Source organism: Pelobates fuscus, chromosome 3 (assembly GCF_036172605.1).
Source record: "Pelobates fuscus isolate aPelFus1 chromosome 3, aPelFus1.pri, whole genome shotgun sequence".
In the NCBI taxonomy this organism is placed as follows: domain Eukaryota; kingdom Metazoa; phylum Chordata; class Amphibia; order Anura; family Pelobatidae; genus Pelobates; species Pelobates fuscus.
In genome coordinates this window covers 21,311,701-21,383,789 of record NC_086319.1, presented here as the reverse complement: position 1 = coordinate 21,383,789, position 72,089 = coordinate 21,311,701, and the positions used below count along the sequence as shown (strand labels likewise).

The 72,089-nt window shown below is 42.8% G+C and overlaps 1 protein-coding gene across 1 annotated transcript; it reads right to left on the bottom strand.

Annotated features, from left to right (window-relative positions):
* Positions 1-45,289: 45,289 nt before the first annotated feature.
* On the bottom strand, positions 45,290-70,631 carry CRELD2 (cysteine rich with EGF like domains 2). Its single transcript, XM_063445064.1, has 10 exons — positions 70,363-70,631; positions 68,987-69,069; positions 68,056-68,166; positions 61,313-61,404; positions 59,945-60,121; positions 59,446-59,541; positions 51,304-51,387; positions 49,178-49,273; positions 48,025-48,165; positions 45,290-45,617 (listed from the first exon to the last, which is right to left on the bottom strand). The coding sequence occupies exons 1-10, from the start codon at positions 70,507-70,509 to the stop codon at positions 45,547-45,549; spliced, it is 1,098 nt and encodes a 365-aa protein (XP_063301134.1). The 5' UTR covers positions 70,510-70,631; the 3' UTR covers positions 45,290-45,546.
* Between the last annotated feature and the right edge of the window lie 1,458 nt (positions 70,632-72,089).

Below are 72,089 nucleotides of genomic sequence, written 5' to 3'. Positions count from 1 at the left end.
CGGCTAATACGCCCCTGCTCTCTCTGTCACTGTGTCACCCCATCCCTCTGTCACTAGTCACCCCCTCCATCACTCTGTCACTAGAGTGAGTGGGTGACTAGTGACAGAGTGAGGGGGTGACTAGTGACAGAGTGAGGGAGCGGGTGACTAGTGACAGAGTAAGGGAGGGAAGGGGTGACTAGCGACAGAGTAAGGGAGGGAAGGGGTGACTAGCGACAAAGTGAGGGAGGGAAGGGGTGACTAGTGACAGAGTGAGGGAGGGGATTACTAGTGACAAAGGGGGTGACACAGTGACAGAGTTAGGGAGGGAGTGACTAGTGACAGAGGGAGAGATGGGATGACTAGTGACAGAGGGAGGAAGGGGTGACTAGTGACAGAGGGAGGGAAGGGTGACTAGTGACAGAGGTAGGAAGGGGTGACTAGTGACAGAGGGAGAGTGGGGGTGACATAGTGACAGAGGGAGGGGGTGACCAGTGACAGAGGGAGGGGGTGACCAGTGACAGAGGGAGGGGGTGACTAGTGACAGAGTGAGGGAGGGGGTGACTAGTGACAGAGTAAGGGAGGGAAGGGGTGCCTAGCGACAGAGTAAGGGAGGGAAAGGGGGACAAGCAACAAAGTGAGGGAGGGAAGGGGTGACAGAGTGAGTGAGGGAAGGGGTGACTAGTGACAGAGTGAGGGAGGGGATTACTAGTGACAGAGGGGGTGACACAGTGAAAGAGTTAGGGAGGAAGTCACTAGTGACAGAGGGAGGGATGGGGTGACTAGTGACAGAGTGAGGGAGGGAGGGGGTGACTAGTGACAGAGTGAGGGAAGGGGTGACACAGTGACAGAGGGAGGGAAGGGCGACTAGTGACAGAGGGAAGAAGGGGTGACTAGTGACAGCGGGAGAGTGGGGGTGACATAGTGACAGAGGGAGGATGGGGGTGACATAGTGAGGGAGGGGGTGACAGTGACAGAGTTAGGGAGGGAGTGACTAGTGACAGAGGGAGGGAAGGGTGACTAGTGACAGAGTGAGGGAGGGGGTGACTCGTGACCGAGGGAGGGAGGGTGACTCATGACACAGTGAGGGGGGGGTGACTCCTGACTCAGTGAGGGGGGTTACTAGTGACAGAGGGAGGGGGGTGACTAGTGACACAGTGGGGGAGGGTGGCTAGTGACACAGTGGGTGGGTAACTAGTGACAGTGAGGGGGGGTGACTAGTGACAGTGACGGGGTGACTAGTGACACAGTGGTGGGGGTGACTAGTGACAGTGAGGGGGGTGACTAGTGACAGTGGGGGGGTGACTAGTGACACAGTGAGGGGGTTGACTAGTGACAGTGAGGGGGGATGACTAGTGACACAGTGGGGGGGTGACTAGTGACACGGGAGGAGACTAGTGACAGTGAGGGGGGTGACTAGTGACAGAGGGAGGGGGTGATTAGTGACAGTGGGGGGGTGACTAGTGAGGGAGGGGGGACTAGTGACAGAGGGAGGGAGGGGTGACTAGTGACAGTGAGGGGGTGACTAGTGACAGTGCGGGGGGGTGACTAGTGACAGTGAGGGGGGGTGACTAGTGACAGTGAGGGGGTGACACATTGACAGAGAGAGGGAGGGTGATTAGTGACACATTGGGGGAGGAGGGGGGGAGGAGTGACACAGTGGGGGAGGGGGGATGAGTAGTGCCTACCTGTCTCTCTGCTTCCTCTTCTCTCCCAGGCTGCTGCTCCGGTCCCCTGCTGGCTCTGTGTGAGAGGAGTAAACAGGACACACAGAGCCGGAAGGAGACCTGGCAGAGAGGAGGTGAAGCTGCCAGGTCTCCGGTGAGGGTGAGGGGGGGGAGACTTGCAGAGCGGTAGGTTGTGGGGCCCCGCGCTCCATCAGGGGCCCCACAACCTATTAATGAAATAGTTTTATTTTATTATTTATTTTGCCGTTCCAGTTGATCTCTCCAAGCCGTTCTCGGATCTCTCCAGCTGGAGCATGGCTGTGCGGCCGGGCCCCTGACTGTCTCGGCCCTCGGTCCATGACCTATGTGCCCGAGTGGTCAGTCCGCCCCTGCATTGACATTATACTCATGTCACCAGTTGTAAGATTATGCCACATACATAGGCCTCCATTTAATATTTTTGGGTAAGCTTTTCAAATGATGTGAGGACTGTGGTCCAAGTCGGCCTACTGGCAGGGGTCGTATCACGTCCTTAAAATTACTTATAGGTTCTCTTAATCATCTCCAGCTGTTTTCTAAACTATTAAGCTACTTTGGCTCTGCATCTTTGGCACATCCTGGCAAAGGTGTGCAGTAGGGGTATAACTGTACTATTTTTTTTTTTCAAATTTGTATTTTATTGGTTTTTGTTGGTCAAGGGGATTAGGGATACAGAAAAAAAGGTGGGAAGGTTAATCAAACATAAGAGACATTCAGCTTGACAACAATGGTGATGTAGCAGAATATAACCAATAAAGATACAGACATTTGTGTGGTTTAATTTCTTCCTTGCACATTTGTTATTTTATGATATATTGCTAGTATGCGAGAACCATTTAGAATATCCTTGCTTTTGACCTTGCAATACTAACACTCAGATAAACTTGTAAGTGTCGTCTTGTCTTGCCCGTCTCTTTAGAGGTCTGGATGTCATGAGCCTGTGGTTGAGGTCAAGAATTAAGTAAGGGGGTTATAGTGGGAGAGTAGAAACTGGTGGGCTGGGAAGGCTTCGGAGGGATATGGGGGGGTGTGCGAGTATCACCGTTGGTTGGTATCCGATGACATTTTCTGTGACTAGGGTACTGCGAAAGGGGGGCAGGGGGGGGTCGGGACTAGGTCTCATCGTCCTTTCTGTCTTTTCCTGTCTGCGTCTGCACTCTTTCATTTATACCTCCAAATTTTTCTACCCATTTATCCCAGGATGTCACAAACTGTTGCGTTTTAGTCGGGGATGAAATTGACATCCTCTCGTATAGGTAGAATTGCTGTACTTTGTCTGTCAGCTGTGACAGGAGTGGACATTCGTTTGATTTCCAGTTAAGTGTGATGAGATTTCTTGAAGCTAGTAGCACTAGCGCCACTATTTGTTTTTGACCTGGATTTAGGTCTTTTGGGAGTAGTAGTAATAAGCAGATCGATGCCGTCAGTTCAAATTGTGGGATGTCTAATGCATCCAGGAGTGACCTTGTTGTGGCCCATAGGGGTTGGATATTTTCACAGGACCACCACACATGATGTAATGTGCCTGTAGCTGATTTGCATCTCCAGCACTTCGGGTCCGACTTGGGGTATATCTGGTGGAGTCTGTGTGGTGTCATGTACCACCTGTACAACAGTTTTCTGTGGGCTTCTATGTGTGTGAAGCACTTTGTCCATTTAGACAGCCCGTTTAGTGCGGAGAGCCATTCTTTGTCTGATAAAGTCAAGTTGCAATCCCTTTCCCAGTGTGTTTTATGTGGGTGTGGTTTCGATGTCATAAGTTCTTGCCATGCATTGTAACATAGTGAGAGTGCTTTGGGTTTGGTAGGTGCGGACCAACATCTTTCTATGAGTAAGCAGGGGGTGACTTGTAATGGAGGAGTTGGGCTGTGCGGCATTACAGCATGTGCTTGTAGGACACTTTTCACCTGTAAGTATGAAAAGGTGGCTCGGCTAGGGAGTTGCCACTTTAGTTGCAGGGCCGGGAAGGGTGTTACTTTCTTGTCAGTCATCAGTTGAGATATAGTTTTGATCCCCACTTCTTGCCAGTCTTGTAGTGGTATGTCTGGTACTATTGCCTTGATGGTCGATATGGGTGATTTGGGGTGAAAGGAGGCGCTGTAACCCATAGCTCCCATGAATTTGTCCCATATTGCAACCGTGAATTGGGTGGTAGGGAAGAGATCATTGCGTGGTGTCCTTAACTGTTTGGGTGTCCATAAGTAGTCAGTGAGTGAATAGTTGCCAAATTGTGCCCTCTCCATATCTACCCATTGGATTGTGTCAGGTGGTGTGTGCAGTAGTACGCTGGAGGTCAGGATTGCTGCCCTATAATATTGTCTAATGTTTGGGAGGCCTACACCTCCGGAGCGGGTGGCCGTTTGCAGTAGTGCCATGGACACTCTAGGTTTTTTGCCCCCCCAGATGAATGCGCTGCATAGTTTTTGGAGTGTTTTGCAGTAGTGGTTGGGGATTTTGAGAGGAAGCATCCTGAAGACATAGAGGATGCGGGGCAGAATCATCATCTTGTATGCGTTGATTTTCCCTAACCAGGATATCATGGTGTGTTTCCACTTGTTCATTTCTGTTTTCCAGAGTGTCAACAGTGGTATGTAGTTTAATGTTACTGTGGCTGGGATAGAGGGTGCAATTTTTATCCCTAGATATGTGATGGAGGTAGTTCTCCAGTCAAAGTTGTAGGTGGTGCGGAGGAGGTCTGTTTTTGGGTTTTTGGCAGGTTAACGGGTAGGGCTTGGGTTTTATCTTGATTTAGTTTATAGTAGGATACCTGTCCAAATTGTTGTATGAGAGTTAGCATATGGGGCAATGACTGGGAGGGGTCCGTTAGTGCTACAAAGATGTCGTCTGCGAATAGGGCTAGGGCGTACCGTGTGCTGCGTATAGGAATGCCTTGTATTTCAGGGTGTAATCTAATTTTACATGCCAGTGGTTCGAGGGCCAATATGTACAGCAGGGGGGAGAGGGGGCATCCTTGTCGGGTGCCATTTGTAATGGAGAAGGGGCTAGATAGGAAGCCGCCATGTGAGACCCTGGCCGCTGGATTGTGGTAGAGTGCCATTATACTCTTAATGGTGGGTTCGGGGAAGTTGTACTTGCTGAGGGTTTTTGCCATGTAAGTCCAATTCAAGCGGTCGAAGGCCTTCTCTGCATCTAGTGCAAGAAAGAGGCCCTCCGTACCGCCCGTATCAAGTGTTGCTAACATGTTTAAGATTTTCCTGGTGTTGTCTGATCCTTGCCGACCTTTTATAAACCCTGACTGGTCATTGTGAACAAGTTTGGGGAGGAGAGGGGCTATGCGGTTGCTGATAAGTTTGGCATATATTTTGGCGTCTCCATTAAGTAGGGAGATAGGCCTAAAGTTTTTACATAGGGTAGGAGGTTTGCCAGGTTTGGGGAGAGTGGATATGTGGGCTAGCAGTATCTCATCTGGTAGTGCACCTTTGGTAGCGCAATGGTTCATAAAGTTTAGTAGGTGTGGTGAGAGGATGGTGGAGAATTGTTGGTAGTAGGCATTCGTGAAACCATCAGGGCCTGGGGATTTGTGTGCTGGAAGTTGAGAGATAACTTCCGTGAGCTCACTTGGGGAGAAGGGTCTTTGTAACAGGTCCCAGTCTCCGTTTTGTAGTTTCGGTAGGTCGAGGCCTGTCAGGAATTTGTCAATGTCTTCGTGTGATGGTAGGAACATGTTGGGGTCATTTTTTAAATTGTATAAGTCACCGTAGTATTGTGCGAACAGGTCTACAACATCTTGTGGATTCAAAACCTTCTTTCCTTTATTGTTGATTAGGAAGGCAATCCTGGAGGCGACTTCTCTCCTTTAATTGAGAGGCCAGTTTGGCACCTGCCCTGTTCCCATTGGCAAAGAAGTTGTGATTAGCTTTGCTCAAGAGATAAGTTGTCTTATTTAGTTCTACATTTCTTAATTGGTTTTGGAGAGCCAGTAGGGTTTTTTGGGTGGTCTTGCATGGGTCTCGTTTGTTAGAGTGTGTCAATGTGGCGATCTGCGAAACCAGTGCATTGTATTCTGCTAGTCTTAACTTTTTGGCTCTACTGGCGTGTTTTATGAAACTGCCTCGAATGACTGCTTTGTGTGCTAACCAAAGCTGTTCTACAGAGGAGTCGTGTGTCATGTTTTCCGCAAAATAAGGCTGGAGGTCTGTGGTGATTTGTGTAACTATGGAGGGGTCTGCCAGAAGTGACTAATTTAGTCTCCACGAGCCTTTCCCTTTATTAGGGAATGTTTCATTGATGCTAAGGGTGATAGGCGCGTGATCGGACCATGACATCGTTCCGATAGAAGCCTCTACTACTTTTGGCATTAATGTGGCAGGAATAAGAAAGCGGTCGATGCATGAGTAGCTATTGTGCACTGTAGAATGACATGTATAATCCACTTCTGTGGGGTGGAGAATACGCCAAGGGTCCACTAAGTGGTGGGAGGTTAACGTAGTGCATGCCTTAGTTGCTAGGGCCGTTCTTTGACGTAAAGTGCCTCGTGAAAGACCTATAGCAGTGGATGAATCAGACTTGGCATCCAATAAGAAATTAGTGTCGCCTCCAATGTTTACCTCCCCATATCTATACATATCAATTACTGCCAGGGTTGAAGTTAGAAAGTCATGTTGATTATCATTCGGGCCGTAGATATTAACTAGTGTGTACGGTGTATTATTAAGTAGGCATTGTAGTATTAAGTATCGCCCTTTCTTATCTGTGATCTTGCGGACCAAAGAGAAGATCGCTTCTTTACTTATTAAAATGGAAACACCCCTTTTTTTGGCTGTGTAACATGTATGGAAATCATGGGGGAACCATCTGGATGTAAATTTGGGTCTATCTTTCCACCTGAAGTGTGTCTCCTGGAAAAATGCTACTAGCGCACCACATTTCTTCGCTTCTTGTATGGCCAGTCTACGTTTGTTTGGGGAGTTAAGCCCTTTTGTGTTTAAAGACATAATCTTAATCACCATACTGTATTTGCAGGATGTGCTGTCCCCTTAGGCAGCAGGGTCCCAGGGAGCTCGATGTAGGGTGGGTGTTTTGGGTGTACTCACAAGGAAAAAGGGGGGGGGGTAACGGGGAAAAAAAACTATGTACAATATTCCGTGTGTCACCTCTCGGTGACAAGGGATGCTCTAGGCAACGGAGAAATATGGCTACTGGAGCCTTGGGGGTATATCTCTCGGGGTTAGAGTATCGAGATCCTGATGGGAATGGGATCTGCGATAATCTGAGTCCGAGCACGCAGCGACCGGGGGTGTGATCCACCCGCCGCGGCATACGTTTTCAACCTTCTAGTAATATTGCAATATATATAAAGGCAAACATTAATTATGCATAAAATCAAAACGCCAAATAAGTATAAACCTGTATGATAAGTCCACATGGATTTTGGTGGTGTGGAAACAGTCTATGGACTTTTCAAGTTGGTGAAGACTCCACTTCTGCCGGTATGTGAGAGGATCTGGGCACTCGTGACCATTCCCTGGTAGATATCTTTGAAGCTTGGGCCTTCAGTTGTGTTTTCTGCGGACTTTTGGATGGGATCGGCACTCCCCACTCTTGGAGCAGTCTTTTGCCTTCTTCGGGATGTGTGATGACTTGGATAGTGCCATTCTTTTTGACCAGCAGCTTTGCGGGAAAGCCCCACTTGTAGGGGATGTTCGCGCTTCGTAGCGCCTCCGCCACGGGCGCAAAGGTACGGTGTTTGGTCATGGTAGCCGAGGAGAGGTCTGTGAAGAGCTTGATGTTAGTGTATGGTTCTAGCCATGGGTTGGTGGTTCTGGCTTTTTGCATAATTCTGTCTTTGACCGTAAAGTGGTGAACCCTAGTTATGGTGTCTCTGGCGGTGTCCGGGGGAAGGTGTTTGGGCTTGAGGAGCCGGTGTGTTCTGTCCAGGATGAGGTCAAACTCCGACAGGGAGGGGATTAAGGCCTTGAATAGGTCTTTGACATACCTGGGAAGATCTGGTGGTGTGATATTTTCGGGTATGCCCCTTATTCTGATGTTGTTCCGCCTGCTCCTGTCTTCTTGATCTGCCACTTTTTCTTCTAGTTCTTTGACTTTATTTTTCAGAGAGGAGTATGCATCTGCCATTGAATTGTGCGCCTCTACTAGTTCTTCTGTTCTTTCCTCCAGGCGGGTAGTGCGTTCCCCCATGCTGTGTATATCTGCTTTGATATCAGCAGTCATCTGCAGGAGGTCTGCTTTGAAGGAGGTTTGTAGTTCTTTCATTATTTGCCTGATGGAGGCATCTGTAGCAGGGTTGCTATGTGCTTGCTGGCTGTCTCCTGTATCTGGGCTTGGGCCTGGTGATTGCTGCCCGTCTGCGCCATTTTGTTTTTGCGGCTCCGAGTTTTGCGGCCTCTCTAGGAGGGAATTGAGCATTTTTTGCTTTAGTTTTTTGTTAGCCATGAGGTGCTGGGGTATTTGCCCTGCAGGTTATGGCGTTTTAGGCGGTGTTCGGAAGGTTTGCACGCTGTTTGAAGCCGTTTTCGTGCCGCGGTCCGGGAGAGCTCCGGTAAGCACATCCGATCACATACGCGGCTAGGACACGCCCCCCTATTTTTATTTTTTTATATGTTATTTATATTCAAAGAATATGAAAATAAAGTCTTACTTTTCACTTTTTTTTTTTAAATAAGTAAAAAATGGGAAAATGCTTTAAAATTATCCAGGCTTCCACTGAGTACACGTCAATACTGTCTGGCACTCGAAGGTACAACACAAGGAAAATCTCCTTCACATGGGTCCACGGCAGCTGCCATGGCATAACCCTCTCCTCCCCCCCCCCCCCCCCCCCCCTAGACACAGTGTTTTCTCTTTCATTTTGAATTCTTGCAAATCAAGACTGCTGTATAAAAGATCCTATTGTTCCTGTAAGTTTTTGTAATGTCTCATTTATTGTAAAATTTTCCCCTCTGATAATATTGTAAAGCGCTACGGAATTTGTTGGTGCTATTATAAATACCAATAAATAATAATACAAGGGGCACCTACCCTGACTACAGATATGTACTTTGTTTCCTTTTTTAGATATATAACGATATCACATGATACATGTAAATATAATATATACACATAAACATGTTCATTTTTCTGCATGTTATTTGCAATTTTGTTTTTACGTTCCTGTATGTCTTTGAAATCATGGAGGAATTCACAAAAAAATGAATTTTCGGGAAGCTGTAACAATGTCTGAGAATTCTGCACTGCAGGTAATTAAGGCATAAATTCAGCCCTGCAGTAAACCATTTTTGGTTCTGACTCAAAGTTATCTCCACAATATGACATTGGGATCTTCCTAGCCAACAATACACACACACAGACACACATAAGGTAGTGGATCTTTCAGATGGAAATTGGAAATTGTGTTTCTCACTTGTAAAAAGTAAACAAACATGGGCACATTTAAACATTATATTTCTTTGTAATACACTGAGATGAATTGGTCTGGGTGCATTTAAAGAGACACTGTAGGTATTATGACCATTTTGTCTCATTGAGTTACTTATTACTTGTTAACTCCTTGTACCGTCCCTCCATTCATTGTTAGCAGTTTTACTCTTAATACGGGTCCCTGACTTCCCACAGCACAGCCACACAAAGGCACACTTCCTGTTAGCCTTGCCAATTCATACAAGCTATGGGCGATGTGATAGGCTGAAAGATGACAGCTGACACTCTCAGCCAATCACCGCCACCCATTGCTGTTCAAGCTAATGATTCCTCATTAGCCCAAACAGCACTGAGGGGAGGGGTTATTGAGGACTCTTGTTTCGCATTAAAACATTAAAAACTGTTTAACACTGAATGAAAGGAGGGCACCAGGGGACTCCAGACACTATAGCCACTTCAATGAGATAAAGCAGTTATCGTGCCTACAGACAAAGTTGATTTTAAATGGCTAAATTTCAGGTTATGTAAAAGTGATAACCTAGAAGTTAAGAGCAGAGTAAAAGTTTAAGTAACTAGGTTTACATTGCCCATTCTGAGGAGTTTGCCTCTCGGATTTTAATGCTTATCATAACGATCTGCACCAAGTAAGTAAATGAGAGCTCACATAAATGGTCAGGGTGACAATGACATGGTGCCAGGTCATTCATACTGTATCAGCAGACCGATTTCAGGCTTGATGAAATTCAAACATCTCGAATCTTTCCAGAGAGATAAAACACAGCAAACAAAGAAAGTACTCTGACCCGCTCGACTATTTTTGGCAAGTCACTGAGCTTTTTCCCATAGACTGTAATTAACTGTCTATGGCGCCTAGGACATTTTTATTCAATCCGATGTGTGGAATGACTGACATCTACTGGACAAGATAGATTACTATAGGATTAGTTTGAATGTTGGCAACATTTACAAAATGTGTCTGATAATTCCCTAAAAAAGGCAATCACTGTCTCGTTCTATGTGCCATCAACAATCAAAAAAGGAGAATGTTTGTTTATTTTGCACGCAGATTAATAGGACTATTTATAAATACCTTTTTCTAAAAAGAAATTATTTAATATAGAATGAGGAAAATTAAGTATATACCAGAGTTTATTAAGTTTCTAGTAAAAAAAAAATTGGTTGTATAACAAAAATTCTGTTTACAGGCTGTACTCTGCTTGTCTGGAGAGGACTGCAAATTGTCCCAATGACTTATTAGACAGGAACATATAACATCAATATAAAGAAACAAATGATAGTTGTTAGGAAGGCATTATTCTAAATATCTAACTGTAGCCCGAGCCCTGTCAAACCTTACCCTAATACCACCGAAGAGAGAAAAAGTTAAAAGATTAAAAAAAATTAAAAATCACAGTCGGATTCTAGTCAGATATCTGCTGAATGAAGTAAATGTACCTTGGCAAAAAGGTCTGTATTCCTCCGGCTGTTGTGCAAAAAGGAAAATTGGGGCTGTTTTCCCCAAGCCCGGGAAATAACCAGAGGCGGATGGGCAACTGAGCCAAGGCCACCAGTGACTGTACTCTCTAAAGGTAACAACCATAGATGACTTGCATAGTAGATGTCAAAGGGGTAACCTATAATCACAGCGCATGACTGAAGTACTCAGCCACAATTAAAGTTGGGGTGAACATTCACAGACTACCCACCAACTTGTGGAAAGGTACCAGGGAAATCTATATATAAAGAAAAAGAGGAAGGAAGAAAGGCGTCAAAAAAGGATTAACTCCCCTTCACCAATCAGAGCAAAACTCATGAGAAAAAACTGTAATTCACATACCCACAAATCACAGTAAAGGCAGTTAAACCCCTTAAGCAAATTGTGAAATATTGGACCTAGGCACTCAAAATGTAAGACAGAATAACACAAAAGAAGGGAAGGGCTGCACCACATAAATAGCAAATAACTAATGGTAAATCAGCAATAAATATAGATCAATGTCCAGAATAATGTACAATATATTTATAGTCCCCACATATAAAGTGCTTCTGGGGCATGACTTGGACGTCGAGGAAGATGGCGGGGAATATTTGTGCTCCCAAAGGCTCCACACAAATCCTCACTACAAACACACCTTTGGCACAAAAATGGGTAAAACCAACAGAGCATCGCATACCCCTAAAACCACTGACCCGCTGCGAGGGACCACACACTCATCCCTGAATCCATGGGCTCGGGCGGCCCACTCTCCCCGTGAGGTGAGAGGACCTAAGTGGATTTACTAGCCCCGGCTTCCACTGCGGGACAGCCTGACTGGACCTGCCTACTAAAGCAGACCTGAAAGCGGCAAACTCCGAACTCTGCACCTCCATCACAGCGGAACTGCATGCCTGTAGGGAGGATATCTGTGGCCTACACCAAAGAGTGTCCCAGTTGGAGGCGGACTGCGACCACATGTCAATGGGGCAGACCGCGAACATGGGCGCACAGCGACTTCACACAGCCCAGCTCATACGAAGGAGGGCACGCATGCAGATGACCCGATCATCCAGGACTCCTGCTTAACAGGGACTCTATTGATCATATAAATAGCATGACAGCGCTTAATAGCTTCTGAACTATGGTGCCGCATACCACCAGCACCGATCTAAATGCCCCCTCCTCCCCCCTTGCCTTTTACAACTTCCACGCATAAAACTTAAATGGTTGACAAGTATATGTACTGCCAGGCGGATGGGACACCTTCACCGGGAACAGACACGTCTTTATGCCCTGTATGTTTTTATATGCTTCCAACCAGACACGGGTCAGCTGCAGGATGGGGGGGGGCGGCGCACAGGCATGCCCGGGGGGCTACCCCTTACTCGCTCTCACCCTCCATCACCAGGGCACACTGAGCATGTCTGGGTGCTGACTAGGACCCTCACGTAGTGCTGGGGGGCGGGGGGAATGGGATTTGGGACTGGCCCTCTTTCCTGTGCCCCCGCACCTCTCAGGGCTCTGTGGTGATCTACCTGGGGAGCGAACCAGAGTGCATGGGCTTGGTCCACACGGGGGTCTCGGCATCTGAAGGGATGGATGGAAGGGGAGGCTGCGGGGGGGGACTCAGAATTAGGGGACATACTGGGACGGGTGGCAACCAAGGCAGTGAATGGCTAAGGACCCTTGACTTTATTCTTGCTCCCGGAGCTTGGTTATTGGAGCAAACAAAGTTTTCTTGGTTATAAGTTATTTATAAACTGTTATTACTGTATCTTAAACACGTCATATAAATGTAAACACCAGCCATGAGCAACCCATTGGGTTTCTAGGCGAGATAAGCTACACACTTATAATTATCAGAGCCACTTAGGGGAGACGTAGGGCACTGATTGGATTGAGCTTTGTGAGACGGCCGGTGTTCCTGTGATGACCTGTTTGTGAGCAGTCACTGGTCACCTGACCCAGTCCAGTTGGAGACTCTCGGCCTCCTTCCACTCTCCCAGGGACAGAGCATCCTTGACAGGTGGGCAGGATTCCCCGGCCCACAGGTGGGCTCGGGCTTAGTCGCTCCCCTACTCTCTTTGCCCAGCGTCATCTCGGGCAATGGTTTACACTAAATTTTCTCTCTCTTCCTTTTACTTCCCTTTCCTCCTCCCATCCCCCACTTCCCTTCTCCGTCTCGCACCTGATGTCTGACTGCTAACGACTTTCAGACACAGACCAGCACCTAACATGTCCCTGACGCCAGCCAACCTCACTATAGTTTCCATCAACGCTCGAGAGCTGAACAAGCCAGAGAAAAGGCCAAGCGCCCTACGGGAATTCCATTCCTCCAGGGCCTCCATAGTCTTTATCCAGGAAACTCACTTTAGAGAAGGGATGCGATCCAAGCTCCACAACAATCACTACCCCAGGGGTTACTATAGCATCTTTCAGAGGGGAAAGACTAGAGGCACGGCAATTTTAATAAACAAGAAGGTGCCATTCATAGAGGGGGAGGTCCAAACAGAAAGGGAAGGCAGGTTCCTATTCCTGAAAGGCACAATTGCTGGAAGGAATTACACCTTCGCTAACCTATACGCTCCAAACAAAAGACACTACAGGTTTCCTGTCCGTACGCTCCGCAAACTGCAAAATTGTGCGGAGGGGGTTCAGATTTTGGGTGGGGAATTTAACCTTACACTAGACCCGAAGTGGGATTCTTCCTCAGGCACATCCCATGTCCCGACCCCAGCATATCTCTGTGATCAAATCATTCCTAGCAAAGGCCAGGCTCGTAGACTGTTGGAGAGCACATCACCCTGATGAAAGAAACTACATAATTCTTCTCTCACTCACATAACACATACACACTATAGACTATCTCTTTGTGTCTCACTACTACCTCCCCTTAGTCCTGCAAGCCAAACAGGGCACCGCTACGTGGTGAAATGGTGCAGAGGTTAAGTTGTGAAAAGGGCAGGAAAGAAGAAAAGACATAGAAGAGAAATTGGGAAATTGTGCAAGGAAAGGGTGAGATGGATACTCTCAAATTATCCAAATTGATTAAAGATTTGACTAAGTATGATGAGCAGAGAGGAGCTTTTTACAATATGAGTGTTTTTGAAGGTGAAATGAATGCATAAAAGAGAATTTGATGATGTGGTAGCCAACAGAGGTCTTTTTGATCTGGCTGCCAACCTCATTAAGTGAATGGGTTAAAAATAAACCTACACAGAGTTCTATCAACCTGTTTATATGAGCTGAAAGTAATGCTTGTACTCTGTGTATTTAGCTTCTATTTACCTCATAGTATTCCTATATCCTGTGCTACTCTTAAACCCAGTGGCCTTCAATTTAAAATTATTGTCAGTCAGCACAGTTTTCACTAATCTTACATAAAAAGTGCTGTATTGTTAACATTCATGCATTCCCCTATATTCTCTGGAAAGTGTTTCTAAAACCTTGTTTGCACTACCTAAAATAAAGAATGTAAATCTGAAAAGTGTCAAAAAAAATAAAAAAAATTTAAAAAATAAACCCATTGATATGTTGGAGGATAAGGCCAGTGAAAAGCCCAGAGTAGAATTAGAGGAATTGTTTCCAAACAATACACAAATATTGCTAATGGTTGTACAGTGTGCAACTGGTGTGGATAGGTTTGAATTTTCTACTCTTAATTTAAACTGGAGAAAAATTATTTGATATACGTGTTTGTGCTAATTTAAGGAATAAGGCGTGGAATTTGATTTCAAACACAGAACTATCTGCTATGTCTAAAGAATAACATAGGCAGAGTGTTAGTGAATTGATCTCTAGAATTCCAGGGTTACCAAATGAGATAAAATTAAGAGCTTTTGATGCACCAACAGTAGGTTTTGCTTCTATGGAAATTATGAAATCCTTGCAATTGTTGCAAATAAAAAAAAAAAACACAGAAACAACTAAAATGTTGCACAGACACACTTTTCTCTAGGGATACTTCAGCAGGACTGGCCCCCTATTAAATGTGTCTAGTGAGGAAGGTCGAAGGAGATATAAGGTTATTCATTGAAATGGTGATTCTGCGATACTGGAAGCAGACAGTAATTCCACCACTGACCTCCTGGTTTTCCCAGATGGAGTGAGTGTCCTCAACAATAGAGGTACCAGGAGCTCAGAAAGGAATATAAAATGCATCAAAAAGTGCTCTTAATAAAATATGTAAACAGTAAAAAATGAGTAAAATTGTACTCAGAAAGATAGAGCAGACTCACTGCTCTATGATATCAGTGTTGGTGGTATGATCCCCACCTGGGATTCTTTGGAGTAGTAGGTAGATGATGTATAGATGCCAGGAAGTATGTAACAAAAATAATTATTTAAAATAAAATAAAATAAAAAGACAATTGGCACAGTACACAAGTGTAGTGACCAATAGTCTTTTATTAGTTAAAATACAAAATTATAACATCCATAATGCCTTTCACCAGTATGGCTTTTTGAAATGGAGTAAAAACCCAAGGTGTAAGGTATATCCGGGTGCCGAGGTACTTAGGAACAGCATGCTGATTTGGGGATTTTTCTTCTGCCCCCTTTTTTTCCAATTTGAATTTGTTTCTCCGGTTCTCTGGTGTACTGTGATATACCTTAGTCAAGATCCGTACAATTTAGGTTTTGTTTCCCTCTCTCTTTTGTTTCCTCTCTGTCCTACATGATAGTCCAAATGCAATTTCGAGGTCATCTTTCTGGTACTGATACAACTTCTTCTCAGCCTTCTGTGACATAAATGTAGGATTGGAAAGCCTTTATGGCCTTTACATCCAGCCTTTAGAGATGCAGAAGATGTGTGTGGAAGAGGTAAATACCCTGATATGATAAATGCAGGTTCTTCTCATCCTCCTGTGGCATCTGTGATGCACCATCATGACCAAGAATTCATCCCTCATGGACCCCTCAGGTTTACAGTAGCTAATACAATTTAATAGTTATGAGTTGTACCAGCTTTTCACAATATTTATATGAATTAAGCATGTTCCACAGTCAAAATATATGGAAACAATCCACGTTTCCCAAAAGAATTTGCCGCACTATATAGAGTTCCATGACGCATTACTCACAAATCACACTGAGGGTTATTCTACCCACAACCCACAGTCAACTACATCTTAACCTGAATCACGTAGTTCAAACAAACCAGTGTAAAAAAAAAGATGTTATGGTCTCCCCAGACTTGATTAGGTTCTGCAAGTAATGTGTTTCACCCAGTTCGGTTCCTTCACATTAAGAAAAGAAAAGAAGAAATGTCAAGTTCTGCCAGGGTGATGTCCAGAGGATTCTCAATTTTCAACTAGTTCCCAGAAATATATTGCTTAGAAATTTCAAAAACATGTAAAATATAGGAGTTATTCCTCTGTTTACTGAAATCAAGGGTGAATGTCCATTAATTTATCATGGACATCGAAGAACACATTATTAGACAGAATTTGAGGCCCATCTCGTCAAATACCTATATGGCATGATGAATATAAGATAAACCTAATAAGGAAAACACAAGACAACAATACAGAACGTCTTTAATTCCACTAATGTTCCAAAATATCCTGTGGTAAGGCTTTTTTTTAAAAGAAAAGAAAATGACAGATTTGTTGTACCTTCTAGAGAGGAAAGTGACGGGATAAAATACATGAAGAAAAGTGGAATCATATTGGTTAGCAAACCGGAGTCTATTTTTTTATTCTTTTATAAAAATGTATATATGGGAACGCTTTCTTCTAGAAAGACGGGCGAACGGATATTTATTGTTCTGGGGAACAAGAAGAAAATGTCTTAACATGGTAACTTTTCCCAGACATTTATGCTCCCACCACCACTAACGTTTCAGAGAAGAGACGATAATTCCTCAAAAAGAAAAAAAAGAGCTTACAACTTCAGGATAAAAGCTAAAATATTTGCTCTAAATCATTCCTTTTGTTACCCCTAAGCACTGATTTTGAATGACATACGCCTTGCCCATAGCGCATGCACCATCAAGAAGTTCTGAATGATGGTTACTGTATAAAGATAAAAGATCAAAGATAAATGATAAATAAAGTAGAAAGTTGAGGTTTTTATTTAATTCATGAAAAGTGTCAAAGAGCTAATCTGCTGTATTTTATTAGCCCTGATTGCATTTCAATGTTCCTGCCACCTAATATTTCATATTTATGTATAGTTCACTAGTTGACGTGCTTGTGTGAGTTTGTCATGTCTCTCAGTTCTTATCATGAAAGTTACTATAATTTTTCTTTAATGGCTACTTTATATAAAGAATTAGCACAATAGTGTCCATTTTTAGACAAAGTGCCTGAAGCCAAGTTTATTTATATATTTATGTATGTATTTTTTGTTTTGTTTTGTTATTGTATTTTACTTTTAAACTGGCATGTCTGACTTTGCATTTATTTATTTTTCTCTTTATGCATGTGCATCTCGTTTTTTCTTGTTATTCCGGAGGCGAAGATATTCATTATAATACACATGTTCTACGAATTGTCTCCTGGTCCTTTTCATACTTAGGGGATGGAATGTTTACATATATTAATAGATCTAAAGAGCTTCTCGGACTTATCTTCACAATGTATATCTATGGGATACATAATATTTGCATGCCGCTATGAAATAGACTTATGGTCTGTTGCTTATAATTCATATTTCAAGACAAAATAAAGATAATAAGACTTGATACATTGGGGCTTGCAGGCTATTTATTGATAGGTGTTCTATATATCAAAGGATTACTGTGGGATAAATCTGTCAGCTTTGCTGAAAATAAGACATGGTTTATTTAAGATTAGCACTCTATAGAGAGGTTTGTCTGACCTGAATATAACATTAATTGTAATAAGTTCATAAATCAGACGTTGGCCTTATTTATATACTGTTAGCTTGTAAGACATTCTCCTACCTTGCCCGAATAGATTGTCTAGTCTATACTAGCAGTTAGACAATGATCTGATCAATGTAGCATCTTGACACACTGGAGAGAATAACCATTTTCAAGAAATTATATATTTCCATTATGATTTGAGTATTTCCCTTTTTAGGTTTTTATATGCTCTCACTTGATATACTATAAATAATCTGGTAGTTCGTTCATGAAATTATGCTAACGGAGATTAAGAAACATGTAATGACCAAAGGAAGGATTTATTTAAATAATAATTATTCAAATATTTTACTTTCAGGCACATTGTCAACTTTATCATTAAAACTATGGCAAGAGGATTCATAAATCTACCGAATGATAAAACAAAGCAAATGTAAATTTTTCTAAAATACGTTTTGGTACAGGGGTGCCCAAAAGGCAGATCCCCAGATATTTTAAAGACTACAGCTTCTATGATGCTTTGTCCTTCTAAAGGCATTTTGGCATGCAAAGTATCATGGGAGCTGTAGTTCTACAACATCTGGGGATCTACCTTTTGGGCATCCCTCTTTTAATATGTTTTTTTTTTTTAATTCTTTATTTAAGTGTGCATAGAGAAACATGCAAGAGTATATAGACATCTTAACAAGGGCTCATACAGTATGAAAGCAATATATGTGTAGCTTAAAATGTCACAGGATATAATTGCACTTTTTGTGGTATTAAGTCAAGGTACAACAACATGTTAAATTTACATGTCTGGAAGGGGACGGTCCCTGTATGGCCGGTTTGTCTAGGACTAAAGGCTACGTGGCTGTGTGAACAGGCTCGGCTAATATATCAGGACCATAACAGGAATAAGGCTGGTTAAATTATAAGTAGGTTGCATTTATAGCTATCCAGGGAGGGAGATACTGCTCGTTAACACCTGAGCGCTGGGGGGGGACACGTTTTGTACCTTTGCTTTGCAGAGGTAAGTTGATAAGTGCGTCCATCTTTAGGGACCTGCAGGTTATGGACTCCCGCTAAGCTTAAGGCTGGGTGACCCTTTGAAGGGACTTTCTCCAGGCCAGCGTGGATATGCACAAGTCCTGTAGGAACTGTAGGTGCCTTTTTTCAAACCGGTAGGGCGTTTTATTCCTCACCGTCTCTTGGACCGCCATTCTGTCCCGGTTCATTAAGAAGCAGACGAGCATGTCGCACGTCGCGGAGTCCTGTTGGATTTCTGGAGTCGAAAGCAGCCGTTGAATTGTATGCCAGAGCGTTGAGGTAGCAGGGAAGCCAGGAGGTGACGTAAGAAGTGCAGCAGTTCTTGTTCATCGACTGTTTCAGCAATACCCTTTATTTTCAGGTTATTGCATCTTCATGTGTCTTGCACAGTGTCCAGCTTGATCTGAACTGCTCTGTGGGCCGCCTGCAGTTGTTGTATTTGCTCTTTGCTGCTGTCTTGTTGGAGGACCACAGAAGAGACGTGTTCCTCAGGGGCCTTCACTCGGGCTGAGACCCCCGCGACATGCTCCCTGATAACGTCAAGGTCAGCATTTAAGAAGGCCCTGATATTATTCATGAGGGCCTTTATGCCCGCTTCGTGGCCGGAGCTTGTAAGTCTTCTCCCGGCGGTGTGGCTTTAGGCCCAACTGTGTGAGGGATTTTATCAGGGGCATCCAAGTCCTCTTCCATGGAGGAGGAATAAAGTGAGTCGGGCGGCACCTCCATTTTATATTTAGGCCGCGGTTGCAGGAGTTAGCTGATACTGCAAGAGCCGTCCCCGATCAGAGTTTTTAGCCTTTTGGTCTTCTTCCCCATATCTTGTAGGGGTTATTGGGTACTGTGTCTGCCAATATCGGGTGTCTAACTGTCTTGAAGCTTGTGTCTGCATGATTTTCAGCCGGAGCTCAGCCGCCATGCATCTGCCCTCTTCAGTGTCCAAGCCACGCCCCCGTTTTAATATCTTTCAAAGAGAAACCATAGTATCTCAAATTTTTTATAAGAATATTTATTTATAACCCATGTTCAACAAATATGTGAGATATAAAAGTTAAAAGGGTAAATCAACACCTCTGCATGTACCTGTGTCATGGAACACAGTGCCCCCATCTTAGATCTCTATTGATTACTGTTCTAAGTAAAGCCTTTAACACCTGTCAGTCTGTAAATAAAGAGAACAGACAATGATTCTGGTTTATCTACTTCAATGCAATTAATACACTGACTGTGTCTGGACTGTGATGGCAATTGCTATAATTTTAATATTAAAATATATTAAAGTTACAAACTCTTGACAAAGCTTGTAATTCCCATAGAAGTGGCAATTCCCCTTTAAGAAATATTATACACAAACATTGAACCCCTTACATGTTGTAGTATAGTTTTTTTTTCCTGGAAAAATATCTGCACAATTTTTCTCTTTATTTTATAGATTATGCATCACATTACCTGACAGGACCTTCTCAGGTCTTACATATTGAGCTCATAACATAATTCCAATACTGTCTCAGGTTTATTATTCTTAGTGAACATACCTTACTGCTACGAAGATTCCACGTTGATCCTTCGTGCAATGGGTATAGTTCGGGTGGTGTCATACGTGTGAGTCACATAAACAAGGCTTCTTATTCTCATTTCCCTTTTAAATTATTTGAATCACTATTATTCTTTATAACAGCATAAAAGAAAAGTGAATTGAATTGATTGGCTTCCGAATTATTATTTTTTTATATATCAAACTTGAGACTGATGATTAGTCTGGAAGATGAAACGGGTAGAGAATTACAAGATTGCATTTACAATGGATACTGCATGTTATAAACCAAGTAAAATACTCTCCAAAGAGATCAAAGACCCAACATCAAATACATACACCATGACTCATACAAACATCATGACTCATCGCCGCCGATTGCCTCTTTATAATTATACACTTTGGTTTTTCTAAACTATGTCTCAAAAAAAAAAGCAGCAGCCTTAAAGTGTTTTCCTTCAGCTTTAAATAAAATGAGAATAACGTAAGTTTGACTACGCTGTTTATTATTATTATTTTATTATTTATATAGCGCCAACCCAATTCCGTAACGCTGTACAATGATATGTCCAAGATACCGAAAGCACGAAAATATTTGAATTTTGTTTCTAGAAAAAAAAGAATTAAATGTTTGTTTTCTAAAGTGTTTTCTATGTTTTTCAAGAATTGTTTTCATTTAGCTCTGGTTAGGAAAAAAAAATATCCGAACACATAAAAATTGCGTGGTCAACTCTGCTACCTCTTGGCAAAAAAGCATTGCTGTCATCTACATTACGCTTCAATGTCTTGAGATAACTGTCATAACTGTCAGTGTAGCTTTATACTAATGAACATTCCTTCTGGGATAAACAAGCAGAGATACCTTTTGGCTTCCACTCCATTCATGATGCATTATGAGACTAATTAAATGCAGCTTGTCTCTCTTTGTAGGCAAAAGCCCAAGTTAAAAGTCTATATTTTTGCTCCCAGCTACGTTACTATGTCGGCAGTGGGGTTGCGAGCATTGACATTTAGTAACATATTGTGGAGAATGGAACTATATAGAATTCAAAGTAACTGAGTAAATTCCATCAACGTAGATCCATGTAATAGCTAAAAACCCGTAAAATTCCAATATTGCAATAAATATACGAGTCAATCCATTCCTTGTTTGTTTGAATCTGTAAGAATGGAGTTATTTCACAGAACTTGTGAAAATAACGGCTTATTCCCTGACAACTAATTATCTTTAGTCAACCTAACACCAACTTTCAGTCTTGTTGATATGTATTTGTATTTCTGTTGCGGTCAATGTTTTGAAAACTCCAAACTCTGGTGTCCATATATTAAGAACTTGCCAAAAAATCCACACCGCTGTAACAGTGTACACTAAAATGACATCTATTAGCTGACAAATCTGAGCTCTGTCACAAAGAAAATGCTTCGATTTAGAGCAATATGCTCCTTAGGAAACCACAAGAGTGGCATTAAATGTATTAATATTACAATTAGAATTTATATAGCATCAACTTATACACAGTGATGAACAACGTTAAAAAGGTGAAATGTAACAAAAAGCTATTACAAATTTTGACAGTGATGATAGGTTAATGAGGACCCTGCTCGAACGAGCTAACAATCTAGAAGCATAAAAAGGCCCCACTAGATTAGCACCGCCAGTCCGGTTAATGAGTTAGTCTGGCTGATAGGTGTCAAGATTGGGTAACCCCCCCCCCCCCACACACACACACACACACACAGAGTATAGGGAAACAGTAATAAGAATGAATGAATAAAAAGAGAGAAATTACGTATACCGGACCTAAGAATGGCCAGGTTAACGTGTGCCCTAGATAGGCGAAAAATACAGAGTCAAAATAGGAAGCCAAGGTCAAGGATACCAGAGATACTCAATAACAAAATTACAAGTCGAAGTCAGGGAACCAGAAAATCAGAATAGTCAAATACAAAGCTGGGTCAGTAACGAGAAAACCAAAACAACTTCACAGAAACCACTCTCGGGCAGAATAAACCACGACAGGGCAATGATCTCCAGAAAAAAGGAAGTTTAAATAGGGAGAACAAAAAATCTTATTGGACAGCATCATCACCCTGCACCAAATCACACAAAGGGGTGTGACTTGTGAAGGGCAGATGATGTGTCCCAATAATAGGACCTGTCACTTTAATGCTATAAAAAGCCCCCACAGGGTCCTGTAATTTTCAAGGGCTCCTGTCGGTTGCCAAAAAGATCAGGAAGTCTTCCCAGAAGACAGATCATGCAGGGTCTGCTCTGCATGTGGTACAACCAAACACCGCATGGTGTTTACTGTGGCCGGTATGGCGTGGGACCAGAGACTTCGTGGCTGCTGCACGGCACCCCCTGGAAGCCACATTTGCCGCGCGGCATACCGAGGTATGACAATAAGCACACCAGTTCACAGCCACACCAGGCTCCATCTGGAGTCTATGAAACTCCAGTTTTAAGTTGAGGGGCAAGCGGCTCTCTCAACTGTACTAAATGCATGTTGGGTGAAGGAAGTAAAAAATGATGGACAGTCCCCTGGATTAATGGAGGAGACTTGGTGAAAAGCCCCTTGTTTTCCTGACACTATGCAATCCTAAGGGTCCCCCCACCCTCAGGGTCCCCCTCCCGCTGGGCTGGAGGGATTAAAACCCCTTCAGCCACTTACCTTAATCCAGAGCCGCGCTCCTTCGGAGCTGGTGACCTCTCTTCCCCGCCGACGTAAGCTCCCGAGTGGAGCGGAATGCGCATGTGCGGCAAGAGCCACGCACGCATTCAAACAGTCTCTAAAACTGCTATGTTTACATCTGAAGGGTTAAAACCTGGGGGACCTGGCACCCAGACCACTTCATTGAGCTGAAGTGGTCTGGGTGACTATAGTGTCCCTTTAACTATAGTAGCTACTAAAGATTTGGTAGGAACCTTATTATGCAGACTATATGAAAAGGAGACTATATGAATTTTTTTTCCTAAATTCTCACTGTTGTTTTGATTTTTTTTACGTGAGATGTGAAACAAATATTTGGTTAATTAGGAGACAATAGCCTGCCCTGGCTACTGACTGATCCAGTGTGGGATCTTTGTGGACACTAGGAGAATGGGAACATACAATGTGGATGTGTTTCATTGTTACTGGTTTACAAATAACACACAGAAACCAGATGATACGTAATTACCTTTCATGTGGCTTGCGCCTAAAGACTAAACAATTATGGTTATTGTATTAAAATTAAACTGATAGCTGCTGTTAAGCTATGAAATGCATTAGAGGCCGCAGATGGATGATTTAATTTGACTGTTTAATATCTCTGAAATCCTCACGGGCAGTTTCACCCGGGGCAGTGAATACTATTGTCACACTCAAGTACAAGTATATAACACAGAAAAAGGGAAGATTTTTCTTTTCCTGCACATCAGTTATTATGTATTAGGTTATTATGTATTCTGCAAAATATATTACTGCAATCCAAATACTAATAAGGTTATATACTAAAGTGAGAATTCAGAGTGAATTCCAAATTTAAGACCAGAGTAGTAACTGAAATCAGAGCTGACTAAGAGATTTTTTCCAGTATGGTTATTTTAAATTAAATTTGAAATGCACTTTGAGTTCACTTTTGGTTCTCGCTTTACTGACTAACCCTGTGCATAATGTGCATAGTCTGTCTAAAATGCCAGTGAGACACCTCACATGGGCCTTGATTTAATAAGAGCCGAATATCTTTTTTGGTAGTTTATAATTTCCCGATAAGACATTTATCGGTTTATTCGTGATTAAATGGACAACGTTAAAGCCTTAGTGGAAGGTGGATAGCAATTGGGTCGAATATTGAAACTGATATATATACTTTTCAATTAAAAAATATCGTCTAATATCGTGATTTTATTCCATTTATCGGGCACATATCACCAGGTCCAGTCAATCTTTAAGCGGGTATTGCTTGGTACCCAACTTTGAAATAGAGAACTATTTGGAGCAGAGTATGGAGAGGCCACAATGCATCAGATTATACTTGTAGCTTGAGAACCTTCCCCTCCTCAGAGGTCCGGGAACCCCATTTGTGAGATGATACTTAACTGCAACATGCCTGGAACTCCTCACCAGATCGGAGAATCGTCTCCACCAGGTAAACCTTTAGCACACTGTAACTCTGGCACAGGTTCCCCAATCAGGTCACTACCTGCACAGCGAGGGCACTCTGGGACTAGCTTTCCAGGGAGATATATTGTGTGGGGGTACGATCCATAGAAAGGGGTTTCTGGCAGACATCTTGTGTGTTATGCTTGTAGCATTTTATGGGCACAGCAAGTAGCTGATTGTGTTAGCTGCAGATAATGTAATTAAGGGAACAGACAGAGTGGCGGTTGGAACGGACAGTTGTACTGTGCATTGCTTTGTATGGAGGACCCCCTGCAGGGAGAACAATGCTGTGTATAAATAGATCTTTCTACCCCCTACATTCAGACTTGTGTAATGTGGGGGGAAGCTACAGTCTCTGCTTTAAAGGAGAGATGGTCTCCGGAGCTATATTCACTGCAGTCCGGTCTGATGGAAGAGGCCTCTGAGATCCCAGTTAAGCTTCAGCGATTGGGTCTGAAGAGCTCCAGAGTCCTTGGTACCAGCTACTAAGCTAACCCAGCTGAGGTACCCAGTCGGATTACAGGAGCTCTATAACACTAGCGGCTAGGCATCTATTGCCGCCAAGTTCTTAATAAAGTCTCTTATAAATTACCAGGGAGGACCTGGCACATTTTGGCATTTCTTTTCAGTTTGACGACACATTTATTGAGTTCAGCTGCTTGAATATCAGCTGGCATCAGTGGCATGCTAATAGGGGGGCGAGAGAGGGGGCAGTCTGCCGGGGGTGCCACCTATCCTCATAGCGAGAGCCGCAGCCTGGCAGCAGGAGGAGGAATATGGATGCTTGCAATGCCGTGCTGGCAATGTGCTCCACCCCCTCATGGTGTTCTGAGCTGAAGTACTCTGCCACTCTGTGTGGGCATAGCCACTGCGGTAGAGCCTGGAGTCCAGATCAACAGGGAGCAGCAAGCAGGCAGAGGAGCAGGGTGAGTGATTGCCAATATTGTTGGTTTTTTTTTTAAGTGTTTTTTGTGCAGGGGTCTTGTAGTGGGAGGGGAGGGGACAGGACAGGGGTATTGTAGAGGGGAGTAGGCAGGCATCTTTGGGAATGTGAGGTGCAGTGGGTTTGTAGGGGGGTGCAAGGTGTTGTGTCGGGGTTTGTAGGGGGGCAGGGGTATTGTAGAGGGGGGTGCAGGTGTTTTTGTAGAGGGGTGGGCAGGGTTTTTTGTAGAGAGGGGGGCAGAGGTTTTTGTGAAGGGGGACATGGATTTTTGTGAATGGGGGTGCAGGAGGTTTGTAAAGGGGTGCAGGTTTTTTTAGAAAGGAGTGCAGGGGTTTTGTAGAGGGAGCAGTGGATTTGTAAAAGGAGGACTGGGCAGAGGTTTTGTAGAGGGGGTAGGGTTTTTGTAGAAGGCGACTGGGCAGGGAGTTTTGTAGAGGGGGTGTGCAGGGTTTTTGTAGAGGGGGAAAGGGATTTGTAGAGGGGGCATAGGTTTTGTAGAAGGGGGACTGGGCAGGGTTTTTGTAGAGAGGAAAAGGGGTTTTGTAGAGAGGGACAGGTGTTTTGTAGAAGGGGGGTTTTGTAGAGTGGGGGTGCCGAGTTTTTGTAGAGGGGGCAGGGTTTTTGTAGAAGGGGGACTGGGAAAGTGTTTTATAGAAGACAATTAAAAGAAAAACAAACATTAGAAAACATTACAAAAAAAGAAAAATTGTGGTTGTTATTTTACATTTGAATGGGGAGGGAGGGAAGGAGAGGGGTACCAAACACAGGATCCGCCCCGGGTGCCAAATGCTCTAGGTACGCCCCTGGCTGGCATTACGTGCAGCTGAAATTTGATAAACAGATTGTCCGAATTAAATTAATTTAATTAAATTGAGGCCAAAAACTATTAAATTGAGGTCGTGGTTACTACACTCGCCTTAAAAATTGTTTAAACTTTAGGGTTAAAAGTTCTATTGACAGTGACAAAGAAAGGCTTCTTTTCTTTTCTTTTCCTTTTCTTTTTTTTTTTTCAGTAAATAGTGAGCCCCTTGACTTATTTTCTTTTTTTGCACAACATTTCTCTTTTGGTCAGTTTAAAGAAATCTGGTTTCAAGAGTCACCTCTACTCCACTGTTATTAAATAAACCTCCTAAGATTGTGACATCTGCATTTCAATCTGACGAATTTGTCTTTCGGTGAGAAAGTGTCAGTGTATTTTGGACAAAAGGAACCACATTTTTATTTTTAATCAATCCAGTTGGACAAATACATACAACTCCCTGGAGAAATGGCCAAGTTTCTCACAGGATAAACGTGTCCTGGAATCAGTTAACTCGGTTTAAAGAACATTCCCATGGAAGTGTATTTGACAGCATTGCAAGGTGCATTTATTGATATCAATATTTCAGTGGATTTCCAAGAGTCCTCACAGCAGCGGAACACGATGTTCTCAGCTGAGCACAAGATGGTTCATTCCTACAGAAACTTGATGTAACATTTCAATCCACAAACAGAAGGATAAATGTCCTTATCTGGTATTGGCTCATTATGGGAAAATCGCATTTTCCCCTTAGTGTAAACATTTCTGTGAGTTGTTTCTGATGCAAAGAATTTAATTGGGTCTTTAACATAAAAATACCTCTAAATAGGGCAGCAATGATATTAACCCCTTAAAGTCTTATGCTAGCATTGATTGTCCTGCTTATAAATGGAACTGTAGCTCACCGGGATTTTATTATTTACTTTATTTATCACCATATTTAACAAATATGTATTTGTGAAGTGAGAAAATAAAATTAATTGTAGGAATCCCCATCTCTTTATCCGACAACTGTGTGCCTCCATCTTAGCTCCCTGTTAAAGGACCACTATAGGCACCCAGACCACTTCAGCTCAATGAAGTGGTCTGGGTGCCAGGTCCATCTAGGGTTAACCCTGCCTGCTGTAAACATAACAGTTTCAGAGAAACTGCGATGTTTACCTATGGGTTAATCCAGCCTCTAGTGGCTGTCTCATTGACAGCCACTAGAGGCGCTGTGATTTTCACAGTGAGAAGACGCCAGCGTCCATAGGAAAGCATTGAGAATGCTCTCTTATGGACTGACTGAATGCGCGCTCGGCTCTTGCCGCGAATGCGCATTCAGCTGATGACGTTGGGAGGAGGACGAGAGTCCACAGCGCTGAGGGAGCCCGGCGCTGGAGAAAGGTAAGTGTTTAACCCTTTCCTCCAACTTCAGCCCGGCGGGAGGGTGGCCATGAGGGTGGGGGGGGGGGGACCTATTAACACTATAGTGTCATGAAAATTAGTTTGTTTTCCTGGCACTATAGTGGTCCTTTAAGCATTGCTATAAGTCCTGTCCTTTGCTCCCTGTTGTCGGCATAGAGAAACAGAAAGAGGTCAAATAAAGCAATCAGTCATATTCACTAAACAGATATTGTTCGGATGGACAAAATCTGGTGAAAACTACCAAATTCTGACTGCGCTGACAATTCTCATATTTATTAAAGGCTAATACGGTTGGAATTTGGTCGGCTCGAGCTAATCTGCAGCAATCGCCCGGGTTAGAATATGCTACCGCATTAAAATCTTACACAAAGTATAGGGATCAGAAGAATCACAAACACTGATTTGCACAAAAAAAAAATTAAATTTACTTATGCTTCTGAGTGGAAGGACTGCCATGGTTAGAGCAATCAGGAGATCAGGAGATGGGTGCATTAGTTTTTAAAAGATATCAAGGTGAACACCGTTATTGTGATGTATGGAACGTTTTCACTAATGTTTTATAAGAGCAAAATGGGCAACTGTAAGGTGGTTGTTTTTTATATTTTAAGGCTTTCTTAAATAGTTTAAAAAAATAATCTAAATGACCCCACGTTAGTACAAGATTTTATAGATTCCCATTCCCACACTTGCCATGACCTCCACTGGGAGTTTAAATTTAAAGAATGGTGGGTGGACAGATCACAGTAGATTTCCCATAACCCCACAATGTCACTCTAAATATAATGATAAAGTGGGGGGGGGATGTAGTGTCTCCCACAGTGCCCGCCACAGTTAAGCTCAAAATTAATAATAATGCAGGGGATATAGAGTTCCTCCATGCCCCAACCAGTGACCAGTGAGTAGGAGCTAAAATGAAACTGAATGGGGTATTCTTATCCCCCACTCATGGGCAGTGGGTGGGGGCTCTAAATAAATGTAGAAAGGTGCGGACATGCCATTATTTATCCCTCAAAAAGTATGTCTTCCCACACCCTCCAGGGTTGTTTTGCCATCTCCTACCCCAATCTTAAAACCTTCCTACCCCACTCGTCCTAATAATTGGCAGATGGGTGGGGGCATGAGTGGGGACACCCATGGGTTGCGGCACGGAAGTGTTCTTTACTAATCAACTGCCCATTTGCTAGTCTTTAATTACAATGAACAGCCACTGGCTGTTTAGCAGACATGTCCCCACTTGTGGCATGATGAGTGGAGTGAAGGTTTTGGTATAAAACCTTCCTTGTACTATGATGTGGACATAGTGCCCCCGATGCCATTGGGCAAATAGGTAACCCCTAGGCTATTGGGTGTTTTGGTTGCTTCAGGATTAGTGCATACTGTGGTTTTTCCGCAGAAACACCAATCCGCCCAAATTCTGCCAGGACGCATTTCTGCCAAAAATTATTCTCCAAGTCTCTATTTACTACTAAGTGGCAGAGAGTTGAGCACTGAGACTGCAGTCGAATTAACTCTATACCAAAACTACTTCACAAATCTAAAGTTGTTGTGGTGCTTAGAGTGCCCCTTTAATTATATCTGTTTCTGACTTCTAATATAGGATAAGAAGCAGGGTGTTCCACCAGATTTGCATAATGGCGTACAGTTTGGATAAGCATCTCCAACACTGATCAAAATATCCCTTCCTAATCGGCGTCAGTCTCCTTGAGTCCAAGTACAGTGTTCCGGGAGATTGTCCTACTGTCAATTTTCCTCATGTTTTGTAAGTGGGAAGAATAGAGAGTGAGTATTTTTAACAGTCTAAAATAATGAAGAAAATGTCTAAGCTAAAAGACAGACCTAAACGTTACTTGCCTCTGGAAGCTTGGAGGGTTCGTGGCACAGTTTTTCCATGTTTTTTTATAGACTAAATTTAGTCATTTGATTTCAGTTAATTGTATTAATATTTTTATTGTTTTATAATATGAATTAAGTGCAAATAGAATTTTTGCCATATTGAATATAAATTGCCTGTACATGGGAATTATTCGTAAAACTGTGAGTTGAGGAGACATTGTACCTTTGGGGCTAACATAACTGAGCTGTTATATTATGTTATATTATGTGGAGAAATCGATTTGTACAATTTTTCCGTTTGTCTATTTTTAATAACATTCTCTAGTCTTTTCTCATTTTGTATTTTGACCCTAAAATGAGAAGGCCTGACCCTTTTCTCTACAACCTGTGTTGCTTTCCATTTAAGGTAACAAGGAGAACAAAATTGTCAAAACTGTTTTATACAAATTGACACTAATTTTAGCTCAAATCCGTTATTCTAGGACATGTGTAAAAGTAACTGTCACTATGTTTTTATGTAACAAAAACAGAGAATATGAGAACTCAAGAATGGGCAGAAGCTTGGAGAAACGTCAACATCTTGCCCTTCGGTTAGTCCACGTCAGGGCCGGACTGGGAAAAAAATTAGGCCCGGGCATTTTTCAATCAGAGCGACCCCCGAAGAAGGGGGCGGGGCCAGAGAGGGTGTGTTTCATCATCACTAATGACAAGCACGCCCCTTCTCAAAGTGAGCATGTTGATTTAATGCGCAGAGCCCAACTGAAGAGCTCTGGCATTAGAAAAAGGCCCTGAATTTGTACTGCGCAGCGCAAGCAAATTTAATAACATGTTTGCGCTGTGTTTGCTTTTAAATTGTCTCTGGTGTCTCCACAAGTGGGATACCAGAGGACAAAAGGGCCAGGAAAGTGCATGGTGCATATGTTTGGAGTCTGCTTGTGGGATTGCGTGTGTGTAGAGTGTGGTGTGGTATTGTGTAAATAGGTCAATTTCATTTGTGTTTGTGGTGTAATATGTGTGGCTAGGGGCTGTAGAGAGTGTATGTATAGGGGGCATAGTGTTATAGGGGATGTAGAGAGTGTGTGCATACAGGCTGTAGTGTGTGTGTATAGGTGACGTAGTGTGTGTAGGGGTTGTAGAGAGAGTGTGTTTAGAGAATGTTGTATGTGTTTGCTGACAAGGAATGTAGTGTGTGTGTAGGTGGTGCAGTGTGTGTGTGTGTAAAGGAGATCTAGTGTGTAAAGGACCCAGAGTGTGTATAGGAGATTGTGTGTGTGTGTGTGTGTGTGTGTGCATATAGGGTAAGGGATCTAGCGTTTATCTGGAGCGTAATGTGTGTAGTGGTGCAGTGTGAGGGGTGCTGTAGTGTGTGTGTGTGTGTGTGTGTATATATATATATATATATATATATATATATATTTGGACGTATTGTATGTGTGAGGGGCACAGTGTGTGTGTATGTAAGAGGGGTGCTGTGTGTGAGGGTGTTTTTATCTGCCGTCACATTCTAGGTTTCTAATTTTCTTTGTTAACTCACTGAGGGTTATTTTATATATTATATATATGTGTGTATATATATATATATATATATGTGTGTGTGTGGGAGTGTGCTGTGTGTGAGCGAGGGTGCTGTCTGTCTGAGGGTGCTGTGTGTGAATGAGGGTGCTGTGTGTGTCTGAAGGTGCTGTGTGCTGTGTGTCTGAGGGTGCTCTGTGTGTCTGGGGGTGCGCTGTGTGTGTCTGGGGGTGCGCTGTGTGTCTCTGGGAGTGCTGTGTGTTTCTGGGTGCTGTGTGTTTCTGGGTGCTGTGTGTGTGTCTGGGGGTGCGCTGTGTGTGTCTTGGTGCGCTGTGTGTCTTGGTGCGCTGTGTGTCTGGGGTGTGCTGTGTGTCGAGGTGCGCTGTGTGTGTCTGGGGATGATGTGTGTGTCTGGGAGTGCTGGGTGTGTCTGGGAGTGCTGGGTGTGTGTGGGTGTGCTGTGTGTCTGTCTGGGAGTGCTGTGTGTGTCTGGGAGTGCTGTGTGTGTCTGAGGCAGGCCCGGACTGGCCATCGGGCATACCGGGAAAATGCCTGGTGGGCCGCGATGGCCGTGGGCCGAGGCCGGCAGGGGAGATCACAGGATCTCCCCTGCCAGCCCCAGCAGGGCCAGCGCTATCCGAGCGCTGGCCCCGCTGTGTGCCTCCATGGGCCGGTGGGGAGATCAAAGATCTCCCTCACCGGCCCAGAGGCAGTTAGAAGCGGCCGCCAGCTGAGGAGGGAGGGAGGCAGGAGAGAGGACCGGTGGAGCTCTAGACAGAAGCTCCGCCGGGTCCTCTCGCGGTATTCTGAGCGTTGCCGCGGCAACGTTCAGATCTCGCGAGAGTGAACTCCAGCCTGCAGGTTAGAGTTCACTCTCACCACTGGACCACCAGGGAAGACAGCATCCTCCATGGCACCACGGCACCCCCATGGAAACCCGTCTTCCCACCCCCTCCCAGGCTAAAGGTAAGAAGGGGGGGGGAATATAACCTTTTTTCTTAATATTATTATTATTATTATTAATACAAAAATATATACATTTAGATAAAAAAGAAATTCACACTCACACTAACAGCCCCCTCACACACACAGCACCCAAACACACACAGCACCCACAGACACACACAGCACCCAAACACACACAGCACCCCCAAACACACACAACACCCCCAGACACACACAGCACCCAAACACACACAGCACCCACAGACACACACAGCACCCAGACGCACACAGCACCCCCAAACACACACAGCACCCACAGACACGCACAGCACCCACAGACACGCACAGCACCCACAGACACGCACAGCACCCACAGACACACACAGCACCCACAGACGCACACATCACCCAAACACACACAGCAGCCCCAAACACACACAGCAGCCCCAAACACACACAGCACCCACAGACGCACACATCACCCAAACACACACAGCAGCCCCAAACACACACAGCAGCCCCAGACACGCACAGCACCCCCAAACACGCACAGCACCCCCAAACACGCACAGCACCCAAACACACAGCACCCACAGACACACACAGCACCCAGACGCACACAGCTCCCTCAGACGCACACAGCTCCCTCGCTCACACAGCACACACCCACACATATACAGCACACACACATATATATATTTATATATACACACATACACTACAGCACCCCTCAAACTGCACCACTACACACATTACGCTCCAGATACACACTAGATCCCTTACCCTATATGCACTCTTAACCTCTACACACACACACACACACATACATACAATCTTCTATACACACTCTGGGTCCTTTACACACTAGATCTCCTACACACAGACTGCAACACCTACACACACACTACATGCCTTGTAAGCAAACACATACAACATTCTCTAAACACACCCTCTCTACAACCCCTACACACACTACGTCACCTATACACACACACTACAGCCTGTATGCACACACTCACTACATCCCCTATAACACTATACACACACTCTCACACCACAAACACAAATAAAATATACCTATACACAATACCACACCACACTCTACACACACGCAATCCCACAAGCAAGCTCCAAATACATGCACCATACACTTTCCTGGCCCTTTTGTCCTCTGGTATCCCACTTGTGGAGACACCAGAGACAATTTAAAAGCAAGCATGTTATTAAATTTGCTTGCACTGCGCAGAACAAATACATGGCCTTTTTCTAATGCTAGAGCTCTTCAATGGGGCTCTGCGCATTGAACCAACATGCCCATTTTAAGAGGAGGCGTGCTTGTCATTAGTGATGACAAAACACACCCTCTCTGGCCCCGCCCCCTTCTTAGGGGGCCGCTCTGTTTGAAAAATGCCCGGGCCGAATTTTTTTCCCAGTCTGGCCCTGGTCTGGGGGTGCTGTGTGTGTGTGTCTGGGAGTGCTGTGTGGGACTGGGAGTGCTGTGTGGGACTGGGAGTGCTGTGTGGGACTGGGAGTGCTGTGTGTGTCTGGGGGTGCTGTGTGTGTCTGGGGGTGCTGTGTGTGTCTGGGGGTGCTGTGTGTGTCTGGGAGTGCTGTGTGTGCGTCTGGGAGTGCTGTGTGTGCGTCTGGGAGTGCTGTGTGTGCGTCTGGGAGTGCTGTGTGTCTGAGAGTGCTGTGTGTGTGTGTCTGGGAGTGCTGTGTGTGTGTCTGGGAGTGCTCTGTGTGTCTGGGGGTGCTGTGTGTGTGAGGGGGCTGTTAGTGTGAGTGTATTTTGTATTTAAATGTAAATATATATTTTTTATTAATAATAAAAAATAAAAAGTTATATCCCCCCCTCCCTTCTTACCTTTAGCCTGGGAGGGGGGTGGGAAGCCGGGTTTCCATGGGGGGGGGGGGGGTGCTGTGGTGCCATGGAGGGTGCTGCCTGATCCCTGGTGGTCCTAGTGGAGGTGGGGCAGACTGCTTTATATCCTTTATATCCTTTCTGCAGCTACCAACCCTGGTGGTCCAGTGGGGAGAGTGAACTCTAACCTGCAGGGCTAGAGTTCACTCTCGCGAGATCTGAGCGTTGCAACGGTCAGAATCCCGCGAGAGGACCCGTTGGAGCTGCTGGATAGAGCTCCGCCGGTCCTCTCTCCTGCCTCCCTCCCTCGCTCTCCTGCCGGCGGCCGCCTTTAACAGTGCCTGTGGGCCGGTGAGGGAGATCTCTGATCTCCCCACCGGCCCATGGAGACACACAGCGGGGCCGGCACTCGGGTAGCACTGGCCCTGCAGGGGCCGGCCGGGGAGATGATCCTGTGATCTCCCATGCCGGTCTCGGCCCGACGGCCATCGCGGCCCGCCGGGCATTTGCCCGGTATGCCCGATGGCCAGTCCGGACCTGGTCCACGTTCTAGGCCTCAATCATGTTATTGCTCACTTGTGCCATTGCAAGAAAACCTGTATCATTTTTATACCAGACTGATCCCTCTCACAAGGGCAGAAAAAAATCCGAAATAATGGCAAGTTTGCTCTGCATGAGAGATAAAGCAACCACAGACAATTGTTTTGGCCATCTTTGGGCTTTATCAGCTTTGACGGAGTTACGCTGTGAGTGTTAGGAGTGGCTTAGTCCAGTCATTGCAATTCAAAGTGAAATTGATCATAATCTCTGCGACAGCGGAGGGACCATGATTAGAGTGCCAGGAGATCCCCCACTTAAAAACGTCTAGACAAAACTCGAGAAACTCTAATTACTTATTGATGATAGCAAAAATAAAAAAAGAGCAGACATTAGTATCATTTAAAAAAAAAATAGAGATAGCAGAAAAAAAACACAAATATGAGAGCATCAGTTTTTTGAAGATGACTTCAATGTGAAAAGTTTCCTCCTTAGAGAGTAACTGAGAGTTTATGAAGATAATATATTCTGCAGATGGCGAGCTTAAGAACTCTAAATATATTTATTATCAAAGAGTTCTTAGATCCTGGAACGAACATCTAGAATAAAATTTGTAAGCCAAGGTAGAAAGTCACAGGCTACACGGTGTAGGGTGAGAATTTAATAGATTTATTATATTTCAAAGCACAAAACAGAGATACGATGTTTCGGCCGCTAGGTCTTAATCATGTGAATCCCGTTGGTATCCATTAGGAATCTCTAATGAAAGAAAGTGAAAATATCGTTCTGTTTCTGGCATCTATATTTTAAAGGGTTATTCAGGTTGCTATCGCAGACTGGTATAATGTCCCTGTACTGTAATTATCCTCCCAGTGCTCACTGTTTATGCACACTGTGCATTGATTGAACTTAGCAACTAAATATCTCCACAAACATGATCTAAATTCTTGGTTGATGGGGCTTCAAGTGAAACATGGAAACCCTCTCAAACAGTCCGACATTGACTTCTACCTAGACATCGTGTTCAGGGCGCGTTTGAATCCTGTTGTGTAGACCATGGAGTGTATGTTGTTTGATGGTGATGCTGTACAAACTTTGCAACCTCGTTTTTTTTTTTTTAAACTACACTTGATAAGATGCTTGGCCAGTCTCCAAATTGTCCGCTGCTTTTACTTGCTTTTTTTTATATGAGCGATATCGAGGAGGGAGAGGGGGGGGAGACACAAACAAATTTCAGGCCAAACTTTCTCATTTCAATCTGATTCTTAGTTTTATTTTAAAGGCTCTATACTAACACAGTTATGGCTGAAATACAATTCTAAAATAAAATACTGTATATTTCGTACTGAGCTGTGATGCAGCAGGTCGCAAATGTCCCCTGTCTCATTGGCCCGCCCTCCCCTGAATGATCTTGTAATATTAGAGCCGGGTGATATCTGGTTTTAGATAAGCATGTATGAGAAGCTGAATAATAAAAAACGAGTCAAACAAAACCAATCTCTGCAGCTTTACAATAAGAAAATGTAGCAAACAAAAGAAACGCAAACTCGGTTTTCATTCAAAGACAAAACAAGCTTCAATGTGACCTGTATGCATGAAGCGTGTTAGCAATGTCTGCACACTGCACTGTGTAAACTCTTAACTTCCTTTTAAAAATTATCGATCTCCTTAGAACCAAAGAAAAAAGTGTAATGAAATACAGCTTGCTGCTTGGTGCCATCTAGTGGTAGGATATGGTATGATTGATTTTTTTTTTTTTTAAAGATAACAGTATTGTAAATATATAACATTTTATTATATAACATAGACTTTTCCCCCACATACATATATAACTGGTGTTTGGCAATTCATCTTGTTTGCAGCAGGTCATAACAGCAAAATTGTGCTCTACTAAGTACTAAAGATTCGGGGCATGAAGGGGTTTAATCATTTTGATATTGGAGAAGTCCTTATAAAGTTTCAGTGTCAGTTGAATTTGGGGAAACCACATAAAGTATTAATTGTGTTGAGCTATCTACATAGTTACATGGGCTGACAACAGACATGTGTCAATCAAGTTCATCCTTTTTCACAGCTGGTTTTGCTGTTGATCAAAAAGAAGGCAATAAAAACAGTTTGAAGGAATTCCAAATTTGCAACAAACTAGGGGAAAAAACAGTCTTGGCCCCAGAATGGCAGTTAGATTTATCCTTGGATCAAGAAGCTATCACCCTACAATTTAAAACTTAAATTAAATTAAAACTAAATATTATGTTTTTGCACGTATGCATCCAGTTGCTGTTTAGACATCTTTATAGAGTCTGATATAACCACTTCTAAAGGCAGAGAATTCCACATCGTTATTGTTCTTACTGTAAAAGAAAAACTTTAATTTGCCTTAGACTAAATCTCCTTTCTTCCAGTCTAAATGCGTGACCTTGTGTCCTATGTATTCTCCTGTTTGTGAATAGATTTACAGACAATAGTGTAACGGACCGTTTCAGCAGACAAGGGGTTAAAATCAATTTAGGCAATATTCCCCTTTCAGATATAAAGGCAGCTACTGTAGAACACCAAACTCCCGAATTGGATATAAGGGAATGCACCAAACTCCCGAACTGCATACAAGGGAATAAGGTAGCACTCCAAACTCCCGAACTGGAACATCACAAATAGCTGCTAGCAGACGAACAGGAAAAGCTCCCAAGCGGCTTACACTCCTGGCAATCAGTCTCTAACAGCATACAGTAAATCCCCCCAAAGACGAGACAGAACTCCATGTTGAGGGGCAAGCAGTGGTCTGGTTTATTCAGGGCTACCCACCCAGTATTTATGCAGGTCTCCCACCTGGTGGACACTCCCCTAGGGGACCAGATGGAAGACTGTAACACAGACAGACATGTATCACATTTCAGACACACAGAAGTACAACATCCCCACAATGCATCCTAATTTCCCTCCCTCTATCCTGGAGATAATTGAGAAGTAATTCAATTATCTCCCAGGACAGAGGCAAACTCCATTATACACGTGGGGACCCAAATACAGTAAAATACATTAAAACATCTAATAGTACATTTTATACATAAAACACAGACATGTCACATATCCCCAGATAGCTGGGATCTGAGCGCACAAAACTACCGAATAGCGCTCAGATCCCATTCACACAGTTCAATTGCCATGGAGCCAGAGTCTTTAATTACACGAATTGGCTCCATGGCATAGCTATCTGGGTTAACACATTCACATATACAAACTACCGAATTAACCGGTGTTCGGCTAAATCGCACGAATAGGAACCAGGGGGCTGGAGGCTCAGCGGTGCCTGCGCGTAAAAGTGTCCGCTTTTAGTGCACTGATTCCGGGCTGAGCACTGCTGGCCGTCCGGGGAGCTCCATAACACCGCCACCTAGCGGCCGCTAAGTGTAACCGCGGCTTCAGGGAGGTAGATTGAAGGCACACGCTAGCTTCTGGGTGGCCAATTAACAGCGCCTGACGGCTCCCCACGGCTCTGGGGAGGCTAACAGAAGGCGGTTCGTGCGGTAGACATGAATAAACCTTTCTGCACAGTAAAATTAACCGTTTAACTGCCGGTCCATAGTCCAAAGGTAGCAGGCGGCAACCAGGCTTCTCCAATGCAATGTGGTGAGATTGCTCTCGTCACAAATAGTATGTGTTGGCACCTGATATATTTGTATAATGTTATCATATCCCTTCTGAGGCTCTGTTTTTTTTACACTAAAGAGGTTTACATTTGTTAATCTTTCTTCATAACTAAAATGTTCCATTAATTTTTGTAGCCCGTCTCAGCACTTTTTCTAGTGCCATAATACCCTTCTCTAGAACAGGTGCCCAAAATTGCACAACATATTCAAGGTGTGGTCTTACCAGTGATTTAAAAAGAGGCAAAATTATATTCTCATAACAGAACAAATGCCCCTTTTTATACATGAGAATGCCTTACTGGCCTTTGCCACTGCTGATTAACATTGCACATTGTTGCCTAGTTTGTTATCTACAACAATTCCCAAATCCTTTGCGTGGGTTGTTATCATAGAAACATAGAAACATAGAATGTGATGGCAGATAAGAACCATTCGGCCCATCTAGTCTGCCCAATTTTCTAAATACTTTTATCCATAATTCACTACCATTTAGGGTGTAAGTTGCTTGTGTATTCTTTTCCCCGAAGTGCATAACTTTGCATTTTTCTACATTCAGTTTCATCTGCCTTTTGAGTGTCCAGTCCCCCGGTCTATCTAAATCCCTCTGCAGCAAAGCAACCTGTCTGCTCACATTTAATTACTTTACAGAGTTTTGTGTCATCTGCAAACACTGATACATGACTTTCAATGCCTATTTCAAGATCATTTATGAATATGTTAAATAGAAGCGGTCCCAGAACAGAACCCTGAGGGACACTCCTTGCCACCTCTGTCCAGCTTAAAAATGTACCATTAATGACAATTCTCTGAACTCTATTTTCAAGACAATGTTCTACAAAAATGTAACAAATAAAGAAGTAGGGATGCGAAACCAGAGATACACTTCTAAGGTGCAGATATAAAAATCTATACAACCTTTCAATAGCGAAGTAGGCGATATCTATATAAAAATAAATCGCACATAGTGTGTTACAGAATAAACATAGAGGACACGCAGGATGATAATGTGGAACTCACAAGATTGCAGTGATAATCAAGCCCATCATCCTCAGTCAGAAAATGTCTTCAGAATATATGAGACACAATCTTCTATTTTTCCTTGTAAGGTAAAAGAGACCAAATAATAGTGCAGATGTAGATAAAACTTAACAGAATTTATTATACAATGCACTTACAACAGGGTCCAAATAAAAACGCATGAAAACCACTCCGAAGGTGGTAGTGACAGCATACAAAGTAAGTCCCTCGAATAGTATAATCCGACACGTTTCGTCTAGATGACTTCCTCAGGGATTCTGTTTCTCTGTTCCCAGGTCGCCGTTTAAATATGCCGCCAAAAAACCGGAATGTGCTTCACCTGTGTGGATTCTCCGTCGTGTGCGTTTCAATTTGGAACGCACTACATCCGTCCGGCGTCACTTCCGGTTCCGGTTTGGCGATGAAACACTTCCGTGCGTTCCATGTTGGAACGCATAGGCGAAAAACGGAACATAGAAGAAAACCTTTTACATAGTAACAGTAAGATGTCCCATAATGAAAAGATATCCGGCTATTGATAATATAAAGAAAAATATAAAGAAATATAAAGAAAAATGTATGAATTCAAAATAAATATCTGGCTAAAAAAAGGGATAGCTCAAAAAAATATAATAATAATAATGAATGAAAAATTAGTTGTATCTAATAATCATGGGACACCTTTTAACATCCATAACGAGTAAATGTATATAATAATACTATTTTTCCCAAAAAACATACATATCTATTATAAATATAAAACCAATATGGATATACAAATGGGCACTCCAATACAAAAATTTGTTAATTGATATTGATACTCCAGTAAGAATAAAATGAATAAAATGAATGAATAAATTTGAAATTGTTGCTCCAAAAGATATTTCTGAAACTTAAAAAACAGAAATTAAAAACAGAACCAAAAATACATAATTATAAACAGAATTGTATATTGTATCTAAAAAGAGGAAAAGACAGAAAGAAAGTAGGAAAGAATTTAAATTAATCCTGTAAGGTCTATATCCATATTTAGGCCTTGTTTGAGGGTGCCTAAATTATAAATCCACTGTGCTTCCTTTTTATTCAATAATATCGATCTGTTGCCTCCTCTCCAATTTTTTTCCGCTATATCAATCCCAAAGGCCATAAAATTCTCCCATGAAAAAGACGGGCAAGTGTTGCAATGTTTGGGAACACTGTGTTCCGTTTTGTTGGTACGGATATTATAAAAATGTTCCGCCAGTCTAGTATGTAGTTTGCGTGTTGTTCGTCCTACATATTGTGCACCACAACCGCATTGTAAAAGGTAAATGACAAACGTGGTGGAACATTGAATAAACTTTTTTATCTCATACTTTTTATTAGTATAAGTACCAGTAAAATCATGTGTGGATCTTTTTTGAAATTTACAGGTGGAGCATTTCCCACAACTAAAAAAACCTTTTAAATCAAATAAACGGGTGTTGACCTTTTTTGTGCGCAATAAACTAGGTGCCAAATGGTTTTTTAGATTTTCTGCCTTTTTATATATCACCATTGGTTTTTCTGGAATCACTTTTCCTAATATGTCATCCTTCCTTAGTATGTGCCAATGTCTTTTTAGAATTGTTTCCATTTTTTTGGCCTGGGAATTAAATCTGGTGATGAAAGCATATTCAAATCTGTTGTTAATTTTCTTTTCTTGAAAAACGTCTCGGTTTCTCAATAAAGATTGTCTTTCCAAACTTTTTATTTGTTCCTCATCCTGATTCATTTTATTTAAATCATAACCCTTTTCATGGTATCTTTTTTTAATAATCTGATTTTGTTCCTCAAATGTTGATAAATCTGTACAGTTGCGTCTTAGACGCATCATTTGGCCCTTAGGGACATTAGTAAGCCACGGACCGCAATGTAAGCTGGACTTGTTAATTGCTGTATTGCAGTCTGTGCTTTTGAAGAAGGTTTTGCTCTTTAATTGTTCTCCTTCAACATAAAGGGTGAGGTCTAGAAAATCAATGGAAGTAGGGTGTATGACTGATGTAAAGTGTAAATTATAATCATTATTATTGATATTATTAATGAAAGATATCAGTTCCTCTGTCTGACCTTCCCATATGATTAGAACATCATCTATGTAGCGTCGCCATAGGACAAGACCGCCCCCGGCCGCTTCATCCACAGTGATAGCCCTGGACTCCCAATGGGACACGTAAAGATTAGCAAAGCTCGGGGCGAATCTTGTCCCCATGGCGACGCCACATAGCTGCAGAAAAAAAGTGGAATCGAACCAAAAATAGTTCTTGGTTAGTACAAAATTAATGCAATCAATCAGAAAATCAATCTGGAGTATATTTAGTAGCTGTTTGGAAACCAAGATCTCTTTTATGGCTCTTAACCCCTTACAATGAGGGATACTTGTGTATAAGGAAGATACATCTACTGTAGCCATAATATAAGTGGATTTCCACTTGATTTTTTGGAGATCAAATAAGATGTGTCTAGTATCCTTAATGTATGATGGAACCATTAGCACATATGGCTGAAGAAAAAAGTCGACATATTCGGATAGCCTGGAAGATAAAGAATCGATCCCGCTAATGATGGGACGGCCTGGCGGGTTAGTTTGATCCTTATGAATTTTTGGAAGGAAGTAAAATATTGCCGTTTTGCATTCTATATTAAACAAATAATCAAATTCTTCCTTTGTGATTATTTCTTTTTCCATCCCGGCTGACAGAAGGTTTTTTAGATCTTGTAAAAATACTTGTGTTGGATCATTGGGTAAGGTTTTATATGTGATAGAATCTCCTAAGATCCTATTAGCCTCTGTCATATAGAATAGTCTGCTCATAATGACTATCCCCCCCCCCCCTTTATCCGCTTCTTTTATAATCAAATCAAAATTATCAGTTAATTGTTTTATTGCTTCTTTCTCTTTTTTGGATAGATTTGGGGTATATTTATTATGTGTGATCTTTTCTAAATCATCCTGAACAAGTTCATTGAACAGCTCAAGATATTTGTTTTTTTCCATGTGGGGATAGAAATTGGACTTGTTTTTTAACTTAGAATGTACTATCGGTATTGTGGATAATTCACCATTTTCAGAAGGATCTTTTTTAATGGGTGGAGGTTCTTCTATTTTTTCTTTCTGTCTTTTCTCAAAAAATCTCTTTCTGGTCAATTTTATTTTATTTATTTTTTTATTTATTTTTTTTTTCTGGTCAATTTTTTTTTTTTTTTTTTTTATATGTTAAATAGAAGCGGTCCCAGAACAGAACCCTGAGGGACACTCCTTGCCACCTCTGTCCAGCTTAAAAATGTACCATTAATGACAATTCTCTGAACTCTATTTTCAAGACAATGTTCTACAAAAAAACAAGAATTTATATCTAGACCAATTTCTTTCACTTGAACACTAAGCTATTATGTGGAACCATATCAAATGCCATGGCAAAATCCAAGAAAATCACATCCACTGCATCACTCTGATCTATAATTCTTCTTTGTAGAATGCAATTAGGTTAGTTTGACATAACCTAGGTTTCATAAAACCATGCTGATTTTTGCTAATAACAATGTTCTTCTTAATGAATTCCTGAATATTATCCCTTAATTGTATCCCTTTAAAATACCTTCCCAGCCACAGAAGTTAAGTTCACAGGTCAATAATTTCCAGGCAAAGATTGTGAACTCTTTTTGGATATAGGAACCATATTTGCCTTCCTCCAATCATCCGGTACAATTCCTGGAAGAAAAGAATCTTGAAAAATTAAAAACAGAGGTTCACTTATTTCCACATTTAGTTCCTTAAGTACTTGTGGGTGAATAACGTCAAGCCCTGGAGATTTGTTTATATTAACTTTCTTTAGTTGCTGCAGCACCTTGTCTTCAGTCATCCAATCAAAAAAATTTTTTACAAGTTTTTTGCAGAACTCATTTGCATATCTCTAGCCATAGGTTCTTCCTTAATATATACTGAGGAGCAATAGTTATTTAAAATGTCTACCTTTTCTGGTTTTCATTAACTTAGGCCCCCATCACAATTTTTAGTGTACCTACACTTTTTTTTTTTTTTTTAATAGAGCAGCAGAAACTGCTAACAGAATGCTTGGTTGTATAGGGAGAGGTATTAGCAGTACAAAGAGAGAAGTACTCATGCCATTGTAGAGAACAATGGTGAAACCTCACTTGGAGTATTGTACGCAGTACTGGAGACCGTATCTCCAGAAGGATATTGATACTTTAGAAAGAGTTCAGAGAAGGGCTACTAAACTAGTCCATGGATTACAGGATAAAACTTACCAGGAAAGGTTAAAGGAACTTAACATGTATAGCTTGGAGGAAAGACGAGACAGGGGGATATGATAAAACATTGAAATACATAAAGGGAATCAACACAGTAAAGGAGGGGACTATATTTAAAAGAAGAAAAACTATCACAATAAGAGGACATAGTCTAAAATTAGAGGGGCAAAGGTTTAAAAATAATTTCAGGAAGTATTACTTTACATAGAGTGTTGTGGACGCATGGAATTTGTGGACGCCTTCCAGCTGAAATTGTAGAGGTTAACACAGTGAGGGAGTTTAAGCATGCGTGGGATAGGTATAATGCTATTCAAGACTTAAGATAAGGCCAGGGACTAATTAAAAGTATTTCGAAAATTGGGCAGACAAGATGGGCCGAATGGTTCTTATCTGCCATCACATTATATGATAAGGTTATTTTTTGTAGTTTAGTGAATCTAAGTGCCTTTTTGCATGATGATTGACTTCCTTATGTCTTTTATAAGGAATTTGTCCGATTGAAATGCTTTAAATACCCTTTTATTATTTTTAATTTCTCAATTTACTTTCCTACTAAGCCACACTGGTTTTAATTTGTTTCTTTTAAATGAATTAAACCAATAGTTTACACAGAGAAATGTACCTTTCTAATATTTGTTTGAAGATATTTAAAACATATTGCCTTTGTTTGATTTGTTCATTGCAAACAGCTAAAAGTCTGTACATTTTGACAATAAAATTGATTGGGGTGGTGGTAGTGTGTGTGTGTGTGTGTGTGTACACGCGCATTCGTAACAATTTCTGGAATACATCTCTTTGTCTATGGGTAAACGGATTGCAGTGTGTTATGTATCCAGGTGTGGGGCTTTGATATGTGTGTTGTGTTTATGGGAAGACTGTGCGAGGGGTGATTTTAGTGTGACAGAGAGTGTTACATGATGACTGCATGTGTGTGCGTGGTGAACGAATATTGCCGCCGGACTGATTCTCCTCTCTAGTCGGTCCTCTCACACCTCACCCCTCTGTCAGTCCTTACATTGGCTTCCTGTATACTATAGGAGTCAATTCAAAGTGCTAACCCACACCTATAAAGCACTGAACAATCTTAGCCCCTTATATCTCCTCACAGATCCATTTGGTATGCCCCCTTCTCTGTCTCTCCGCTCTGCTCGTGACCTTCTTCTATCCGCTGCTCACACCCCTACGGCCAACTCACGCTTGTAGGACTTCTCGCGGGCAGCTCCTTTCGTATGGAATAGCCCGTCTACCCCCATCAGACTCTCCCCTACTCTTCAATCTATTAAAACAAGTGCCTTAAAACCCATTTCTTTATGAAAGCTTATGGCCTCCCAGAGTAACCTCTACCTTACATACCTGTCTCTTGCTCTCTCCTAAAGGGCAGCACCTCTACTCTCTCCTCCAGCTCTGCTTTGCTCCCACCGTATTTGATTGCTATTTCCTGTCCTATTGTGTTTTACACCCCACCTCCTATAGACTGTAAGCTCGTCTGAGCAGGGTCTGCTTCAACCTACCGTTTCTGTAAGTTTTCTTGTAATTGTCCTATTTATAGTTAAATCCCCCCTCTCATAATATTGTAAAGCGCTACAGAATCTGTTGGCGCTATATAAATGGTGATAATAATAATACAACCTCTGCATTGGGAGCTCCTGCACTCAATTAATACATACAGCAAAGGGCAAGCTCTTTGAGCTGTTCAATATTCCCTTGCACTCCGTTTTGTTTGCTCTCCCTAAGGTAAAAGGGCCCTCTTTACATGGACCCCTTGTTCACTGTGCCTAGAGGGGTATTGGCTATAACTAAATAACGAGGCCTAACAAGGCTTAAATTATCATTTGGTGTTGCTGCTTGAGAACTGAGCAGAGACTCACAGAAGGGCAAGCTATGAGCGCTGTTGTCTGTTCTCAATATTCTCTTGCACCCTGTTCTTTTGCAGTACATACACCCCAGTCACATACAGCATTTTAGTTATCCCATCATCATCTAGTTACGATTCATTCTATTCAATTACACACGAAGCCCACTGACCACAAGCACCTGAAGACAATTGTTCTGCTGGGAACTTGTTGGGCCCGCTGAGTGTTGAAGACTAGACCGGGAACTGATGAGAACCTACTGTTTTTATCATCATACTTCATCACCGGCTCCATCAAGAGGCTCATTTGAAGTGTGTGTGTGTTTGTATGTCTGAATATTGTGAGGGTAATATCTGTATGCATGTATACATGAGCATGACTGATAGAACGGTTGGAGACTCTACCAGCTTCGAATTTATTTCACAATGTTGATAAGCAATAAAATACTCATGGATTTTAATATCACATAGAAGAGAATGTTGAGAATTAATACTTAACAAGGAAGTTATAAAAAAAAGTACAGTTGTCAAGAAATAACATTAAAGTGATAATATAACAGATTGAACCACGTTTATTAGAAACTGTATCAAAATATAAGACACATGTTGCTTTTTGCAGCTTCTAGGGCAGATCCAATTATTTTACTTCGTAATACCATTTGAAAAAAGAAAAGAAAAAAAAATAATTATCACTTACTGGCAAAATTGCTATTCACAATAACAAACACATGGTGGCCACAGTATATTGCTTCATGTATGGAAATTTAAATAACTTAATAAAAGTGTTTAAATTATTATGGCTGTGTGAATTAAAGGTCCTCGTGTACGAATGAGTTGTTCTCCTCACTTGAAGATGTTGACGTTTCGTTTTCGGTAACCTCTGCAAAATGAAATACATACACACATTAGCAACTCCATCTATTATGGAAATAGATAGAGAAGTTAAAACACACTTAAAAGTGCAGATGTCCAACAATCTCTTTAACGGCAATACACCCATTAATATTTAACTGAACCATTTCTTAGGAAATTGACCACATATTTCTAACAGACAGAACAGGATTGTAACACGTTAGTCTGCGTGTCTCCAATGAGTATTTTAAAGTACAGTAGAGAAGAACAAATACTAAAATATTTTGATGAAGATTTACTGTCTTTCGGGGTGATACTAAGAACACCCTCCAATGATCTAAATGTGCCTGCAAGAGCTATGCTGTGAAGCTTCGACGTAGAGTCGCTTTACAGATCCATACCACACAATGTGCACGTTAGTCTTTTCTTTAAGTAGTGTCACTTTGAAAAAGCCCTGTGTGGCGGAATGCGTTCGGGTTTTCATGCTATATGTTGGTTTTACGATTTTCTATCTTAACTAAAATTATTTTTTTACTACACCTGGATCTTCATGATTTCATCTCTGAAGATTGTATCTGGAGGATTCACACTTTTATTTACTTGGTGGGGAAGATACCACCTGTGCAATATAAGATGGAGCAAAACCTACTTTTGCTCTTCTTATGCGAGTATGCCTCCTTTTATTTTATCTTAATTATACAGAGAGCAGTATAATCTGTTTTTATATTCATCCCATATACTGATGAACTCCTGCTGCCACAGCGCTGCACACTAAAAGAAAAGACCCCTGGACATCTGGCATCAAGAATGACTGATTGACCTGGATGCATCCTCCTATAAAAAGACCAGGACCATCAATATATCCACAGACGCGGATCATACGGTCCAGAAAATTGTAAGAGTTATTCTACTTATTTTATTCATCAGCTTCAAAAGATTCTACACTATATTCCGTTTCCATTCTCTCTCATTACAAACTACCTGAATACTATATGGATTTGAGAACACTCTGAAGGCACTGCTTGCCTACACTCCTTTATAGACAGTACCAGTTCACAGCCAGAGAGAAGAAACTCTGGTTTGGGAAGTACAAGCTGCCACACTTATACCAGACAAGCGCCAGAAGTCCTGTTTTATCTATACCTTTATAGTACCTAGTTAATTATCATCTTCATTTCAATTAGCGGATTTGTTTTTTTCAGCAGGCTTATCCATGCATCACAGCATTTTAAACGAGCGGGTGTCTCTGTAGTTAAAGGGAAACTCCAGTGCCAGGAAAACAATCCGTTTTCCTGGCAGTGCAGGTCCCCTCTCCCTCCCACCCCCAATCCCCGGTTGCTGAAGGGGTGGAAACCCCTTCAGTAACTTACCACAGGCAGCGACATGTCCCACGTCGCCGCTTCTTCCTCCGCCGCCGCTCCTCCCAGTGATTGCGTTGGGCGATGGGCGAGACTGATCCCGCCCACCGGCCGGGGAGACCTAATGCGCATGCGTGGCAAGGCCGCGCATGCGCATTAGAGCTCCCCGTAGGAAAGCATTGAAAATGCTTTTCAATGCTTTCCTATGGGGAACATGAGCAACGCTGGAGGTCCTCGCACAGCGTGAGGACGTCCAGCGACGCTCTAGCACAGGTTTTCTGTGCTAGGATACAGGAAGTGCCCTCTGGTGGCTGTCTAGTAGACAGTATCTGTCTAGTAGACAGCCACTAGAGGTGGAGTTAACCCTGCAAGGTAATTATTGCAGTTTATAAAAAACTGCAATAATTACACTTGCAGGGTTAAGAGTAGTGGAAATAAAATCAAGAAATTAAATTAAAGTTTACTTAAAGGGACACTCCAGGCACCCAGACCACTTCTGAACATTAGAGTGGTCTGGGTGCCTGGAGTGTCCCTTTAAGTAAACTTTAATTTAATTTCTTGATTTTTTTCACCTGCTGACTATTTATTGAGGATAGGTGTTGACTACTTGGTTTTTGACTACTTAGGTAATTTAACACCTATTTTTTTTTCATATCTCAGAGCTTACTCTAAAGGAGATTTATGTTCCATATTCATATTCTGTATATGTTTTGTACTGTTATGTGTAAAATTTAATAAAAAGATTATATCCATTTTTAGTCGAAAACACATCACCATGAGCTTGGAAATGCAGACCTATGGCATTGGTGCTGCCACGGATGCTCTAAAGCTTCGGAAAATGCACTCACTGTAGCTATACATTTTTGAGACTTCAGTTAATGTTGCTTTTGGGGCATGATATCTGTGAGTGACCCGTCAAATTTTTTATATACACATTAGTGGAGCTGCAGACAGAGAGGAAAAGTCGCACATTGGAAGATGACATTTTTTGGAACAGGAGCAGGGGAGAGAGAGTGCACTTTTAGATCAGCTCCTTGATTTGCTCAAAATATTGGGCCACCGCAGTCATAGCCTTACCAGTCTTTAAAACCTCTGCACATTCACCGTCTTTATCTTCAAACCCTTCAGCACAAGTACACTTGTAGCTGCCTGGAGTGTTCAAACAGTCTTCATTGGCTCGTAAACAGACTTTTTCATTTTCATCGCACTCATTTATATCTAAAATGATTACAAAATATTTTCCGCCGTTTTAAAATACATTGTAAATATCGTTTTTTGTTTTTTTTTATTATAGAATTACAGAAAACACTAATACAGACCACACAGAACTACTGAAATGGTGTCAGGATGCATGAATGTGTATACAATGTAAACAAAATATCCAGCCTGCTTTCCTCACAGTGACCACCAAACTTCCCCATTAACGGGGTCGTTCCAGCACACCTCAGAGGAAGTGATTGTACTGATTGCTGTTTAATTGAATTGCTTTTTCTGCCTATAAATTATATGTCATATGTGTATTTGATAGCTTGACAAAGACCTTGAAGGCCAAAATGTTGAGGTGTGACAAAGGGGTTTGAATCAATTGCCTTCTTGAACCTTGGAGTGCCGGAACCGCTCTGTGTTTTCCGTCCGAGGAAGTGAAGCCCATCATACCTATTGAAATGCTGCACATATAGAGATATCTTGCCGAGGGCTAGTTACACCCACGGCACATGTGACTAGGCGACATACTCTGTTCCAGACTGCCTAGCGTTAATTCTGTGCAAAAACTGAACTTCTACCCTTGCAGATGTCCTACCAGTCGGTTGCTGCCTCCCCAACCCATCCCTCTCTGCTTGTGGGATACCTCTAAGCCCTCGCCATCTCCCTGCATATTTTTCCGTTAGTTTTTTTTATAATCCCCTCCCTGCCTCTGCCCTGTCCCCAATACCTCTGTCCCCTTCCCAGCTAAGAGGACACCAATAGAGTGCTATAGAGACAGAAAATGAAAAGGTGACACTCATGGCACCATAGCAAATTTATTGCATTTGATGGATTTTGGCTTCATTAATATTGTATTTTTCACATGTTCAAACCTTTAATCTTTATAGTTTTTCCCACACAAAAAAAATAATGAATAAATGTTTTTCAGACTTTTACTGTATAATAATGTTTTTATGGTCAGTGCTATACGACCAAGGGAAGTAGAGTCAACACAAATAATTTAGTAAAGCATTAACTAACCCACCTGTACACTTGTCGTCTTGTAAAACGTATCCTGAAGTGCAGTTTTGACAGTTTTCAGGTCCCTCGCCTGTGCATCCTGAACAGCTTTTATCACACACTGAAAAACATCACAACTAAACACATTTAGGAAAGGTCCTATGGAAACACGAGTTATCGATCAAGGCCAAATCATAGGCATCAATAACCCAAAACATTTAACTACAAAGAAAATGCAATATGATTATTAAAGAAAATTCCACTGTAAGATATTTTAGTCTTCTAACAATATGTAGATATCTCCCCCCAAGAAGAAAACATGAAGGTATTTTATTTTAAATGTTTTATTTGGGGGTATATAAACAAATTGACTTGCAATACCTGTGGATCTAGTGGTAGCCTTCCTATCAGTCTGTGCCGGTGAATTGACTAATCAGAGATTGTTCATGGAGAATCCTCTGTGGTTTAGCTATGTTTACAGCAGGTCATTGACACGTCTCCGTGAGCTGTAAAAGTATTAGCAGCAAAGTGCGCCTGCCACTTCCGTTAGCGCAGAGAAACTAACAGAAGCAGAAAAAAATCGTCCTGACTGTCTGACAGCTAGGGAGGTGGTAGAGCAATCGTTTAAAAAAGTGGCGATTTTTTATTGAAACTAGGGGAGAGGGGAGGAACACAGGTGCTGTGTCTGGAGTATTCCTTTAATAAAGACGAAGGAAATACTAACTAAAGGGGGCTTTTATGCTTGTTTAGATCAATTGCTGACTGAAGACTACCTCTAATTATAGAGAAAATAAACAAATAAATAATAATCTCGGCCCTACCTGAGATCCTTTTCGCTATCAGAGCATATAACAGGTGTAAATATAATGTGTCTTTGAAGGTAAAGACACGCTTTTTAACACAGTTTTCATTTTTTTGGCACAATGTGACATTGGCGATGCGGACCATCCGGATTTGATTGCAGAAACTAAGGGAGCATTATAAACTACCTGCCAAATATGTACTAGTGTGCCCCAAATAAAGAGGAACACCAAAACAGAGAATTTAAAAAGTATTTTTTTTTTTTTAAAAAGTTAACTATCACAAACTGAAAGCAGACACCGCCTGTTTGTATAAGCCAGCTACAGCACACCAGGCAGAAACCGGCATATCATAAAGTCTAAACTCTTGACGGAACTTTAGGCAAAACCGTTTAAAACATCACAATCCCTGCAGGATTGTCACAGGTCGGTAAGTGGCCCTGTCTAGAACCATTCAACCATAGTATAGAATCAATATAACATACCCGAACATCCCTGATCTTAAGCGTCTCCCTAATCAAGATTAAGTTCCAATCAACTGCACATCGCCAAATCTGCTGCTTTTGAAAACTCTTCAATTCTAATACATTTGTAGCCCAGATATTGAACATGTGCAATATGCTTTATATATTACCAACGTTCTGTTAAGGGAATAAACCCTCAAGCATCCAGTACTGAAGGGGAGTACAAAGCCTTCTCAACCCCAAAGCCAATCTTCCAGGTTGCTGTCAACGTGCACAGATTTTAATTTGACCGTTTTCAACGTGCCACAATTTGCAAATTATTGAATAAACCACCAGCCATGTAATATTTCCTATTTTGATAAAGCAGCTCTAAATATTTATTAAGGTTTTTTTTGAGACTTCTAAATGTTTGTTAATAAATCACCCTTTACCGACAGCAACACTTTCACCTCCCTGGCCCCTGTAATTGAACTAAAAGCATGCACTGGGGTGAGGAGAGCTGCAGAGGGAAGTTCTTCCATAATTCAGGAAAAGCCCATATGTCTATATGTGAAAGCACAACATTGTGGAGGATGTAATGATTTACGTTGCATGTCAGCCTGTGTATTAAAAAAGTTTCTCATATGATGAACGAAAACAAAAAGACACTAGAACAATCCACACTAAGTTTACATTAACCGCAACAGAAAGGACAGTTTCCTTTAATATCATATTTCAGACAGACTGCAATTCTTTTATTGTTTATGACACAGTAATTCTAATCAATGTTCCGGAGAATAACATATCAGAGAACAAACAGTGCACACACAGAAATAACTGGACATTTTACAAGGAGTAAACCAGTTTGTTGGCAGACTGATACATACTTATAAACACTCCTTACTGACCTCTACAGGAGAACGAACCCTCTATATTTAAGCAGTACTTGTCGTCCTTGCAAGGTGATTCTTCTGATTCACATTCATTGACATCTTGAAATAAAAGAAACCAAATTGGGAGTGAGCGTTAGAATATGAAGTATATATTTAATGCAGTTTGATTTTTTTAGTTATTTCAATCTGTAATAGGAGGAATTTATGCTTCCAAAGGAAAAAAGATATGATAACTTTTCATATGATCTAAACATCACAAAATAACTACTAATTACATAGAAATTGTCCAGCATCCGATCAATTTAAAGAAAATCATAAAATGTTACCGGTTTGTCATTAACTGAATGAGATATGTTTTCATTATTGCTGATTGGGCTATTACTAAGCCAGGAAGTTGAGGGATAATTTCACATTTTAATATCTTGAACTGGACTATTTTTAGGTCTCTATTTCGCCGTAAAAAATGTGTCCAAATATGATTTGTTTAATGAATAAACCAGCACAAGTTTGCAATGTACAAAACATGACACATGCATGGTTATTTACCAAGCTGAGAATTCAAAGCGGATTTCAAATTTAAGGCCAGAGAAGCTGAACTGAAAGCTTTGCGGACTTAGAGAATGTTTCCAGTTCTATTTTAACCTTAAATTTAAAATTCACTTTGAATTCTCACTTTCATTAATAAATCTGATGGGGAGACTGGCTACTGGCATCGTTGGCAGATAACCAGGTGTTATTAGCCTACTTAAAGAGTTAATACAAGCATAATGACCACTGCAATGATTTGAAATGGCCATAGTGCCTGGAATCTGTATGTGCAGCATTTGGGTACGAAACACTACATGTACAGAGCTTAACCCCTTTGCTGCCGGAAGTTTAACTCCACCTCCACCTCCTCATTTGGACACAATTAGTCAGCCTTGAAAAGGAGTTCATTGCTGGCTAACGTCATGTCTCTGCACTGACTCTTGACACTCTCAGCCAATCAATTATCAGCAGGAGATGCAGGAGATGGATGTCGTAATTCTGCTGAACAGGACCCCCCGTCTCCAGGTCAGACCCATGGAAGAGGGCACAAATTGTTGTTTTGCCCCAATACCAGGAAACCTGCATGGTGACTAGAGCTTTATAGTGTTAGAAATACATGTGTGTGCGTCTAATGCTATAGTCTTCCTTTAATTAAGTGTTCTTGCATAGCAAGACCACTTACTATTATTATCTCACATAAATATATTATTCTTATTATAGCCAAATTTACCACCCTAACTCCTCCCACAGTTTTTACACGACATTAGTCAGTAATATACCGAAACGTGCGGATTGTTCCCGATTGGATTGCGATTACTTTGTGGAACGTTTCACCGAATGGTTCACAAAATATTGTCTTTTTGTGGCGAAATTTGTCCCATAGGAATGAATGGCGAAATGTTCAAAACTAGAGTGGGAGCTGGCAAAAGCTGAAAAATCAGGACAGGATTTCTAAACAGCAACGCTTTGTTTGCAACTCACGCTGTCCATTCACATTCATTGAAACTCCACTCTAGCCACCTCAAATTTGAAGGGTAATTTCTAAACTGCGACTGTGCCTTCATTTTTAATATTTCAGAGACATATGCATCAAAATGCAGGTCTGGGTCTTGTGATTCTCACAATATAAAGCTCTTCGCTGTAGGATTTATAGTTTTTAAAATATGACATTTTGAAGATGGCAACCGCCAGTGAAGTGAGCAATTTGGAGCAGTTTGTTTTTAATTGCTCTTCTCTGCCCTATTTGAAATCTATTAGTTCCTGTTGGCAGTTGGTGGAATGTTCGAGGGATTTGAAAGCTCTTCTCTGCCCTATTTGAAATCTATTAGTTCCTGTTGGCAGTTGGTGGAATGTTCGAGGGATTTGAAAGATTTGAAAGCTCTTCTCTGCCCTATTTGAAATCTATTAGTTCATGTTGGCAATTGGTTGAATGTTCGAGGGATTTGAAAGATTTGAAAGCTCTTCTCTGCCCTATTTGAAATCTATTAGTTCCTGTTGGCAGTTGGTGGAATGTTCGAGGGATTTGAAAGATTTGAAAGCTCTTCTCTGCCCTATTTGAAATCTATTAGTTCCTGTTGGCAGTTGGTGGAATGTTCGAGGGATTTGAAAGCTCTTCTCTGCCCTATTTGAAATCTATTAGTTCCTGTTGGCAGTTGGTGGAATGTTCGAGGGATTTGAAAGATTTGAAAGCTCTTCTCTGCCCTTGCTGTAGAGTGAGTGAACCACACTCCAACCTTTCCACAGTTACTGCAGCCACACAACAGTTACCCAAGCCACTCCACCCAGTTACTCTGCCCACTCCAGTTGTAGACTACTGGTGGAGGCAAAAACACTTGTAGCTTTTCTAGTTAATGTAATGTACTTTATAGAAAAGTCTCCATACAGATACAAATTGTGAAATTCAGTAATAAGGAATATATATTAAATGGTATTAGCCATCAACAAAGGAGATTAAATGGCACATGTTCAATAAATAATGAATATTTTAGAAAAAACAGCAATACAAGCATTGGACTATTCCACACAATGCCTTTAAAATAAAAAATACATTTAACAATTATATTTAAAACCTTTACACATTTCTGTACTAGATGCATTTAAATTTCTTTAAAAAGAAATAAAACAGGAGGGCGTGGCCTGAGCTCTGACCGGGATGGACGCCTGAGCTGTGAGCTCCATACCACCAGCGAACTAAATAGCCTATTAATCAGCTCTTACTAGCGCTTATGGGGCGCCACCGACGCACGGATACCCCCCAGAACCCGAGGGGCTCCCAGACGGGTCAGCCACACGTCCCGATGGACGGATTTCTCCAGTCCCAACCTGACACGAGCGGGGAGGCAAGTGGATCCAATATGGCGCCGATGGCCCCATCCCCCAGGGAAACGCATGGTGCTGCGTTAGAGAGGATAGGAGAAGAAGAACTCCGTACTATGGCTGCAGCCATGGCCACAAAAACGGACCTCCTAGTCCTCACTACCACCATACAAGATGCCCTCCGTGCCGAAATGGCGGGAATCCGTGCGGAGGTGACGGCACAGACAGGCCGCATCCAGGACCTGGAACGCTCGCACGAAGCCCACGCCGCGAGGCAATTAGCAACAGACACGGTCCTTACACGCCAAGGGGAGCTGATACTGCAAATGAGAAGGTCAGTCGAGGGTTTAGATAACAGGGGGCGCAGGTGCAATATCAGGGTCAGCGGGGTCCCCGAAACTGGAGGAGGGGCAGAAAATGCAGAGGATACTTTACTTGGCCTATTCCGCACCACACACGCTTAAATTTGAACAAACTCAGAGCCCTACGCCCCCGGTCCCTAGAAGATGGCCCTTGGGACCTGATATGCTGCCTTCACTCCTTTCAGGATAAGGATGCCATCATGAGAGCAGTCCGTTCCCACCCGACCTGGGATTACAGAGGTTCTGCGGTCTCCCTATTCAATGACCTCTCCCCATTACACTTAAGGCCAGAAGAGCACTGAAGCCAATTACAACAGCCCTACAGGAGCGGAACATACCTTATAAATTGGGCTTTCCCTACGCTCTACTAGCCCGCAATCAGAATGGCTGGACATCGGTACGCTGGCCCGAGGAGGTTCCAAGATTCCTGGAGGAACTGGACTTACCTCCAATAGCGGTTCTGGACTGGATCCTGGGCCCGCTTGGAGGGAGACCACGCCAACAACGGGCACCTCGGAGGCGCGGGGACAATCCATTAAGAGGTCCAGCACCCCGCAGGCCTAACAACCCGGAGGCGCCGGAGTAACAGGTCGGCCCACCGCCCGCTGCCTTCCCCTCATGACCAATTCCCTTAGGGGAACATTTTACCCTGCACGGACACTATAATAGGAACTATGACCCCTCAAGCCCAAACCACGGAATGGAATGCCGAGTAGATAGCCCCCTGCTTTGCCCCCCATACGAGATCCAACCACCACCAAGAAGCTGCAATGGAGCGGTTCTCGTTCTCCCTGTCCCCGAGGAGCTTTGGGTGGGGGTGACAGGTGTTTCTCCTTTTGGCCGGGTGGGAAATATGGGAGAGGATCTCTTGCCGTACAGGCTCATAAGATGCACGACACCGTGGATTGATGTTGGGAGGGGGGATTGATACGTGGAACCTTCTGTCTTGCTTAGGGGGGGTCCTGGTATCGGCCTTATGTCAAGAGTCTACCATCTATGGCACCGGGGAACTCACCCATGCATGACTGAGCAAGGGCCGGCAGGACATTGATGCTGCAAACCCGCGCCAACTCTCCTGGAGACTTGTGCGCTAGACTCACAGTATTGTGCAGTACCCGCAGTATACACTACTGGTCACATATCTCACCTCCTACATCACGAATGTTTGCTACACATATTGTACCGTAATCAAAATTCGTATTGCATATAGCTGTTATACATATATTGTGCTGGCAACTGTATATCACACACCGCGCTGACCCCCCCAGACATACGGACAGGCTAATTCGCCCTGTCTGGAAGGTACCCCCGGGGGACCAGACAATCTGATGACTGGAGGGGTCGACATATCACGCAGGGGAGGAACGGACCTCCCAACACAATCGACATCGAGTGGACGTCCGGGAAGGAAGTAGGGGATGGAGAGAGGCCCAATCGGGGAGATCTATAGCTGGCATACACCCTACGGGTCTTCCCTTACTCGTGGAAGGGCAGGGGGGGGGGAAATGTAAGAATATTACACGGTTGCTGACCACTTACGGGGAGCACGTCGGGGCGGAGGGAGAATGGGAGGAATAGAATGTTGATAACAAAAGTATAAATCTCCATGCTGTTTTCGCACTTGCCTATTTTTGCAATGTTAATCTATTCATGTTAATTTATACCACCTCTGTCCGGTGGTGCCCTACATACGGTTCATATAGCACTAGGCTATGGTGCTGGTGGGAAGGACACACGGACACCATACTGATACCACACTCATCTTCCATATCCACACCGGTTCGGAGCGGAGCCATTGACTCCACTTAAGGGTCGTGCATTTTTCTTGACGGCGGAGCCCACGGAGGTCCACACCCCGGTCTGGTTACTGGAGTGGCCTCTGGCGACCCCTGCTGTCGCACGACTACCACCTCCTTAAACTGAGGTGGTACTGAGGTGAACTCTTCACTTTCCCCATCTCCTCCTAAGGGACACCTATCTGGGGACTCTATCGTACCTTCCCCATTTTTTTACTTTTCTCTTTCCTACCTACTATACTTGACACCACTCATACTTTCCTAGTAGTCCTTCCTTGGCTCTGATACGGGCGCGCACTATAGCCACAATGCGCGTCTTCCTCATACCGGCACCACCATCCGCCGATAGTCAGGCACAACTCAACACAACCCGCTGGACTGCGGGAAGGGTGAGAGGGGTAAATTCCGCACACGACGCCCTTACATTCGTGACTTCGCCCCTTGTCTGGGAGAGCTCCTGCTGGCCCTCCGCTCTCGCAGCTATACCAACCAGTGGACCACACCTAGTGGACCACACCGGCAGGGGGGAGCTAGATGGGACACAGTAACTACCCAAGGAGGGGGCGGGTCGAGAGGGCTGGGCGCCGGGCTCTCCGCGTGCCTTGGACCAGGATGGCCGCACCCTACCACAGTGCCCCGCTGCACGTCCTAACTCTTAACGGTAGAGGACTGAACGTTCCTGAACGCCCCACCCATCTCCTGCGTGACCTACGGAAAACGCAAGTATCTGTAGCTATGCTTCAGGAAACTCACTTCCTGAAGGGATCCGCACCAAAACTACAGAACCGGTACTACCCCAACAATTTCTTCAGCAACCACAACACGACGCATAAGGCTGGTGTTGCCATCATCCTGTCCGCTAACCTGGATTTCAGGGAACTGGACAAGAAGATCGACACACAGGGGAGGTTTATCTTCCTGAAAGGCACCATTGCCGACAAACTCTACACACTAGTGTCAATCTATGTGCCCAACACAAACCAGGCAAGATTCCTGAGGGGAACCTTGAAAAAGCTACGAGGATTCTCGGAAGGGGCACTCATTATAGGAGGCGACTTTAACACCCCACTAGACCACCAGAAGGATACGTTGACAGGCAGTAGCTGTCTACCACATTCTATTATTCACTCGATCCGCAAATCAATGGGCGAGATGGGTCTAGTGGACTGCTGGAGAGCGCTCCACCCGGACTCCAAGGATTACACCCACTATTCGGCACTCCATCAACGCTACTCGCGGATTGACTACATACTGCTCCCACATGAGGGCCTGTCGAGACTCAGGGCAGCTACCCTTGGCCGAGGGCCTTTGCCGTCGAGGTGCCAAACTTGAAAAGGCAGTATCTATCATCTACCAATATCTGCTGGTAGGGGCCTTATCGGATAATAATACCTTTCAAAGACGGTGGGAAGTACAAATAGAGATGTGGCAAACCTAGCCACTTCTGGACTATACTGTATAAAGGTTGTCCGTAGGCTGTATGGGGTACTGTGTATATTTTGTTGTGTATGTATTATATTATGGCCGTTCGCATGCTGGCAGCCGTAAGCTACCAGCATGCAAACACTTCGTTCGACGAACCACGGCTAATCCAGGCCGTTCGTCAAACGAATACGGGCTCCCCAGGTGGACCACACACTTAGAGTCGTGTGGCGCTCATTAACCGATTGCAACAATGTTGCAATCGGTAATTAAAGGCTCTCTTAGGTGGCCGTCGTTCGACTACCGACCATGCGGCGGTCGGCCATCTTGGATCCCTTGTTTCTGCAGCGGTGTTCGGTCGTCGAGTGCCTGGAACTGAAAACGGCTACTCGATGATACGAACACCGCTGGACTTCCAGAGCGTTCGGGAGTTCCGCTCTCATCACATTTTGTTCCCCATCGATGTTCGGTAGTTTCAAACCGAACTCGATGGTTCAATGTATTTCGTGCGGCGTTCGGTTAGTTTAGCTGGGATCTGAGCGGTATTCTCACTAAATGTACCCGCAGACCCCTATCTACCGAATGGTTGTTCGTATAAAAGTGAGAAATATTATGCGAAATATGGATTTTCATGTGAATTGTCAGTTCTGCTGCACGAGGGGATAATCCACTTAATCGTCCATTTTAGTGGGAGTATCCCTCTCGTGCAGCAATGCCTGTTGGGATAATTACACTGCCTGATGGGAGAAATCCCCTGTAACATCTGTACGGAAACCCCTTGCAAGGGGAACTGCATAAATATGGAAGTCTGTGAATAAAGCAAGTTAGTTGACTCCCAAACTGTGTTTCGTCCGGTTATTGGGAGGATTTGGGATATTGCCTTGCTTTCTCATTCTGACTGTGGATTACCTGTGATACCAGCGGAAATCGTGGACTATACTACTGCATTCCGTTACAGGAGATACAAATCACACCAACACAATGGGGAACGGCACTGCTATGGCAACATAAAAGTTCCTCAAGTTCCTACTACCAGAAGGTAAACTATAAATTGATCTCCATGTGGTATAGGACCCCGGTCGCATTACAGAGGATTTTCCCAGAGACATCCCCAACGTGCTGGAGATGTCAGGAGGTAAGAGGCACCTTGTTACACCTATGGTGGAAATGTCGAGTTATCTCGCAATACTGGGATCGCATCCATTCAGAAATAACGGCAATCCTAGTGGACGACACAGAATAGTCCCAAGAACTGGCCCTATTGCACATCACCTCGCAATCCATCCCTGGATACAAGAGGTCGATCTTACGCCACTTACTGAATGCTGCCAAATCCCTGATTCCAGTTTATTGGAAAAGGTCAGAAATCCCCACTACGGAGGAATGGCTCCAAAGAGTTGGGGATATACAAGCGGCGGAGGCGCTGCGAGCATCCCTGGCAGGGCGATCGACAAGGCACGCGGAGGCGTGGCAATCCTGGTTCTCGTATGAGGCGGGTAGATAGTGGGCTTCCGACACGCACATAAGGAGTGGAGGGCTGGTCGGTGGGTCCCAGACCCTTCCTATCACTGGCCATATATTTATGTTATAATTTACAACAATGTTTTACATGGAGGCCTGCGAGCCTCATTTTCTGTGTCTCCTTTTTCTATTGAACTTACTTCAATAAAATCAGATTTACAAAAAAAAAAAAAAAAAGAAATAAAACAGGTTATTTCTTACCCAAGCCTTACCTACACAAATCCCATCTTCCTTGGTCCATCCGTCTTTACAGTCATGGCAGTCCTGGTTAGACGGTCCCTGGCAGGTTTTGCACGCCGTATTGCACTCTGGAAAATGGATCAAAACATGATGTGAGAAAAAAAAAAATACAAAAATGTTTGAAAATAAATATTCAAACAAATAAGCACGTACATTATCGAAACAGGTACAGCAATTAAAGAAGAGTGGTTACATATAAGCTAAAGCGGCTGCATATGAGCTAAAGCGGTTACATATGAGCTAATTGTAGGAGTAGATATATAACTATTGCATGTATTTCATGGTGTCATGTAAATGCATGACTTTATGGAAGGAATGTCCGGGGGATAGGGCAAAGAAATAATTCAAAAGGTACGTGGGTTATGCATTAGAATCTCTAAATTATAAAATAAATCCCTAGAACACATTGGATTATGTTAAATAATAATTAAAATCCCCAACAATTAATAGAATGCATTTGATAGTACATACCAGTGCAAACAGCATGGGTATCATTTCTTTCTGAACTGTAGTACCCATCTGCACACTCTAGACAAAGCGGCCCAGTATATTCCACTTTACAGCGGCAAGTTCCGTCGCCACCTCTTGTACCATCACCACTGCAAAAACCGTTTCCATTGCATGGCCTTTCAGATCCACCCAAACAAGCTAAAATTAAAAACATCAAGAATCAAAGGGTAAATGAAAGGCTTAACAAAAAAATATAAAGTACCTGGATGGACTATAGAAAACATAAGGCCTTTTTCAGTACTGGGTTTGTGAAAGCTTAGAGGTTGCGTGGACAACTATAAACTATACTTCCTGTACTAAAGGCGCAGTATGAAAACATAAAATGTAATAAGATTAGCAATTAAAGTTTCCTTTCCAATATCCTGCATTTAAAATTCAATAAAGATGTACAACTATTCTACGGGCACAAATCATGTTTAGAAATCCATCTTATCCCGGTGTCAGCGAGAGCAGTGATTTAACTATGTGGCACAGGATCTCTGTTATTTATTAACCCTCGTGTCTCTTCCCGATTGAGGAAAGCTGGCCGACTGTGTGGGACAAGTTAGAGGAATGGAATGAAAATAATTAGTTACGCGTGCAGTGTCACACAACACAACAGGTTTACAGAGCTAAAATAGTCTTTTTAACCGACACCATTTCTGGATATTTTATTTGCACTTTTATAGCGAAACAGACTTAACAAGTGCTCAGAAATCTCTTTTGATTAGTAGTCACACGCTTTGCCCACTTTGTGTTGAATTTGTTTTTGTTTTTTATACACACAAATAAAACATGCATGCATTTAATTATGCATTTTTTTTCAATTTGGGTACATCTAAAAACCGCTTCCATGAACTGCAGATCTCTTGTAACGCAGCCTAGGCTTTCTGTGGCTGTCCAATCACAGACTTCCCAGTGCAGCTCAATGAAAAAAATCTTTGCAAGGCAGGTGCTCTGGGCAATTGCTGCCTCTTGAGTTCAGTGCAACTAAACTAACCAAACCAGGAAGTAACAGGATCGGTTGTCTGATTGACAGCCAAAGGGGTGTATCTGAATTCTATTCAAATCCGCATTTTACCAAAGTAAAAAGGAAAAAAATAAAATAAAGTACATGCTCTTCACACATAAAGCGCCTTAGTTGTCTGGCATCTGCCTTTAAGGCAAATATATATTTAACCTATGCACTTTCTGGTGTTATAGTTAGCACAGTCTATAGATAAAATGTTATCCGGTCTATACCTACCTATCTACCTACCATCTACATAAATGATAGGCTCAATTTAAAGAATATTCAATCTGTTTTTGTTAAACCAATCACAGAAAAATAAATTAAATGAAGCTATTTACCTAGACACTCAGGTCCATAGGTTCCAGGTAAACAGCAAACTTCAATAGTGTTGATACAAAACCATTTTAATAAATCGGGATGCTTCTTCCTCCTGGCAAAAGAAGATTATTTTAGTTTCAGGATGTATTCCCAACATTAGAGAAGAAAAAAAATCATTGTATTGGTATGTTTGCGAGGTAGAAATAAGTTACATGAAGACATTGCTGAGCATTAATTCAGATCATATTACAATGAGTAGGAAGTGATGATCAGTTTGGAGGATAAACGGGCTAACAATTATTATTAACATATTTATCATGTAATAACTAGAATAACAAAAACCTGCAGAACCTACTAGACTGGGCATTTGTTTTGGAACAAATTTAAATTTTTGTGAAAATGGCACAATGACGGAATAAACCAATCGCTCGAGGTTGGAAATTCTTCCACGATCGATTTGTTCCTTAGTTCATTCATGTAAATTTGTTCACTTGGTACCCTTATGTGTGTGCCATATTTAAGGGTAGCAAATTAAGAAGCGGTTATAATTTATAGATCGCTACCTAATTTGGTACCCGTAAATATGACCATCATGATTTCCAAACTTTCCAGCCCCATTACTGCTGCAAGAAAGTCTGATACCTAAATTTTAGATTAGCAGAAACAACAGGTGTACACACTGCCTCTAATCAGTACACTCCTGCACGTTCTTAACTCCTAAAATGTTTTATCTTTACCCTTCCTACTCCTGGTTTTGATATTCCAATTTTTTTTCTCCTCAAAATTGACTTTTTCCCAGCTTAGCAATGCTCTCTCTTCTCCTTTTTAGTTCCGCTTTCTCCCTCAGTATTAAAATCTCTCCTCCCAACCACTTTCCTCATCCTCCCAACAACCTTTTACATTTCCCCTTCTCTGCTACACTCCCCCTTCTCTCAACTCATGCCCTGCACTCATTTTTCTACTCTCTCACTCTGACTCACAATCAATATCATCCTAGACCCCATGCACATAAAACCCCCTCACACCTCCTGTCACTATCTCTCCTCCTTCTTCTAGCAACTGGTGATGTCTCTCCCAACACAGGGCCCTTCACCTCCTCTTCACACACTAAGACAACCAGAAACACACAAACCTCATCACTATACCCTGCCCTTTACCCTCCCTTACCAACATTCAGTGTGCACTCTGGAACGCCCGCTCTGTCTGCAGTGATCTAAAATCAACAGCCATAAACAATCTTTTCATCTCCAACTCACGTAGACCCCTCTGATAGTGCTACTCCTGCCTCTTTATGTTTTGGTGGGCTACAATTCTCGCACACTTCCAGACCAAACAAATGTAAAGGAGGTGGGGTAGGCATTCTTCTTCCCCCTCAAATGTACCTTTCAACCAATTTTCCCTGCCCTGAACTATCCTTGAAGTTCACACTGTCCGCCTATTTAAACCCACTCCTTTAAGAATTGCTATTATCTACTGCCTCCCTGGTCATCGTAGGAAATTAATTGAGCACTTTTCTTCATGGCTACCTCACTTTCTCTCCTCTAGCACTCCTTCCCTTATAATTGGGGTTTTTAACATCCCAACCAACAACCCCAATTGCACTGATGCCTCTCATCTGCTCTCTGTAACCTCCTCCTTTGGCGTCACACAATGGTCTAATTAAGCAACACAAACAGCGGGAAAGACTCTTGTTCTCACCTTTACCAACCTCTGTACCTTCTCTAATCCCTCCAACCACCATCTACTGACTTTTGATAACAGCACACCCAGAACCCAATTGACACCACCTTTAGCACATCAATATCACAGAAAACTCCAATGTCTTGACCTAGAGTACTTCTCCACTAACCTCCAAACTCTCCTTTTACCTATTTCAAACCTCACCTGCCCTAGCTCTGAAATCTCCTTCTACAATTTCACCTTCTCCTCTCAACTAGACATCATGGCACAGTGGCGTACACACAACCCATGGGGCCCCGGTGCGAAAACTGATCTGTGGGCCCCCCCTCCGCTTACTCTGGCGGGCTGGGGCCGCAACACATGGCGGGCGGGCACCTGGTCGCAGGGCTGCGACCCATGCGACCGCGGTATGTACGCCAGTGCATGCATAAACACATACACTTAAAGGACCACTACAGACACCCAGATCAAATCAGCTCAATGAAGTGGTCTGGGTGCCAGGTCTCTCTAGTTTTAACCCTGCAGCTGAAAACAGCAGTTTCAGAGAAACTGCTATGTTTCACTGAGGGTTAATCCATCTCTAGTGGCTGTCTCATTGACAGCCGCTAGAGGATTTTCTGTGATTCTCACTGTGAAAATCACAGTGAGAAGACGCTGAACGTCCATAGGAAAGCATTGAGTAATGCTTTCCTATATGGGCGGTTTGAATGCGCGCGTGGCTCTTGCCACGCATGTGCATTCGGAGCTGAGAGGCGGATCGGGACGGAGAGATCCCCAGCACCAAGGGAGCCCGGCGCTGGAGAAAGGTAAGTGCTTTAGACACACACACACACACTCTCATGAACAGACGCACACATTTACTGACAGACACACACTCAGTGACAGACGCACACAAACATACTCAGTAACAGACACACACACTAACACACTCTAAAACTAACACACTCACTAACACAATCACTCACACTAACACACTCACTAACACACTCACTAACACACTCACTAACACACACACTCACTAACACACACACTCACTAACACACACACTCACTAACACACACACTCACTAACACACACACTCACTAACACACACTCACTCACTAACACACACACAAACTAACACTAACACACTCACTAACACACACTAACACACTCACTAACACACACTAACACACTCACTAACACACACTAACACACTCACTAACACTAACACACTCACTAACACACTCACTAACACACTCACTAACACAATCACTCACACACTCACTAACACTAACACACTCACTAACACACTCACTAACACACTCACATTAACACACTCACTAACACTAACACACTCACTAACACACTCACTCACATTAACACACTCACTAACACACTCACTAACACTAACACACTCACATTAACACACACACACACACACACACTAACACAAACTAACACTAACACACTCACTAACACACTCACTAACACTAACACACTCACTAACACTAACACACTCACATTAACACACTCACTAACACACACACTCACTCACTAACACTCACACACTCACTAACACACTCACACTAACACACTCACTCACACTAACACACTCACACTCACACTAACACACTCACACTAACACACTCACACTAACACACTCACACTAACACACTCACACTAACACACTCACACTAACACACTCACTAACACACTCACTAACACACTCACTAACACACTCACTAACACACTCACTAACACTAACACACTCACTAACACACTCACATTAACACACTCACTAACACACTCACATTAACACACTCACTAACACACTCACTCACATTAACACACTCACTAACACACTCACTAACACTAACACACTCACATTAACACACACACACACACACACTAACACAAACTAACACTAACACACTCACTAACACTAACACACTCACTAACACTAACACACTCACATTAACACACTCACTAACACACACACTCACTCACTAACACTCACACACTCACTAACACACACACTCACTCACTAACACTCACACACTCACTAACACACTCACACTAACACACTCACTAACACTAACACACTCACATTAACACACTCACTAACACACTCACTAACACACTCACTAACACTAACACACTCACTAACACTAACACACTCACATTAACACACTCACTAACACACACACTCACTCACTAACACACTCACATTAACACACTCACTAACACTAACACACTCACTAACACTAACACACTCACTAACACTCTCACTAACACACTCACTCACTACCACTCTCACTAACACACTCACTAACACTAACACACACACACACTCACTAACACACACTCACTAAACACACACACTCACTAACACACACTCACTAAACACACACTCACTAAACACACACTCACTAAACACACACACACACGTTTTTTCTGGTTTTTGTTTTTTAATTTAATCCCCCCAGCCTCCTTACCTGTGTGAGAGCTGGGGGGATTCCCTGGGGTCCAGTGGTGTTGCTGGCCACCCGGCTGGCGGGCGCGCGAGGGAGCACTGTCCCCTGGGTGCTCCCTCTTCAGCTCCCTCGCGCGCCGCGTACTGATACTGGAGCCGGAAGATGACGTCATCTTCCGCCTCCGGTTTCAGTGCGGTGCGCGAGGGAGCTGAAGAGGGAGCACCCAGGGGACAGTGCTCCCTCGCGCGCGCGCCAGCCGGGTGACAGCAGGGCCAGCCTCGGGGGGCCCGGAGGTGGCCGGCTCCTGGGCCCCCCAGCAGAAGAGGCTGGCCCTGTGGGTACATACCAGGTCGCAGGGGCGGCCGGGCCCCCTGGTGGGCCGGGCCCGGTCGCAGCCGCGACCCCTGCGACCCTGGTATGTACGCCACTGTCATGGCACCTCCTACACTTAAATGCTGCAAGCGCCCCCAACTACAACCTTGGCACACCAAGCTGACTCAATACCTCCAAAAATGCTCCAGAACTGATGTACTGTAACCCTGACTCTAAAAAAAAAAAACCAACAATTCTCTGCTCGACCCACTTCAGTCTGGTTTCCACGCTCAGCACTCTGTGGTAACGGCTCTGACCAAAGTATCAAACAATCTGCTTGCTGCAAAATCTCATGGTCACTACTCTATCCTAATTCTCCTTGACCTTTCCGCTGCTTTTGATACTGTTGATCATCAACAGCTTTTTCATATCCTTCATAATCTCGGTCTACGAGATATTGCTCTCTGCTGGTTCTCCTCCTACCTCGCCCAGCACTCTTTTAGTGTAAGTTTCTCTGGCTCTGCCTCTTAAACATAGATAGAAACATAGAAACATAGAATGTGACGGCAGATAAGAACCATTCGGCCCATCTAGTCTGCCCAGTTTTCTAAATACTTTCATTAGTCCCTGGCATTATCTTATAGTTAGGATAGCCTTATGCCTATCCCACGCATGCTTAAACTCCTTTACTGTGTTAACCTCTACCACTTCAGCTGGAAGGCTATTCCATGCATCCACTACCCTCTCAGTAAAGTAATACTTCCTGATATTATTTTTAAACCTTTGTCCTTCTAATTTTAGACTATGTCCTCTGGTTGTGGTCGTTTTTCTTCTTTTAAATATAGTCTCCTCCTTTACTGTGTTGATTCCCTCTTCCTCCCAACCTCTCTCTGTTGCTGTCCCCCAAGGTTCAGTCCTTGGTCCCCTTCTGTTCCTGATCTATACTGCCTTCCTTGGTAAACTCATCAGCTCCTTTGGCTTCCAATATCACTTCTATGCAGATACACGCAAATCTATCTGTCCTTCCCTGATCTTTCCCTGCCCCTCTTGACTAGTGTCTCTGACTGCCTCTCTGCTATTTCTAACTAGATGGCTGCCTACTTCCTTAAGCTCAACTTGTCCAAAACAGAACTTCTGGTCTTTCCTCCCTCAAGTGATGCAACTCCCGTTTCTGTCTCCCTCCACGTTAATGGTGCTACCATCAGCTCCACCACGCAGGCTCGCTGTCTAGGTGTTCTTTGACTCCGACCTCTCCACCATCTCTCATATCCAGCCAAATCCTGCTGCTTCCATCTCAAAAACATTGCGCGCATCCGCCCCTACTTAACGCCAGATGCGGCTAAGGTGCTGGTCCATGCCACTGTCCTCTCTCGCCTTGACTACTGCACTCAGTGGTCTTACAGCACCATAGCAGTCCATAATGAATGCGGCGGTGAGGTTCATCTTTCTGTCCGCCCGCACCTCCCATGCCTCACCCCTCTGTCAGTCCCTACATTGGCTTCCTGTAAGGGCTCAATATAAAATTCTGGTTCTTGCTTTAAGATCTCTACATAATGCTACTCCCATCTATCTATCCTCCCTAATACACAAGGATGTCCAGTCTACGCCCCTACGCTCTGCTGAAGACCTGCATCAACTGTTCGTACTCCACCTCTGATGCTCGCATTCAAGACTTCTCTAGGGCTGAACCATTACTGTGGAACTCCCTTCCCTTTTCTGTTAGACGCTCAACCAGTCTCCACTCCCTCAAAAAATCATTAAAAGCGCACTTTTTCACAAAAGCATATCAATTAAACTGTTAATGGCTCCAAAACCCCACACTAAGTCTTCATTGAATACTATTCTACCAATCTACTTCCCTAATACTTCCCTTACCTTTTGTGCCACTTTACCCCACTCCCTCCAGCATGTAAGCTCATTGAGCAGGCCCTCAACCCCTCTGTTCCTGTGTGTCCAACTTGTCTGGTTACAATTACATGTATGTTAGTCCACTTATTGTAAAGCGCTATGGAATTTGTTGGTGCTAAATATAATAATAATAATAATAATATGGGTACCACATCAGGGAGCTATCTAATAGACAGCTACCTAATTTATCATCCTTAAATATGATAATCCCACATAAGGGTACCAATTTAGGGAGTCATCTACGAAAAAAAAAGCCAAATGATCAAAATTATTATTTTTTTTTTTTAATTTTTAAAGTATGTCCCTGTACTTTTACGAAACAATCCACCAATCCCACAAAATCTCCCCATCGCACCCCCTTCCGAAGTTAATAAATGAAACAATTCATGAATTAATTTGAAACATACATTTTGAACCACCACTTCTCAATCTGTTCTTCGTGCTCTTCAACCATGTGGTTACATTCAAAGTCACTGCTGTCACACAGATTTTCAATAATTTCTACAAGACGAATCTCACTAGCAGTGAAGACAAAATAAGATAATAATAATAAAAACAATGTATTTAATTAATTTACATCAATAAAACGATAACATATGGATAATATGAGACGGGCATTAACGCACACAAGAAATAAATAAAACAAATTTACAAGTGCTCTACAAATAGAGGACTCTATTGAATATCGGTACTTGAAAATTACTACAGAAGATTCAGATGTGGAGAAAAGAAAATCAAGCATGTAAACAAATAAAATATGTACAGTTTTATCCTATTTTTGACATTAATAACATGGACAGGATAAAAATTTTAAATCAAGATCATGCTCTACCGTCTTTTATCTTTTTCTTTAACCATTTGTTTATGAAAGCCCAGAGTGATCCACAAAATCATATACTTATGATTACACTCGCAAAATAAATTCCTGAGATCCAGAACAAATATACTGTAAGATTTCCCTGGAATTTCCTCTTAGAATTAGCATTGCGACCAAACGGTAGACAGTCTTTGAATAATAAACACACGAAATTTAGCCCTGAGCGCAACCCCCAGACAGAACTGACAGAGCACCAAGATGGGGGCGCCGAGTTGCAAGGTAAAGACATGTGGATTTCTAGATTAAATTTTGAGACCCCATATATACATATTAGTTAAACATAAATATTTTAGGCAAACATAATATGAACAATCCCAGGAAGTGATAATATACCTTTAATTCACTACAATCTGGAGTTTAGAATGAATAAAGCCCTGCTGGGTTAAACGTGAAGAGGAATAAAACAATATTGCAATGTACATATAAAAATTCATAGACAGATGTTTTTTAGGGAAACAAACCTGGATTCATATTTTGCTAAAGCTCTCTCTTCCCAAGCAGTATTGCCCCCTCCAAAATTCTTTTTTGCTGTATCTTCTAAACCCTGTAGGAAGATAATTATCCCAATCAAGAACATGCACTGTGTGTATATATATATATATATATCACATTAGGAATATGAATGCACATCTTGTGTTATCTTCACATGGCTATTAAAACATTGACATTTTAAACAAGAAATAGCAACAATGATTTGCAGGAACATATTACTTTTTGCTTGATCATTTCTGAAACTTTTTGGATAAATAGTTATTTTATTATTGTGAGAGACTGTATAATTATTCATGGTCAAGGCATGGTATTTTTTTTGTAACATACTATGAGAAAGCCTTATCTCATTTATTCTTTAAAAAAATTAAAGTGTTGCACTCAAACCTGTGTGGTTTGATGTATGTACACTAGGGGGAGCAGATGGCTAATGCACCCCACAAATGCTTTTCCAGTGCCAACATGTAGAAAATATCCATATGTTGAGATATATGTATTTCTTTTCCAATAAACCATTTACTCTAGACCACACAATTTAGAGTAAGTTAAAGATGGTTAACCTTGCCCCCTAGATGTTTGTAAACTAAATTGCAAAGTATTCAATCTGAAACTCCTGGAGACAAAGTAAAAAACATTCATTATAGTTAAAGAAGCCACATGCAGATTGTTTAGTCAATTTTACATTTTACTAGAACATGATTACATTAGGTTAGCATTACTAGCATGGCACATCTGCTTCTAACATAGTTGGTTTTACACTTGTCTTCACAATGACTATATATATATATATATATATATATATATATATATATATATATTTATATTTAGCGTGCGGACTTCTTCATGTTTAACATTAAGCAAACTGGATATATTACATTACTCTGGGAGTAACATGCTTTGGGAGAAGTTTTAAAATGTAAAGCTGTCACCAATCCCAATGAATATCTATAAACAAACAAGGTACACTATATTGAAGATCAAACATATGCTTCTCTACATCAGTTATACTGCATGGCTAGTGTTGCAGTAGTGGATTATCAGCTCGACCTATGAACAAAATAATGATAAAAAGACAGATAAGAACATTGCAAAATATGTTACATTTTGAAGTTCTAATTGGAATACAGGAGGTTATAGAACTGAAATGTATCCATAAAGTTACAAATTTAAAAAGGTTGTATTGTTTTAGAGTTTAATGTAAGAAAGTAGCCCAGTGTGAATTGTAATGTAGGTAAAGAATGATCCCCTGTTTAGGAGAGTCTCTGATTTCTGCAGTTATTGCTTTTTTTTATATAAAATAATCCCTCTGATGTCTGCAGTTGGTGCCTTTATAGAGGGAGAGACTCACCTTGTGGAATCTGTCTACCAGGTTCTTACAGGTGTCACAGGAGTCCTTCTTGGCAGCAGTGACAGATGGAGAGACAGCCAGCAGCCAGCACACAGCCCAGAGCCAAGCCAGCACCCCAGCCATACTGACCCCAGCCCTGCCTGCCATACTGAGAGGACCAGCACTCCTAGGACCCTCAGTCAGTCAGACAGTGAGTGAGTGCAGCCTGTCTATGTCAGACAGTGAGGGCAGAGCTAGCAGCCGCCATCCACTCCCTGCCATCCATTGAGAGCACCAACCAGCACACTGACTGCACACTGACACAGCTACTTCCGTGTCCGCCCACCCGCGTGACGTTGCGCGCTCCGATTGGACGCCGGGGAATGTCCGCCGGGGATGTGGACCAATAGGAGCTCGCCACGCGCGGGCCAATCAGCGACAACCGCGTACAGAGCCGGTCTGTGTGAGCTGAGAGACTTCAGGGGGGGCTCCGGGGGGAGGAGTTACTGTACCCCCACAGGGGGCGTGAGAGGGTTACTGTGCCCCCCCAGGGGTGTGAAAGGGTTACTGTGCCCCCCCCCAGGGGTGTGAGAGGGTTAATGTGCCTCCCAGGGGGTGTGAGAGGGTTACTGTGCCCCCCCAGGGGGAGGAGTTAATGTGCCCCCAGGGGTATGAGAGGGTTAATGAGCCCCCCAGGGGTGTGAGAGGGTTACTGTGCCCCCCAGGGGTGTGAGAGGGTTAATGTGCCTCCCAGGGGGTGTGAGAGGGTTACTGTGCCCCCCCAGGGGTGTGAGAGGGTTACTGTGCCCCCCCCCCCCAGGAGTGTGAGAGGGTTACTGTGCCCCCCCCCAGGGGGAGGAGTTAATGTGCCCCCAGGGGTATGAGAGGGTTAATGAGCCCCCCAGGGGTGTGAGAGGGTTACTGTGCCCCCCAGGGGTGTGAGAGGGTTAAGGTGCCTCCCAGGGGGTGTGAGAGGGTTACTGTGCCCCCCCCCCCCAGGGGTGTGAGAGGGTTACTGTGCCCTCCAGGGGTGTGAGAGGGTTACTGTGCCCCCCCCCTCCCCCCCAGGGTTGTGAGAGGGTTACTGTGCCCCCCCAGGGGGAGGAGTTACGGTGCCCCCCAGGGGTGTGAGAGGGTTAATGAGCCCCCCAGGGGTATGAGAGGCTGTCAGGGTCAGTCTGACAGGAAGACTGTGATGGTTATTGCACAACAGTTTACACTTTAGTGAAATGGTAACAAAAATCACTAAATTCTATAGAATTGGAAACTTAAAGGTAAAATTGCAAGGAATTCAAATTGAAGAACTGAAAGCATAGCTAACTCGGAGAATGTTTCTGGTTCAGCTATTTTGACTTTAAATTCCCTGCAATTCACACTTTATTGAATAACCCTGTGAATTGAAAAATGTAGGCAACAATGGCTGGTTTGTAAACAAAATAATAATTCCCAACTCATCGAAAGTCACCACGTTTTTGGGAAATATTTACTAAATAATGAAGTGTAGCGAACTTAAATCAGAGGCAAAATTAAAGTTAAAATAACAGAGCTGAAAAGATTTTCCACTTGAGTGTGTTTGCCATTTGGGATTCCTCTTTAACCACTAAACTGTACATGTAATATATATTCTAGTGAGTGCAGTGTACGATAATCACAATCATTCTCTACTGAATGTGCTGTGTAACCTGAACAGGATAATATCTTACAAAATCATATAAAAAATTAAGTTACAGTGTTTTAAAGGCCATACG

Coding starts and splice junctions, on each gene's coding strand:
- CRELD2 (XM_063445064.1), bottom strand. CDS start 70,509: ATGGCAGGCAGGGCTGGGGTCAGTATGGCTGGGGTGCTGGCTTGGCTC. Junction 51,388..59,445: donor GGAAGATGGGATTTGTGTAG/GTAAGGCTTGGG, acceptor TTTTATTTCAAG/ATGTCAATGAATGTGAATCA. Junction 45,618..48,024: donor TGCAGAGGTTTTAAAGACTG/GTAAGGCTATGA, acceptor TTCATTTTGCAG/AGGTTACCGAAAACGAAACG.